At 37.0% G+C, this 53566-nt stretch overlaps 1 protein-coding gene across 1 annotated transcript; it reads right to left on the minus strand.

Moving 5' to 3' along the window:
- Positions 1–26660: 26660 nt before the first annotated feature.
- On the minus strand, positions 26661–45866 carry si:ch211-57n23.4 (immunoglobulin superfamily DCC subclass member 3). The gene is made up of 14 exons (XM_053613426.1): positions 45771–45866; positions 38410–38721; positions 37011–37155; positions 36718–36848; positions 36231–36368; positions 35882–36040; positions 31597–31762; positions 30757–31007; positions 30320–30484; positions 29572–29760; positions 27817–27933; positions 27582–27708; positions 27372–27504; positions 26661–26873 (listed from the first exon to the last, which is right to left on the minus strand). The coding sequence occupies exons 1-14, from the start codon at positions 45817–45819 to the stop codon at positions 26784–26786; spliced, it is 2172 nt and encodes a 723-aa protein (XP_053469401.1). The 5' UTR covers positions 45820–45866; the 3' UTR covers positions 26661–26783.
- Positions 45867–53566: the final 7700 nt, after the last annotated feature.

Below are 53566 nucleotides of genomic sequence, written 5' to 3' on the forward strand. Positions count from 1 at the left end.
TTTTGTAGGGCTTGTGGTCACACAATTTGCATTTGATCAGACTGACTAAATGACTAAAGGATTTGTAGATGTTGCTGACCCTTTAGTCTAGGTATTTGCTGTAAGAAAGGATGTAGGAGAGAAGAAAATGTACAGACCAATTATCTTCGATTACAAAAAAAAAAGCATGTCTTAATCTTTGAATGAAAAGAATTGTGTCAAGCTGTAAGAATGGGAAGGACTGGTTACTGATTGCTATTAAGTAAAAAAAAAAAAAAAAAAGATACAAGTTAGACTATACCAAGTTCAAGTTCTCCAGAGTGAGAAAAGGGAAACTGGAGAGAGAAAAAAACTGCTTATTATTCAGAAGCTTATTTGTGATACATGATGGTTTGCTGCGAGCGAACTTGGCTCAATTTATTACCGATGTGGCAGCAACAGATTCCCCGACCTGAGCCTTCTGATCACGTGTTTCATTTACTGATGACAACAAGCAAACTATTTCTGAAAAAAAGCTTGAAAGAATTCTCCTGAAACAAAAAACTATATATTAAATCGTCTGTCTCTTCCATGGTTAGCCAGTCATGTTAAATTCAATAGAATCAAACTCTGACCAATTTGAATAATAGGAAATAGTCAAATCCCTTGGAGTAAATTGGATAACAGATGTACGTGCGGATAAATGGACACCTGAGGACCAAAAGCTAATGAGTTGCTTGGTAACATGCTGTTTTAATCATTAAAAAAATTGTCTTTACATTCTGATAGCGATCATTAAAATAGATACTCTGATAATGATGTCTCTTTGTCTGTCCTTAGTTTGGTAATTTCAAAATATCACACCTATATTAACCAAGCAGGATAGTTTTCTGCATGGAGAGAGTGCTCCTAGCTCATCAATTATTTAGCACAGGCAAGAGCGTTTTATACAAGAGTAGGCTATAAATGAAACAAAGCACTAGATAGATGAAGGAGATACGCCTAAGATTACAGCAAAGTTACTTATACTTTATTCCTAATGGAAGTAGTGGCAGAGTAAACAGTGGAAGACAATGGCTTATAGAAAACAGCCTGAGGAAATAAATATTGCAGCAGAAAAGCTAGCACCCAATAAAAAAGGGATTGAGCATTTGTGTTTGCTTTATTTATTTATTTATTTATTTATTTATTTATTTATCTATTTATTTATGGCTGAACTGATTTAAGAGAAGGGCTTTTCTTCTGCTTGACAGGCATACTTTACTTGGTATGTGCTGGTGGTATACTGTAAAAAATTATATCTTAGCAAGTAAATAAAACTTTATTAGATATGTATGATCTACAACCCCAATTCCAAAAAAGTTGGGACAGAATGGAAAATGCAAAAAGCAAACAAACAAAAAGAGTCATCTGAAAACCCAATTCACCCTGTACTATATTGAAAACTCATTATTGACACATTATTTGATGTTTTACCTTGTGAATTGAATTTATTTTTGAAAATATACATTTATTTCAAATCTGATCACTGCAAAACATTCCAAAAAATGTGGGACAGTCGACTGTTTACCACTGTGTAACATCAGTTTTTCTTTTAATAACACTTAAGCGTTTGGGCGCTGAGTGAAGACATCAGTTGGTTAAGTTTAGCAAGCAGAATTTTCCCCCATTCATCCATTATACATTTCTTCAGCTGAGCAACTGTACGGGGCCTTCGTTACCTTATTTTGCGCTTCATAATAACCCACACATTAACAATCGGAGACAGGTCAGGACTACAGGCAGGCCATGCTCGCACCCACACTCTCTACTTACGCAACCATGCGCTTGTAAACCGGGCAGAATGTGATTTGGCGTTGTCCTGCTCTGGATGTCAGCATATGTTGCTCCAAAATGTGTACATATCTTTCTGCATTAATGGTGCCCTTAAAGATGTGCAAGTTACCCATGACATGACAGACGCTGGCTTCTGTGGATGCAGCGGCGAATGGTGTCGACTGACAAAGGTTTACCAAAATATTCAGGATATCCATTAGAGAGTCATTACAGACAGAATTATATTGTGCTCTGTAGAAGGTGAAATGCCCAAAATCCTACCGATTTGTCTTTGGGGAATGTTGTTCTCAAAGTGTTGGATTATTAATTGATGCGTCTGTAGGCAGATTGGCGAGCCTCGACCCATCCTTGCTGTTGAAGGACTAGGCCTTTTTTGGAGACTTCTTATATACTACGATTAAATGACTGTTTCACCTGTTTCACATCACCTTCTTATTTCAACTTGTCACATCGCTATTAGTCCTAAATTGCCACTTTCCCAACTTTTTTGGAATGTGTTGCATGCATCAATTTCAAAATAAACATTTATCTTCAAAAAACTATGCAGTTGATTAGATAAAACATCAAATACCTTGTGTTTGTACAGGCCTTTTTGTTTAAATGCAAGTCAAAGTACATTTACAAATCACTCCTCTTTGTTTTTATTAGCATTTTCCATACTGTCCCAACTTTTTCGCTATTGTGGTTGCAATCAAATATATGATTATTAAGCCAATCTTTGAAATCATCTTGTTCTCTTGACAGATTTTTTTTGCTTATTTTAAGCATTTATTATTTAAAAAAAAAAAAAGTATTTCTGAAAAGAAGCTAAATTATCTGCCAATAGAAAAGAACATTCTAAAGCTTGAAATTAGTAAATATTTCTAGAAATAGGCTTAATTGTTTTATAATCTGTTCTATAATCTCAAAATGAGAAACACTGCATTAGACAACTTTGCATTTATTCATGACATCTTCACCTGCTAAGATATAACTTATAATATATGTATGTATGCTCTCAAGCTATAATATTTTACCGTATACAACATAGTTAACTAAAAAAAGATAACACTTCAGTGCACTGCATGTACAGTGTCCTCCACTAAAATTGGCACCCTTGGTAAATATGATCTTTTGTTCAAAAAATTAAAAAAAAAAATTCTCTGCTCTCATGGATATCAAACAATTGCAAACAAAACACAGGTTTATCAAAACAAAACAAAACAAAAAAAACCCACTTTGTAACAAATAAGTGTGCAACAATTGTTGCCACCCCTATGAATTCATACGAGAAAAATATAACGTTACAATACACATAGACAATAAAACTACAATTGACATGCAATTACACCCAGTTCTGTTCTGTATAAACAGAAGAACATACACACCATACCCAAACATACACGTGTGTGTGTGTGTGTGTGTGTCTTTGGAGAGAGGTTTGGATGGAAAATGTGGGACTGATTGGAGCTGGATGGTGGACTCCTTCAATGACAGAAATGACCAAAATTGCCAATACTGCTTTAAGTAATATAGGATTTTATGGCCCTATTTTGGAACAGTATTTATGCTACATCCTCTATGTCAATTTTGCAAACTGACCTTTTAATGCTTGAATTGTCATTATACAGTATTTGTATTTCTTTTTTGTGTTAATTTTGCATGAAATGTGGTAATGGTATCCACTGCCAGTGTCATTGTGGTGTAAATTTACAACTTAATATTAATGTGATTGCCTGTAAGACCTTCAGGGCAATTTGACCATATACTGCAGGTAATTAAACTATTGACAGATACATAAAAAAGACCTATACATTTTTACTTTATTGGAAAATCCATATAAGAAGGTCTTATATGAAAAATATGCCCTTGATCAATGACGCAGAGGGTCTTTAGAGTAAATTGGTTTGCGTGTACCCATTACTGTCGATCTAACCTTAATAAATCTACTCTAATCTTTTCTAATAATGAAACATCTGTGCTTTTTCAGTGTGCTAACATATATGACTTTTTTACTTGTGAATTTGAACACACATGCAGTGAATGTACTCTGTGCTTACAGACCTGACAGGATGAACTGCAATCTAATTGTTTTAGCACACCAGCAGGGCCATCCTTATCTCTGAGCAGTTTCAACATTACTGTTACTGACAAAGCCAGAAGCACTAACACACGCACACACGCGCACACACACACACACACACACACACACACACACACACACACACACATGCGCGCGCGCGAGTTGTCATACATCTCCAGTGGAACCGGATGTGATGGTAATACATAATCACTGCTTGTTGTCTCCCTGCTTTAACAGAATATCGGTGGCTAATCCATTCACATAAGCCATTCCAATGTAGTTGTGTTAAAGTGAAGGTAAATGAAAAGAAATTTGCTGACACTCTGGTCCATCCACACTCACACACTTTTAACATGACTTTAATGAAAACACAAATGAAAAACATTTGAAATACTCAATTACAAACCAACTAAACACGACAGCTCTGGAGAATAGGGAAAGCATTTATAAGCTAAAGTTCTAACCGAAATGTCTTTCATTTAGCAGTAAATGGTGTTGGGTCTTATGTCAGGCCATAGCTAATGAAGAATGGTTTTTATGATGGGTGAGATTTATGACCAATGGTACAAGACCAACTGCACAGATAAAATGGGATAATATTGTACACCAGTAGTGGGCAACAAACACAACTGAAATTCTTTAAGTGAAATTCTTTAATCTCTTTAAGTGTGACCCAGCTAACTATGGCACATTACCTACACAAAATGCAATTAAAAACACACATAAACCTAATCCCTCAATCCCTTCCCTGAAATAAATGTACAATATACAAAATATACAGTGTTGGTAGGGATTAGTTAGCTACAAGCAGCAATGTTACTAGCTTAAATGCATTTTAGTAGTGTGGCAGTAGCAAAGCTATTTTCAAAATAATGGGGATTTTCCAATAACAAGGTGTAGCATGAAAATACTACACCGCCTTCTCCCTTTTCACATATCCAGATCAGCAGTATTTTTGAATGAAACAAACGCAGTGCGCAAAATAATTGCATCCATTCGGTAGCAAATGCAAAATTTCTGATTAGCATAGAAGGCACCACAGCTACAGACGACACATCTTCTAAAGACTATTGTTGGTTTGTAACCTATGCAAACCAGAAATTAAAATACTGTCAACATCCAAAATGCTGAGGACCAACTAAAGGGCACCTAACGTTTTGTTAGAAAGCTGGCTAAGGTGACAGAGAAGGATAGCTGACTTCAGGTATGGTTTAGTTTAATAGCTAGTGTCTGCTATATGATATAACAAGCAATGATAAACATTATTATTCATATTGCCACTAAACCATAAAAACAGCCATTTAATTTAATGTTATATAGAATACTCTATGTCCATTAATGTTAAATAGTTAGGTTGACATTTCCTGACAAGAACTGAACCAAGAGTAGTGAATGAGCTCTCTGTTTTTGATTATTGTTGTTTTAGAGTTAAATGATGTCAAATGCTTCTTACAAAGAGTAGATAATTATTAGAAAGGCCAAACCTGTCCTGTACGAATTATATACTACATTTAATTTTTTTCCCCCAATAAAGTAGTTGCCCAATAAAATGAAAATATCACAGTTGATTTTGTTTGACAAAATTGCTTCAGTCCAATTTGTAGTGTAGCTAGCTACTTGAAGCATATTTTTATTTAAAGAATAGTTTAGCTGTAGCGTAGCTATTTTAAATCATGAATAGCTTGTAGCTTGATAAGCTACAAGACAGGCTCTTTAAGGCTACAATTATACAAATGCAGGGACTTTCTAACCTGCACTCGTTTCCGTCTCTTCAGTTTATTCCATTTTTCTTCAACTACCTTGAGAATAAACTACCCTGGGTCACTGTTGCCACCTTGTGGAAGAACTAAATATTGCACAAGAATGAAATGCGCATGTGCGACCTGCGTGTACAGTACGCGCGTACTCTGCTGATGATGAAATTTGCGTCACGTGTCCTGTACGCTGTTCCTACCTAGCGTACGCGTAAAAAGTGAAGCATACTTTCTGCTTTAGAACTACACTTTTGAATCTGCAGACACTATCAGAATTATGACCTTCTCCTTAACTTACCGTTCACTCTGATTCCATAATAATCTCTTTTGGCCTCACAATTAACTCTTGACCTTTTAAACAAAAGCTTTATTAAACACTAACTTCCACAGAGAAGACTGAGGCTACAGCTAACAGGGGTTCCACATACAGATGGCAAATTAAAGTAACAATCAGCACTGGGCCACCATGTTTCTACAAGTTTCTGAAACTGTACTGCAAGAATGAAAGCCGTTCTTCAAACAGATATTCCATCACCTGGTGACTTGATGATGATGGTAGATAGCACTGTCTAACACATCAGTCCAGATCTGGTGCAAAGGCCACAGCATATGAGTTACATTATTCTCATTCTCACGGAAAAATTCAGCAGGCCCTCGTGCCCCGTGGATCCTGGAAGAGAGCAACCCTGTCAAGATAGAACTGAGTCATCATATAATAAATGATAAGTTATGATAATTTTGTATTGATTTGCCGTGACCTTTTCCTCTATGGCAATATGCTTACTGATTTCAGATTCAAGAATCTGCCAAGACACCACTGCAGGTGTTACTCATATTAATAATTCATTTACTTGCTGAAACTCATGTCTGCTGCATCTTGTGATGCATTTACTGTTTATTTTCTGATGAAGGCAAGATTGAGATTAAATTCCTGTTGTGACAGTCCACATCCTGAAAATTCCAGCTCTGAGGCAGAATTGTGCATGGAACAGAAAAAAATATTCCCAATTCTTAAAAATCTTAAAAACAGAACATTCCAATTTCCAACATAAAATATTTTTTATTCTAAAGTGGTAAATAAATTATTTCATATTTCTGCCTCATTCTGTGGCCATATGATGATTTCTGCATCAACCTGTACTTAAAATAATGGAAAATATACAATGAGCAAAGTGAAAACAGATTTTATTTAAACACAAATTGTTTCCAGCCCATCAGTGTCTAGTGGGAGATGAATCATCAGTGAGAAGACCTTGCAGGAACAATTTTCACTCTCGTGGGAACAAAAGCAGTGCACAGCTGCCATTTTTAGCACTGTGGAACAACATTTAGCAAAGCCTGACGTAGATAACAACACTTTTTAAGGAATGCTCTTGATCTATTGCATCTGTATTAATGACTGCTAATAATCTATATCACCACTGCTGAGAATTTCAGTGCCTTTTGCACTCTTAGCTATACAATCCTAAGGAAGAGACACGAGAGAAACGTCTTAATAAAACTACTATTATGTAGTTTTAGTTTTACTTTCTAAGAGTGAAGCAATACAGGAAACCGTAGATCCCATGTGCAATCAGAGCTACACTCGTAATGCATCACCACAAATTCTATGATTTGAAAAAGTAGCTTTCTTAAAGTCCTACAAAAGATATTTATGAACATTTATTGACTTCCCCAACAACTGCTTTTAGACATCCATAGACATCCATAAGTGAGCTTTAAGTGGCTACAGGATTGATTGTGGTAATCATCCATCTTTTACACATGTTAGATAGACATGAGGTTGAAAAAATAATGGAGCAATCTTTTAAAACTCACTTGCTTATTATTGTAGAGTTGAAATAACATTTCATTTGAATCTCTATAACCTGCCCTTTCAAACTGTGTTTTTAATAGTATACAATTATTATTCTGTAATATAATATATAATAAATAATAAAATGGAATATAATTATTAATATGTGACTGGGTTATAGTAAGCCAGGCAGTAAATTTGACCAAGAACTAGCTTCTTTCACAGAAAGAGGCAATTTGACTTGGCAGATGATCAGCAACAAATCGTTTCCTTTAGCCCTTCAGCAAACACATGAAATTATATCATTTATTCACCACCTGCTTCAAACAAAACTCTTTAAAACTATTTTTTTTTAAAGATGGGATGCTATGACCTTTTTTAAACCCAGTGGCCATATTTTGCTCGGAAAAGCTTATTTTTATTGTGATGTTAAAAAATGTATTCCTCCTCTGTATACAGGAAAGTACAGAATACCTCCAGTATCTCCATAAGCTTGACACGGAAAGAGTGGGAAGAAAGATGACTTATGACTGTGAACATTGGCAAGCTGTTGACGTGATGTACAGAAAGATTTTTGTAGGCTCTTGGCTGTCATATCTCTCATCCCATCACTGTTTTATGTACCTTTTTTTGCACACACTTGGCCTCATTGATCAATTTTCTAGTAAATTTGTCTGTAAACATTTTCATATAAACAAAAACAATTTCTCCAGAAGTTTGTAGTAACTCATGGCCAGTTACATGATTTGAAGCCTTGATCAGTCAAGGGTTACATTAGTGAGTAAATTTAACAAGATATTCATGAATAGCAAATTTCTTGTGTAAATTTGATATTTTCTGACTTGATAAATAAGGTCTTTGACCAAGCTTATGTAACTTAGAAACAGGAGTAATTATCTAAATATTGACTGTGGAGTTAGATTTTATGGAAAATGCAAGAGATACTAGAGTATGTGATCATATTTATTAGCATTGATTTATTTAGTTTTACAGTATTTTTACTGCTCCAGGCAGCAGTTTGAAGAAAAGGTTTTAGACAGAAGCTTAAAGATGTTCTATAAGATGGCTACAGTCTCTTTTGTACTATAGTTCTCACCTCCATTTCCTCCAAGGGTTATTACTGAGACCGTACTGAAAACTGAGGCTCCTCTGATGCGTAAGGAGAACTAAATACAGGCTCAGCAATTGTACAGAAATATAACTGTTCAGGCTAGGAATGTATCAAGCAGCTTGAGTTGCTCATATAATGCCAAGGGCACTATTAAGGGTGCCAATCTGGAAAGTCTGTAGAGACGCCACAAGATCAGCAGAATGAAAATAGTCCACTGTAAGACCATGCGCCAAAAAATGCCAAGTGAAGGCTATAAAGAGGAAAGGTAGCTTTAGAGTTTTCATGTTCTTGGTCAATCTGTTCTGTTTCATCTTCTTTAGTGTCAGTCTGACTCAATGAGGATTAAGCCCATTTTAGAAGAACTGTTGCCTTTCATTTCTTTCTGCGAAAGAAGCAGGCTTTTTATTTTATTTTACCACCTTCAGCAGCAGCAGTGTGACAAAATGAAATCAACTACATTTGTAAAGTCTCTCACATACACACCTGCTTGGGTTTTTCAAGGAACTATGACAAATACAAAAAGAATCTCAACTATTCTGTCCTTAATGACGATGATGGTATAAAGACGTTTATTAGGCATCTGTGATGTCTAATTGCATAGGTCCAACACATTACCTACTCTTTTGAAAAATCACTCTTCTTGTAGCTTATTACCTCACGTGCACCACAATCTGCACTGCCACTGCTGTGTCCTTTCCAAGGTCAAAATCTCGGAGATAACATGACATTTAGACATTAGCCAGATTCAATTTTTGGGCTCAGGTGCATCCTGCTCATCTGGCAGTGAGAAATCTTTAGAGATTGGCACAGCGTGTTTGCTTGGAGTATAATTAGCCAACACTTTGTTTTTTCCCCCCTTTTTAATCGTTAGAAATAGCTCAGTATCCTGTCATCCAGCATCCTACTTGAATTATTTTATAATTAACAGCCTTTGTGTAAATGCCTAAATGTGTAGCATGTATGTTGCTCACTGCTCTTGTATTGTGCTGAATGTCCTTCTAACCTTACTATTAGATTAGTTGCAGTATTAAATTCTCTAAATGAACAATGCAAGCTTTTATTTTCTGTAAGCACTCAGTCATTCTGCTCTATCTGGAATAAGCACAATTTACCTAATGGAAAGAAAGTCAAGGACAAGGTCATCGGTAGTCACAGTTTCTTAGATAGTCATCCATTCAATCCATTTTGCTTATTGTAACTTATTGAGCGGGATGTAGATAATCAGATATAAAATCACTAAAGCAAGAAGTTTTAAAAGTTTACAGGGAACAAATCTCAGGGGACACACATATTTAGAGGAGGAGTGTTGATTGTATGACAGCTATCATCTTGCCATCCTTCTGTACAGTTTCTACAGTTTCTGTATATCTTTCTCTTCTCTAATATTGTTGAACAGCCTGTTGATCAGCCTCACGTTGATCAGCCTCACGTTTAACAACAGTAACACCTATAATGTCACCAGGCTCGATCATCTCATTTTTTCTGACTGCATCAGTTTAAAGAGAAATACCTATTATGCTTTAGAAAGAGCAAATAGATCTCCTGTTCTAACACCAATGAAAGAAAAATACATGTAAAAACATGCTATAAAAAGATAAAAAAGCTATATTTAAAAAAAATAAAATAATAAAACACACACATTTTGAGTACTGTTAGAGGAATTTTTCAAATAGAAAAGTGCACTTAAAATTATTTAAATGATGCAAGTCCATGAAACAGAGTCAGCTTAACAACAGAGCAACATGGTTCATTATTCATTTATTGGCACCCTTGGTAAATATGAGCAAAGAAGGCTGTGAAAAATTGGCTTAATTGTTTAACCTTTTCATCTTTTTTTTAAATTCACAAATATGCTCTGCTCTCACAGATATCAACAATTACAAACACAATACAGGTTGTTAAAAATATCTGTTAAATAAAGCAGTTATTATAACTGTTTAACAAATGCCACAATTATTGGCACTCCTATGAATTCATATGAGAAAAATATATTTGAAGTATATTTCCATTGATATTTTACATTTTTTTTAGTACACCTGGGTGACTAGAAACAGGAAATTGCTCAACCATGACTTCCTGTTTCACAGGGGTATAAATATGAGGTAACACATAGGCCAAATTCCCTTAGTCATTCATAACAATGGGTAACACGAATGAATATGGCTGTGATGTGCGGCAAAAAGGATGTTGAGCTTCACAGAATGAGAAGTGGCTATAAGAAAATAGCACAAGCATTGAAAATGCCCATTTCCACCATCAGGGCAATAAGTAAGAAATTCCAGTCAACTGGAAACGTGATGAATAAACCTGGAAGAGGACGGGCGTCTAAATTGTCTCAACACACTGTGAAGAGGATGGATCGAGTGGCCAAAAAATTGTGAATTTTTTAACAAAAGATCAAAACTTTAAACAATAAAGACAATTTCACAGCCTTCTGTGCTCATATTTACCAATGTTGCCAATATTAGTAATTTTGTTTCACTTTACAGCATGTGGTTTGTACAAATGTGCAACATATGAGGGTTTTGGTTGTCAATTTTAGTTTGCTGCAATTCAATTCTAGTTAAAATGTCAGGCAATTAAAATGAATAGCTGGTCATAGCTGACAGTATTGTCACAAGCTGTATTAATGTTTCCTACCTAACTGTGAAAGACTATAACATTCATCTCCAAGTAATCTGAATGCAGACTGGGTGTCAGAGCACACCAACAGAAAAAGATTTCATACTAGTAATTCTGTGCTTCTGTACAGGAAGAGAAGGAAGACTGACTCTTGATCTCTTCAGACCTCCATCAGGTAAACAGATAGGATTGGGTTTATTCATTATTATTTTAATTCAATTAAATATCCATTAGCCTTTCTGACACAGAAATCTGAGTGCATCATTGGTATTATTGTTTATGCCTTATTAGCATGTGCATGGTTGTGAGCTTTATCTCTTAATTAGGAAGCTTGCATTCATTTGAAACCTTGATAAACATGATAAACATTTTTCTATAGAAAGTGTAAACCTCCATATATAACTGTACTGAGAATCCTATATATTAGACCTAATGCATTTGGAAACTAGTAGAGGTGTCCAGTAATTCAGCTTAATAAGCATCTTTGTGCCTCAGCTCTCATTTCCCTCCAGGTTGAGTCTTGCTAACTGTAGTAGGATCTAATGCAGGGGGAATTTTATTTCTCATTAGCAGACAATGTATCAGAATATATGTGTTGTCCTGCGGTGACTAATAGGAGTTGTACATGGCTCCACTGGAACCAAACAGCCTGAACACCGCTATAATGAAGAGAGACACTGGCAGATGTGTAGTCATACAGAGAGGTTTATGTCTGCATGAGCTTGTTATAATGCAAAACAATGCAGTTTATGGCAGTATTGTTTACATTATTCAATACTTATTAGAAGCAACTTGACAGAAATTAATTTGGAGGTTCAAATGTACACCATGCAAAATTTTACATCCACAATGGTTTTTGAATGGAAAAAAGCCTCAATTTTACAATGAAAAAAGGAATGTGATGTATCCCACAACAGGACACCAATCCACACAAGGCAAAATCAACAGAAAAAAATATTACAAAGAGGAATCAAAAAGCTGCTCAGATCACACAAAATAGGTTGGAGGCATTTATAAAGAAACTATACCCTATTTGGCCAGTATTTGTCATTTACGACAATGAAGGATTTTCTACATCTAAACATAATTCACACTAAATGTCTTCTTGCTCTAAATTACATTCTTGCTGTTTTCATTTTGCCCTAAGTGTGTGCACACTTTTGCATTTGACTGTATTTGCTTCATATAACATATCACACTTAGAGAGGATGAAAGTATTTAAAGGTTGCCTCTCCATACTACTCAAGTATTAAATGCAAAATAGTTCTGGATAGTCTTGTTTATATGGTGGGTTCTTGTGTAAAACATTGTGTATTCAGGAAGGACAGATATTGTCCAAGGTTTTTGGATTGAGATGTACTGTTATCCCCAAGCCTTCCTGGATTGGGTCAAATGGCTGAATTACATCTTCCTATCCAGGAAATTAAAAGCTGCTAGCCTTGCATTAACAACAAGCAAGGGTTTTTATTTCATTTATTTGGAAGAGCAAAGAACAAGCTGTAGATTGAAATTGGATGGCAGAAGATTTCCTGCCTACAATTAAAAATATGAACACACCTTTAGAGGTAGTGCTAAGCTAAAAAAATATGAGTTTCTTGGATCTCTCCTGTTTTCTCATATATTTATACTGGGTGTATTTAAAAAAAAAAAAAAAAAAAAAAAAAAAAAAAAAAAAAGGTATAATGTATCATTGGGGTGGCTGGCATGAATGAGCTAGCAAGAATAAATCCTTCACGTCTTTCAAAACAAATAGACATCAATATAAGGTTTCTTTTTGGAATCCACATCAAATTTCTTAACAAAGCTTAGCAAATGCTGTAAACAAATGTCTTAATGCAGAGTAGTTGTGGACTTTTGTTGAGCCAAGCACAACAGCACTACAAATGAAATAAAAATTAAAAAATAAAAAATACTGCTAATTTCTTTCTTGTCTAGACTGTAGACTCATTTAGACTGTCAGTGACAGTCATGTCAGGTGATTACACTGATCCTTCCATCTAGTATCATAACCAGTATCTACTGCTTTTCATAACACAAAATTAATATTACAATTATTGAGAAATGCTGTAGTATTTTCTGTGTCATGTCTATTCTTTAATAGAATAATATCATTATTTTTCTACACCTACTTTATTCCAAGTCTGCATGCTTGCCATATGTGGGCGCGAGACAACAATGGCCATGGCTGATACAAAATACACATGTACAACGATCAGCCATAACATTGATTATCTTGTTACAATGGCACCTGTCTAGTGCCCATGCTGACCCCTGTCCACAGCCAAAAGCACATACAATGGGTATGTGAGCATCAGAATGGTACCATAGAGCAATGTTAGAAGGTGGCCTGGTCTGATGAATCACATTTTCTTTTACATTATGTAGATGGCCAGGTGTGTGTGCGTGGCATACCTGGGGAAGAGACGGTACCAGGATGCACTATGGGAAGAAGGCAAGTCAGTGGAGCCAGTGTGATGCTCTGTGCAATATTCTGCTGGGAAACCTTGGGTCCTGACATTCATGTGGATGTTACTTTGACACGTACCACCTACCTAAACACTCTTGCAGACCAAGTACAACCCTTCATGGCAACGGTATTCCCTAATGATAGTGGACTCTTTCAGCAGGATAGAGCTGAAAGAGGTGTTGACTCGGCCTCCAAGTTCCCCAGATCTCAATCTGATCAAGCATCTGTAGGATGTGCTGGACAAACAAGACCGATCCATGGAGGCCTCATCTCGCAACTTACAGGACTTAAAGTGTCTGCTGATAATGTCTTGGTGCCAGATACCACAGCACACCTTCAGAGGTCACAGATCAGAGCTGTTTTGGAGGCACAAGGGGGACCTAAACAATATTAGGCAGGTGGTTTTAATGTTATGGCTGATCAGGTGTTTAAAAAAAACCTGATGAATGCTTGCCACCTTTTGGGAATAAACTCAATCACATCACTGCATCTTTGAACAACAAAGGCTCAACACTGCAGGGTGTCTCATCCAGCCACCTACCTTTGAACCACTTGCCCTTCTCCTTTATCCAGAGCACAGCCATGGACATAAAAATGGACATATAAATGGCACAGAGGGACAAAGAGACACAGAGAAATGGCTTTAGATTTAAAGCTACTGTATACTTATAGACCCAGTAGTAGGAAAATCCATAGGATTTTCTCTGCTCAATGTTCTGTGAATTTTTAGTGTACAGGCTGGCAGTGACATGAACATTAATTCTTTTGAGTGATGGGATGCTATTTCATGTGGAAAATGATGATAAATTCAAAGGACTGAGCCAGTGAGCATTCACAGAGAGCATCACCAGAGGCTGCAGTATTTCCAGTAATTCTCAGAGCATGATTCAATGCAAAACAAAGGAACCTCATATTCAAATTGGGAGGAAAAATATGAAGGACAATAAGTAAGCTGTTCTTTGTGCACCTCCTATACATGCGGCTGTTGACATAACAGATTGCTGTTAAGTGAGTAGCTTAATCATTCTGTAAACATGGTGGTAATTAAATTATGTGTGTGTGTTATGGGATGCTGCTGACAGCTGAGATGGAGCATGACTAGGACAACCTACGTACACAGAGAACTGCGATACCCAAAGAGAGGAAATGGAGGAATCATAAAATGTCAGACCACACCAGAATGGACGTGTGGGATGAAAGCTTTTAGCGGGATGATACATGTCAATAATGAAGGGAGGAATGGGGTCAACATGGGGTGTGTGTTCCTGTAGGTGCACGAATGCTGAAGATTTGATGGCGGTGTGCCATGTGTGTGCTAACACGCACACACACACACACACACACACACACACACACACAGAGTTAGCCTTAGATGTTTAGATCTCTGATGTTCAGTGTCACTGTAATGTCAAGCAGTGCCATTCTAAAAATAACTCAATCCCTGTTCTCAAACACAGGGAGGTGTTTAAACAAAGGGAGCACAGAGAAAGGGGAATAGTGTGATAGAAAGCACAGTCTTAGACACAAATAATAATTACTTGTTTTTCAAAATTTGAGGAGCGTTTGAAAGTATGTATGTGTGTATGTATGTATGTATGTATGTATGTTTGTATGTATACCTACATTCATTCATACAGTACATATGTACATAAATACATACATACATACAATTTAATAAAGCGCACTTTTCATTTGTTAAAAACATGTTTAGTACTTAGGAGGCATGGTGGCTTAGTGGTTAGCATGTTTGCCTCGTACCTTTGCGGTTGGGAGTTCTTCTCTGTGTGTGCAAGTTCTCCCATGCTTCGGGGGTTTCCTCCGGGTATTCCAATTTCCTCCTCAGTCTATAGACAGGCTTGCTTTTCTCCCATAGACAGCTATCTGGTCTTCATTTTGGCTTATCCTTTTTTAACAACAAATCCAGTATTCACAGGTGAAACCGAAGGTCAGTCACATGTCAGTCACATGTTCCAGTATTTTTGCTCACCTACAAATTGGGTGGTCTGAAACAAAATTTGCTATATTCTATGCCGTTTAACGCATACAAATGCCAGGAAATTAAAGCTGAAATTCTCCAGTCTCTTATGTGTATCTTTTGATCTTAAACCCAAATGTCTTCAGTCTACAGGAAAAAAAAATTAATTGGCCTTGCCATTCCAATAGTTTCAGAGGGGACTGTATTTAAATTTAGATCCCTAATGAGCAAGCCAGAGGCAACAGTGGTAAGGAAAAACTCCCTGAGACAACATGAAAAAGAAGCCTTGAGAGGAACCAGACTCAAAAAGAGATTCCACCCTTTTCTGGGTCATTGAGCAGGAGGGGGCATGTCATCAGTCTACCTACCAGCATACTTTTCTGAGGTGGGAGAAAACTGAAAAACTCCACACAGACAGCACAAAAGCACACTCATAAGATGTCTGGCTACTCTATATTTCCACTAGGTGTTTGTGTGTGTGTGTGTGTGTGTGTGATGCTCTTCAGTGGGTGGGAAGGCTGTATTTCCGGCCTTGCGCCCAGTGTATCCCAGGATAGGCTAGTACCACCATAACTTGAACCAGGATAGGGTGCATACTGAGGATGAACAAATGAATAAATTATGTATATGAGGTCTATAAGTGACAACAATAACACATACTGCAATCATTATGCAAAACTTTGTACTGTTATCTGCTAAACCAAGTCTAAGCTCTATGAAGAATAGTTTCATTTAAATTACATAATGCGAGTAATTTATTAACCACCACTTGTCCAAAAAACAAACAAACCACAAAACAAAATCAGAGCTTCTTTATTTTCAACATTACTACAGGCCTGCTTTAGATTCTAAGGGACTGAATGTATGTTCGCCGTATGACTAATCAGCAAGAAAGAAGGCAATTGAGAAAATCATTGTATTGATGGAAGCCTTATTGCTGCTTGGTGTGCAATAAAATATGCACAGCATGAGAAGACTGGGACAGAATTGAATTTCGGTGATCACTGAGGCTCACCAAATCTCAACAAATTCGTACATCTAAAATAAATATATTGTAGCAACCAAACTTCACAGACATTTCACAGAACACAGCTTTTCATATTCTATAGCACAGATGATAAATAACATAGGTCTATGCATGAAAATGTTGGCTCCGTTTTCACATCACATCGGGTTGGCTCACTACACTTATTCTAGCACAATAAAGCAGTCTCTGTAATACCTCTGCTTCTGAAGACAGATAGACATTTCATGTGTAAATTTGTTTTATTGCACCCTGTGTTTACTCATGGAGAATGAAAAGTATGGGGTTGTAATGTGCTAAGCAAACACTATTTCAGTGAGGATAATCCTTCCAAGGCAGCTGTAATATTTCCAAAACCTGTGGTATTCTGTTTCCTATTGTCATGAAACCAAAGGTCTGTGAAGGTTATAGCCATCATAATGACCTTGATCATCCTAATCTAGGACTGTTTTGCAATCAGCTAGCAACCCTACCCATGCATCATTCTCATAATCATTCTGTTTTAGCAGAACACGACTTCATTTTAAAAAGGGGTGTCATGACAACTGTATCCCTTAAAGGGTAAAGAGTTCTTAGACAGAATGAAACATATGCAAGGTAGTTTATTTGTATATTAATAAGGGAATGATAGTAGCTACAATGTAGGAACTCTCAGTGAAATGATATGGGTCAAACTTTACTATTTAAGAATTGTTTGACAGCCGTAGATAAAAACCACAATTATTTATTAGCCAAATTGAACTGTTACATTGCTACAGTTGCTGTTACATTACAACTGAGGAATAGAAATGAGTTTATGTCACTGTTTACATAAACTATAAGTTTTATGCCATAACATTATACTGTTAAATATTATATTATTGTGTATTTTAAATTATCACAGATTGTAGGATTTTTTCTTATGTTAAAAATAAAGAAAAACTGAAAAAAAAAAAAGGAAATAAAATAATCAAACCCCAAAAGAAAACATAATTATTGAGTTGGTGGAGACAGAAATACTTTATAATAAGATATTTCTGTGTTGTTGTGCATCACACTGATAATCCAGCTGTGCAGTATGTCAAGTTGAATTTGGTGGGAAATTTATATACATACATTATACACCAGCTCAGATGCATCAAATGGCATCATGCTCTAACTTCAGGACATCAGGCACAAAAGAAATCTGTGTTTGGCAGGAGCCACAGCCAGTCAGGAGAGAGAGGTACAGAGAGAGGGAGAGATAGAGAGAGGGAGACAGAGTGGGGGGGGGGGGAGGTGGGGGGGGGGTAGGGGGGGTGGGTGTTGGAGGAGCATGAAAGTGTAAACAGAGTAAACACAGCTGAAGGCATGAAAGAACCCAAAACCAAACTATAAGAAGAAAAGTTAGGACTGATGGAGTTTTTGTTCCTTCTCAAACAGATAAGGCGTTTATTTGGTCTCGAATTTCCTGGGAGGCTAGTGAATGATAGATGACAGCCTTCTGTAATTCGGATCAATCACAAGTCACTAATACTTCTAAATGTTCACATGTTACAAAATGTTTGCATATTTCCTCCAGTGAGATAATGAGAAATGATGTGACAATATGGCATATGGCGAAATGTTTTGAAAATCACTGGAGAAGTCAGTTCCACCAACACTGAGTATATAAAATGATCATAATGAGTTATTAAGTGTTTTAAGAATACAGACCCATGTTTATGTTTTGCCTTACTTCTGCTTCACCTGCCCATATGCCAACACACGCATGAATATGACAATGAGTGTTTTTAACATAATAAGGGGGGGAAAAAAGGCAGAAATGCTGTGCATAGCCTTTTCATGAACAGCCTGTAATTGTTGCAGCATTCTGATTAAAACGTCACAGTCTAATTAAGTACAGATCAGTACTTGTTCTGTATCAGACTTAATTAATAATAATAATAATACCATAGCCATCATGTTTAAAGGACCATGAGCCAGACAAAACTGTCATACACTATCAATGCCATTGTATGAGGAGGAGAAGGGGGTTGGGGTGGAATAATATTGGAAGTCTTTTAAACTAGCCTAGGAGTCTAAAATCTTACTGAATTGAAAGTAAAAGATGAACACTATACATTTCCGTCATTTAAATTTACTGCCAATACTGTTGTTACTGCAGATACAGTAGCACACTCATCAATCGATAGCTGTCCTGCTATGTGTGCTTGAGATTGTAGCACTGCGGCAACAGGACCCCCTCCTTCCCTGGCTCTCTGTTAACACTTTATGATTGATTAGGAGTACAAGTATAAAACTGCCTGACAAAAGCAAATAAATGGAAATTATATGGTAATTGAAATGCCGTGAGTATGAGGAGAGGGCAAGCCACTTACATTCACGTTTATATTTAGGCATTTGACAGACACTATTTATTCCTACAAATCAGTCAAATTTGATGCGGCTGCTACTATGCTTCTGTTTCAGGAATAAGGCCACATAAGTGTTGGAAATATGAATGAAAACGCCAGTGAAATAGCTACAAGATACAAGTTCAGAGATACATCCACTGCCATCAATCCATAATCATGTTATTTTCATTCAGTAGGCTCCATGCTATTAACACCTGCATTGTGTATATATGAATATATAGTATATTGCTCATATGTTTTATTATGAAAATTGTTTTTGCATCTGTGATTTCTCAGAAGATGTAAATCCAGACTGGAGATAGAGGAACCGATACCATCTTTATATTTACAATAGCTTGAAAACCCACTTGATTATAGTTTCAAATATTGCTTTTCACATATAAGCCAAGGTGAGACATCTGGGTGGCAAGGGAAGAGGAAGAGCACAGAGGACAAAGTTTCCATGGCAACAGCAAAAGGATGTGCATGCATGCATGTGTGCATAGAGAGTGTGAGAGTGTGAGTGTGTGTGTGTGTGTGTGTGTGTGTGTGTGTAACAGTATCCAAATGGCATTTTTAGCATTGATTAACAATTCTAAACCTGTATTTCTGGTTAGTGTGCATGGCACCAACCAGCCATAATGAAGCTCTGATGGGTTTTTTTTTAAAAGACAAAATGATGAGGACAGGGACAGAGAAAAATATGCATGAACATTTGTGAACGAGCAATGACATGAAAGAGCAAAGAACAAATCTGAAATGAAAGAAGAAGAAGAAGAGGAAGAAGAAAAGGAAGGAAAATGCAGAGGAACCAAAGGGAAGAAAGATGATTGTTAAATAGAAGCAATTAAATGGTGGACATGATGAAAGACACTAGAAGAAGGATAATAATATTGGGAAGGAAGTGAATGATGAGCGGAAGGAAATAAAAGGAAAAAACATAAATAAAGTAATTTATGTAAAATATACGTGGTGAAGTTGCCAGATTAATGATTTAAATAGCAATAATATAAATAGATTAGATTGTATTGCTTGTAGGTGGACTGACTATGCTAAATTTTCCCTAGGTGTGAATGAATGTGTGAATGTGTGTGCATGGTGCCCTGTGATGATTGGTGCCCCATCCAGGGTAATTCCTTCCTCATGCCCTGATACCACTGTGACCCTGACCAGGTTTAAGCAAGGTTACTGGTCATGGATGAATAAATAGCTTAAACACACATTTATGCATTGTGTTATAATTATGATTCATTATGAATACTTGAGAACTTGTGGCCATTCTAATTTGGAGAATCCTACATTATATTTAATAGACTTTTAAAACCATATTCTAGATGGTCCTAATGGAATACACCTTTCTCTCAGAATGGTGTTATGACTGTTATGAGAAAAAGACGGTTGAGATGCCTTAGCAAAAAATGTTGGCTTATGCCAACATTTGTAAAATACAGTAAGACCAATGAATGGTGGCAACAAAGCATGCAAATATTACAGCAATATATTTCCAATTCCAAAAAATTTGGGACGCTGTGTAAAATGTAAATAAAAACAGAATGCAACGATTTGCAAATCTCATAAACCCATATGTTATTCACAACAGAACATAGAAATCAAATGTTTAAACTGAGGAAATGTACCATTTTAAGGAAAAAATAAGTTAATTTTGAACTTGATGGCCGCAACACGTCTCAAAAAAGTTGGGACGGGGCAACAAAAGGCTGGAAAAGTAAGTGTTACTAAAAAGAAACAGCTGGAGGTTAACTGGCAACAGGTCAGTAACAGGATTGGATATAAAAAGAGTATCTTAGAGAAACAGAGTCTTTCAGAAGTAAAGATGGGCAGAGGTTCACCAATCTGCAAAAAAACTGCATTTACAATTTGTGGACAACTGACCATCACACCTAACTGTAGGCCCAAATTGTTGCCACAAAGTTAGAAGCATCCAATTGTATTGAATGTCTTTGTAAGTTGTAGCATTACAATTTCCCTTCAGTTCCAAACCTCTTCCAGCATGACAATGCCCCTGACATGATTTGTCAAGGTTGGAGTGGAAGAACTCGAGTGGTCTGCTCAGAGCCCTGACCTCAACCCCACTGAACACCTTTGGCATAAATTGGAACACCGACTGCACCCCAGGATCCTCACCCAACATCAGTGCCTGACCTCACTAATGCTCCCATGGATGAATGAACACAAATCCCCACAGCCACGCTCCAAAACCTAGTGGAAAGCCTTCCCAGAAGAGTGAAGGTTATTATAACAGCAAAGAGTTATATAAATAAATAATAAATATGGAATGGGATGTTCAAAAAAACATATCGGTGTGATGGTCCGGTGTCCACAAATTTTGGCCATGCAGTACCATATATAATGGGTTATGAATTAAAAAAGAATGTTGTGAATTTCAACATCAATGTGTTTATTAGTTGATGATATTGAGTATTGTTGTTGAATTCTTTCTTCATGAATGCGATAGGGATACATATAACAAAAGCTATTCTTAAATTGCTGGTATATTTGAGGGGGGAAAAGAATTCCCTAAATAATCCAGAAACCATTACGATTGGGAAGGTCAGAGTGATCGTGTGAGCAGTCAATTCTGAAGCACACGTACAGCTTGATTAACTAGCAGCCCCCTGCATGGATTCATCTTCACCAAGTTATTTCCAACATTTATTGGCATGAAATCATTATCTCTGCAATAACCATTCAACAAGAGTCCAGCATTAATACTGACCTGGGGAAATTAGCTGTACACCATAAACTCTTTAGTCTTTAGATTAATTGTCTAAGAGAGTTGTAGGATCAGGGAATAGCATTTAGACTTCGCCCTGATTTTAAAATGATGTGCAGAAGTGGTTTTATTTCTAACAGTGGTCACTTTCTCTGTTCATTCTTTGTGAGTAATGCAGTTGGGCTCCTATCACGTGGCAATGTGGGGTGTGATTTAGTGCTCATAATCCACACAAGCATCAATTTAGAGAAAATTGAAAAATAGGAAGAAGAAGAATGGCGGTGAAATCCAGTAATGTGACTATGGATAAAAGAGTAAAGAATATTTAGTGTTCTGTGTGAGAGTGTGTAGGAGTGTGCAAAAGAGGAAAGGAAAGAAATTTAGTAATCATGCAGACTTACAACATATTTTGCTCTTTGTTTTTATTTGGTATTATGCACTGTGAAATTAGAGCACATAAGGAAAACCAGAAAGCAGAGACAATGCCAACACCATAATCACCAAAATCACCATAATCAAGAAACCAAGCAGATAAACTTCAGAGATTCAGAATTCTTATTACATGAGATATTTGACATATATTTCAGAATGCATCTGGACAGTAGCATCTCTTGAAGCACAGGCTCACCATATGATAGTAGGTCATTATTTTAAGAAAAATAATACAAAACAATTTTTACCTTACTATATAATTAGACATACTCTCCTGGGCAAGCCCAAGATTGCAAAATATTACGCTTTTAATGGTTAAATAAGTCATTGATCAGGAAATTAACAAGAATTATTAACAAAAATTAAACAAACTGATAAAGTAACTTATTATGAGAGAGCTTTTCCCTTTAATTCTTTTTTTTTTTTTTTTAAACCTTGTGAGTAAACTTGCAGAGAGCTTTTTATTTATTTCATTTTAGTTTAATTTTGTACACCCAGACATGTGTTAGTTTGAATTTTACATCAAACATTTAATAAGGTTTTTCCCTTTGTGTACAAAAATACTATGTAAGTGAATTTCCCTGCTTCTAGCTTTTCCCCAAACAGATCACTGCAGCAAAAAATAAACAAGTAAAAGGTGGCACAGGAGGTCTCAGGAGTGCATTTCTTTAATTCTTGCTCATTTTCTGACCAATGATTTGTTGTTAAGACCATTAAAAGCGTAATATTTTACCATTTTGGGTTTGGCCCATTTTTTGTGTATATGGATGTACACATAATGCAGATAATGCAGTGAAAGAGGAAGACTCCTTAGCTGAGGTCCCTTCTTTATAGATCTGAACTCTGGCACGTGTCACCCTGATGAATATGTCTCTGTAACCGTGCCAGCTAGACGACTCTAGAAAACAGACTCTGAACATTACTGAGATTGATGACCCCCATACTCTTCACACATCTCATTTTATAATCAGGTCGAATTAAAATATGCTATTCTGAATAATGTAAAAAGGCCTGAAAAAAAGGATGAGAAATGGTGAAATCTTGTACCACGATTTCATTACCATCTGAAAACATTTTCATTTGGAATGGGCTGGAAAAATGCATTTAAACAATTTGTAAGCAGAAACATGAAACTTTAAATCTGCTTGGTTCCTTATTATATCGCTCAATTGTTTTCTCATCCCACAGCACTAGTGTCTAACTCTCTTTTTCTTTTTGGTTGGAGACATCTTAGTCTCAATATGTTTAAAGCTTTGGAGTTTAGTTTAAAAGGACATAAAAGAAAAAGAAAGCAATCATTAAACTACAAATCTTTCCTTATTTGGTTCTAGCCTGCTAGCTCTCTACATTTTTTATTTTTTTTACATTTTCATAACCGGTGGGTCAAAAGTGAAATAATTATGGAATTATTTTACTGAAATATAATTTCTGCATTTGGGTTTGGTAAACGGAAATTATGATGAGAATACTCTCAATGTCGCAGGCAGACTATGAATAATAAATTATCCCTTTTAAATAATCCTGTGCTTTTGAAATGTCTTATTTTCTTTGACCCACAGTTTGTCTCATATTTCCTAACAAACATTTTCACATGCCCCTTCCACTGTAATAAAAATAGAAATCAAAAGGGAAGGAAAAATAAAAATAACAATAATAACAATAATTATAATATTAACACTTTGAAAAAAAAAAAAAAAAAAAATCCTGACTCATTTTTCCTTGAGCTACAGGAAGTGCAGCCTTTTGGGAAAATGGTCAAAAAAGAAGTAAGTTCTACAAAAGAACACTGTATTTCAAAAAAGAGAAACCTATCAGTCTACCGCTGGAGAAATCTTGCTCTACAGACAAAATTCAAACAAATATCTCCCTTGTTAGACATATTTTGGTATCATATTTGCTTCTTCAGACACATGGACTGGAGTAAAGTGGAGACTGTTCAAGCTGCAGTAATCATGGATAAACCTTGTAAGACTCATCATGGTTGTGTAGGCAAATCTTTAGCACAGTAGAGCATCTTTAGGAAAGCAGGTGTTCTTCTTTCAATGCAGACCTTAGCCTTCTTGTAAAGCTTTTCAAAAGATATCAGTCACTTTCCTGATAGTTCACCATAAAACAGTCAAATTCTTTGGTTCCATTTATATGTTACTGTAAAAACATAGAATTCCCCTTGAATCTGTTTTGTAAGGTGATCTTATGAAATATGACCATTACTGGCCCAAGGTTTTGCCAACTGTTATCCAATCACAGAGAACACACTTATACGTACATACCACATACATGCATGATTCTGTGCTTTGGTTAAGGGAGTGTTATAAAAGATAAAGTCTATAAATGTTAAAATAGGTACAAGATATTTGGTTACATTATTATTAGTCTACTTATTTGGCAATTTCATTTCTGTCATAAAATGAAGACACAACTTCTCCAATATCAACATAGAAAATCTCCTTGAAAATATATCCCATTTTCATTTTGGTTATTCTTTAAAAATGTATATTATAAAACGGTGACAGTTCCGTGTCAGTCAAGGAAGTCTGAATGAGGATGTCACTGGCAACTGACAGACTGTCAATCAAGGCTTATTCACACATCCTCATAAAGGCAAAAAAAATGTTATGAAGCTTTCGGTTTGCTTCAATTAAAGCACTTTCATGATAACTTCCTTTTGTAACAGGAACTTAAACACAATGATGTATGTTTATCTCTTATCTTAAGGTCGGATGAGCAAAACAAAACAAAAACCATTTTCATTTTTTACATCTTTGGGTATCATAAAGTATGGTTTTCATATCAAAAGCTTTTTTGGAATCTGGTGCCATGCCCATTTGTCCTGAGAGGAGAACATATCAAGGTCCTACATCCGCTAAGTGAACTCAAAACCTTGTCGGCCGTTACCTCACCACCTCCGTGTTCCCATGGCTACCGATTTGGCATCTAAAAAGCCGACCTTCTGGCTTGGTTTGCAATCTATTAAGTGTCAGGTCAGCTTTGGTGCACGTCCTGTAGTCTCCAGGCAGCATATTTCAGAAGGATAGGGTTGAGATGAGTCAAGCTTTTGGTTTTGCAGCATTAAGAAGTGGTACTCCACAGGAAGGCCAAAACTTAATTTCCCACTAGGCGAAAGGTAATGAATAAGGTCCTTACTTTCCACGAAGCACTCTTCAGCTGAAATCTCTTCAGTTGAGTTGAAGCACTTTGGAATGAGACTCCTGTCTGTGTTTACTTTATCTCTTTTTGTCTTTTTCTTTGGAGGCTAGTACAAAGAGACAGGAGTCCTTCATCAACTTTTGAATTTGGCAGGATCCAAGTCACTCTTAGTGCAATGTGACTTTAAACACAGTGCAGAGTGAAGGCAAAAGAAAATGTAAGAAAGCGTTTGTTCTTCTGTTCCATCACTGATAAATTTTGTGCTCATTTCAATGCAGTGAGACAATCAGTCGCTTTGGTCCACTAAGGCGAAATTTTGCGTTAAAAGCAGCAACGATGTGGAATCAAACCAGGGTCACACTCTTCATGGCAGTAACCAGGTGGGCACTGGAGGGTCGCTGGAGCAGGCACTGGCATGGGCACTGGCATTGGCACACAGAGAAAATGAGATGGGGCAGCTCATAAATCAAACTTCTGAGAGTGAGAATGCTAACTGGATAGGAATTATCCAAATTCCCATAATCAATTATTATCTTTTTTTTTTTTTTTTACAGTATTATGTAAATTAATAAACGGATCCTAGATCAGCATTCTTACTTCAAGAAATTTGATCAACCCAGAATCTTTTTTTGGCTGAGGTAGGCTTGCTCAAACAGCAGCAGGCTAACAAGAGCAACAATGGCTCAGACATTCTGAGGTAGCTATCTTTGGAGGTATTCAGCTTTTTGGTGGGTTACTAGTGGAAATAGAAAAGGGGAAAGGTACAGAAAAGGGACCACCTTTATGGTTCCTCCAACTCGGTCTGCCTCAAGGCATATATGATGTATAACAATAAATGTTTTAATCACAAGGCAATTTATTGTTTTTGGTATTACTGAATTAAGGTCGAAAGAGTAGGAAAACTAAAAGATATAGCTAGTCACATGTGGCTAGCCTATTTGGCACACTCAGTAGAGACTATATCAGCCTCTAGCACAAACGGTAAATATTTACGAGGCCTCAGTTTGTATAGTGCAAGATTAGAATGTCTTATTACCAGAGGACACCTTTGCTAGAATGAATTTTGGTTTAAGCAGAAAGTCCTCCGATATTAAAACATAGTTTGGGTTTGGTTTGCTCCAGTGCCACACCTATTTTGGTGCACAGTCCTGACACAAAGCTCTCTAACACCAACATTGTACTGTGGTGTATACTACTTGATAAGGCTTTCAATTTGTGTTTCTGTTTTCAATTAAGCAAACAGGATTTACAGGTATTAAAGCTTTGGATTAAAAAGGTGAATAAGCTGAATTTTGTATTAGTTCAGACAAATTGTTCAGTACAACTATTATTCTGAAGCCCACGGCAGGAGCAGTTAAGCCCTTATTCATGATAGCAGCAGGTTTTTTTTGTGTGTTTTTCTACACAAATGAGATATAAATTGAGGGGGTTCAATGGGGGGCTTTGATTGGCAGGCCGGATAGAGAAACCACAGGGAGGCTGAGTGCTGGTAAAGTGGGTTTAGAGCCAGGGCTAGCCAGTGCCTGCATTTGTGCCAGGCAAACCCGATGAGTGCTGCTCAATAAGAACTTGACACTGTGTTGGGAAAGCCTGGGTTTGACCCTGAAACAGAGGGCAGAACAAAGTCAGTGGGATTCATTTATAGCAGTCACCTAACTTCCTGATCAACAGTCCCTTAATCTTTCTACCTGTGAACTTGCTTCTCTATAATTCTCTTAAGCTGCAATATATTACCATGTCACTTCACTTGACTAAACCTAATTATTTAGCAAAAATCCTGAGAGCCTTTATTAAGCAAAGTCATCAAATCCCCTCAGTCTGCTGATCTGCTAAAAATCTGATATTTCTAACCAGTAGATTAGCTTTTAAAGTATGTCTCATTACATACTGTACATTTACAATTAATGGCCTAGATATTAATTCTTCCTAGACAAGACAAATGTTTTGTCTTATTTTGACATAATGACTGCATATAGCAGTGAACTAGACATAAAGGGAAATTTATAAATGTAATAATATAATATTACTCTGATGAGCAACGAACAGCTGAGAAGCACAGTGGGGCAGATCTTAATGATCCCTTTATGTAATAAGTCTTACCCGAGGCAGAAGTTCGATGGCTTGGGGATGTGGTGGCCCGTGTTTTGAAATGCCATTGTTATGAGCATGGTGTCCTCCATCCTCACCTCTGGGCACAGACCATCTGTCCTGAGTCCCCTTCCTGCAGAGGAAACTAAAGACACACAAGATTTAAAATTTTCCATGTGTGAACTAAAATATCCAAATGATATTTCTATGTAGAAATCTTACCTGCGGCGGTATCCAAACATGAGGAACAGCACACAGAAGATGATGCAGGCCATGCCGATGTGGATTCCAACCACCATCCCTGCTAGTGAGCCCTCAGTTTCCCTACAGTTGCACCTGCTCTCCTCTCCTGCGCAAAACAAAATCCCAAATTGATTTGCATTAGCACACCGTCCCCAAATATTAATATAGCAGGTAATTAAAAAATATCCAAGACATGTATTCCTTGAACCCTTACCAGCACTGGCTTTAGCAGTGGTTCCATCCTCTGCCAGTGACACCAGTCGCTTGGAGCAGTCACTCTCTCCATTGCCATTGTAGGCCACCAGTTTGACTTCATACACAGCCCCAGGATCTAAGGCGCCATCACAAAAACATTAATCACACAAGCCTCTACAAAGATTCCAAAACTCTGAGACATATTTATTGAATGTGAGTCACACTAAAACTATTGATCAGGACTGTATTTGTGCAGGTATCTCCTTGTCTCATTCTATCTTTATTTCACATCCACGTCTGTACTATACTCAGCTTATATCACTGACTTCTTTTATATCCACCTTTTAATGCTAATGTTACCCATGTTTTGTCATTTTTGATTAGTCTTTTCCTAAATATGCATCCTAAATATATAGTGCTCAGTGGCATACCCAGCAGTCCATGAGTAATAGTGTCAGTGTCATAGTATTTTTTTTTTTACTGGTTTGGCTCTGTAATAATTACAAGCACAGATTGCTTAAGGGTATACAAGACAAATGACCTGTGATGGCTGGAGATGATATTAGATGGGCGAATAAAAACTAATATATATATATATATATATATATATATATATATATAATTTGTATAATCAAATGATAGGGCAATGTATTTCTTTCTCACACGCACGCACGCACACACACACACACACACACACACACACACTTAAAGGCAGATAGCTGCATCCATGATTTCTATTTTTTTTTTAAATGTTTCAAATGTCACTGCTGATAATTTTGTACAGATGTGTACATTTGCATTTATGGTATTTGGCAGACGCCCTTCTCCAGAGCAACTTATAATCCACCATAAGACATATATTCACAGCAAATAATCTGGCATAGATGAAAAAAATTAAATGATATACAGTATTGATTTATTATTTTTGTTTAATCTCTGAAAGACAGGTTTAGCACTGTTAGCCCATTTAAACCAGCCACCCTTGCAAATGACTATAATCTTAAATGAAGTAGTGGGTTTAACTATAAATATTACAATTGGTTGAGTATCTTCCCTTATGGTGGTCTGCTTTATTGGCACTGATCGTTCTTTAATCCTCATATTGACAGAAAAAAACAAGACCTTGCTTGTGCATAAAGCAATATTGCAATGACCAGCTAATTATCCAGTGGCATTTGAGGGACGTAAATTGGATGATTATGTACAAAAGGCTACAATTATTACATAATTCCTGTACGTCATAGTCATGGTTTTATTTAAAAGCTAAGCCCAGAGACAAACACTAATTGTCTAACCGGCCAATTTCTTAACAACTGAGCTGCAGATGGTCTTTTCTCAAATTCTGATTGATCTACCCTGCAGCTCAAACAATTTTCAGTTGTCTCATTACACGCCATTACAGTTAATGTGCATAAATGTCATATTTGTAGATAGGAACAAAGACACTGTGTCCTCTAACATAATGATTAGCTTAATAATAATCCATCCATCCATATTCTGTACCGCTTATCCTTAATGGGTCGCGGGGAACCTGGAGCCTATCCCAGGGGGCATGGGGCACAAGGTGGGGGATACCCTGGATGGGGTGCTTAATAATAATAAAACTCAATAATCATACAGTAGCATTTACAGTCATTCATAGAAAGTTACTGTTGTACTGGCTTGTGTTGTATAATGCATGCATAATATGTTATTTACAAGAAAACACACATACAGATATATTCAATGAAACATTTGGTTGGTAACCAAAGCACACAAATAAATCCATACTTACCAAGGTGTGCAATGGTGTGGACATTAGTGTGGCACGACATCTGAACTGGGCCCTGAAAATCTCCATGAGGGACTCGGCGGTAGGAGAGTCGGAAACCCTCAACTTTACCCGGCTTGTTAGGCAGCTCCCAAAGGACTTGCACTGATGTAACATTCACCACTTTAGTGAAGAATGCAGGTGGAGTAGGAACTAAAAAATATAAGTGATAATATAACAAATGTACAGGCAATCATCTCCGGTTCTACAGTCCTGCACTGTTTGGAGAGTTCCCTGTTCAGTGATGCCTGATTCAATTAATTGCCAGATTAATTCTGTATATTAGAGCAGAAAAATCACCAAAAATGAATGGGACTTTGGCCCTTGACAATTGCTGATCACCGGTCTGTATGAAGCTGGGAAAGCAGTGCTACAGTTTTCTGGGTGAAAAGATGAGATTTATATTGATGTTGGGAAATGCAAATCTTTAGGGCATCCATGTGGAACCATCCACAACAGCAAAAAGTGAGTCAAAAATGCAAAAGCTCCTAAGAGAAGTAGATCATCAAGAAAACAGATGCTCAAGCATCTGCACATTTATGTAAGACTTGTGCATCCGTGGATTAATGAAAAATATTCTGAGAAGAGTACACATGTTTATAGAACAATTAAGTAAATCTATAGTCTATTCAAATAAGTAAAATGCAAACAGAAATCTCAGCAACTGGGTTTTAGGTCTTTTGGCATACACAGCAGACAGACAGTTACATACCGCCCCCTAGTGTTGTAGCAACTACAGTGCTGGACTCCTGGCTTGCACCGACAGGAGAGTAGGCCTTCAGGTAAATGGAATAGGTGGTGGCAGGCTCCAGGTTGGTGAGATCATGCTGGTAGGTTGTCTTGCTCACAGCTTCCTGAAGTTCTTTATTCTCTGGCTCTGTAAATAATAAATCATCAAGTACATGCATGGGAATTCAGAGTTTTGATGGAATATAGACAAAACCATGTACATAATTAAAATGCAAAATTTACAATAAACGAATTTGCTCATTTCTAATTTTGACATGGCAAAATACAAGTCTAAAAATGACTTCTGGTGGATAAAATTAAGGGAAACTACAGTTAATGACGTATAACTGTTTAAATGGATTTTGATGTTCAGACAACATGAAGCAGTAAACCCACTGACAGTATCGCAGTATTACTTACCACCCATTTTGCGTATGTGCAACACATATCCGATGATACTGTCTGTCACCTCTATCGGAGGCTGAGTCCAGGACAGCTGCAGGGTGTTTATGGACAGAGGTGTGGCCTTCAGGCCCTGAGGAGAGTCAGGCAGCTCTGTGGCCAGAGACACAGCCAGACGAGCACTTGCCTGGTTGGTACCAGCACTGTTCTCAGCTATGCACTGGTAGATGGCCTCATCTTCAGACATGATACGAGTCACTGCCAGGGTACTGGAGGATATGTTTTTACAGAGATAAGCAGGAAGGAAAGGTGTATGTGCATCTATCTATCTATCTATCTATCTCTCTCTCTCTCTCTCTCTCTCTCTCTCTCTCTCTCTCTCTCTCTATATATATATATATATATATATATATATATATATATATATATATTATTGATCATCTTTTGGTCAATTGTTGATCTACTCATTATTATTATTATTATTATTATTATTATTATTATTATTATTATTACTGCTGTTGCTGTTTTTCTTACTGTTAAGAGTATTATTATGAATGCTACTATTACTTCTTCTACTACTACTACTACTACTACTAAATAATAATAAAATGACACAAAATATTATTTAAGAAATTAGTAGCAGCTCACACAATTGTATGAACTTGGGAATCAATACGTTACCAACTACATGAAACGACTGGAGACTGACATCTTGAGGTGATACGCAGGAATTACCCTAAGCTCGTAATTGGTCATACTACAGCAATTTTAGTTAAGTATTACTCTTAGGTTTATCTAATCCCCACTGTGCATTTTAGACTAATTTTTTTTTAGCGTTAACAGTAAGCCATTGAGCACCTGTTGTTGTTGGTGAGTTTGACGTTGTCTCCAGGAGTGAGGATCTTGCCATTCTTTAGCCAGATGAGATGAGGTTCAGGAACTCCTTGAGCTACACATGTGAACACTGCACTGCTTCCTACTGGTTTAGACACAGACTGTGGCCACTGGATGAATTCAGGAGGAGCTACACAGGAAGCAGATAGCATAAAAAACCGAAATGAAAACATGGATGAGAGGCAAGTCACAACATACAGAGAACAAGCAGAGAATGAGTAATAGTGTGATTAAAAAAAAATGACTATAATGACCTTGTTAACATTTATTGAAATGCAGTCAGGATGTGTGATAAATTGAATGTTGATTTGCACTTATGTTACATGATACTACATCATTATACTGCACACCTATGTAAATGTATATGGGCAAATAAAAAAAGTGAATAAATAAATAAATAATGAAAGGAAACACTAACAGGACCTCAATCTGAATAAGTGAATAAGGAGAAGACATTAATGTGGTGCTCTTGCAGTCTACTTTCACCACAGGGGCTTTGACAAGGGGTTCAAAAGTGACAATGATATCGTATTTGCAGAATTCAGTAGGTTTTGAAATCAGGTTTGTGTTTTTGACAAAAGAGAACTAAATATGAATGAGATTTCCTCAATTGAATCTACCAGCCTTTGATGTCATCCTTAAATATTTGATCTCGAACTTAAATCTTATAAACCTGCTCTGTATCCCGGAGTGCCGTCTGTGGATCGTCCGTCTGCACAGCGGGGCAGATGTGGGTTCATCGTTCCGCATGACACCCCTTCAACGGCCTCACAATAGTCATGCATATATAGAGCTCTCCAGACCCCTGAACCTTGCATCTTATTGACCTATTGACACTAGCTCAGGTTAAACCCCCACCAGACCGCCAACACCCCCACAGAAGGTCCATGACTCTCCAACCCTGGGAAGAGTGTCTGTGGGTGTCCATGGAGGTGTGAAAGGTCAAGGGTCAAAAAGAAGCCTATTTCAATAGAGGACCATTCATCAGTTCGTTCAGTGGAGCCCGTTTTGTAAGACAAAAATATAGATCAGCTGGATGCACAAACACCCTAAAGGGGAAAAGTATAATTGTGTGTCTGAGTTGATTGATTATGGTTTCAAAATTGTGAGGAAATTGGTGATCAAATATATTTCTGATCATTTCACTTCTTTCTCTCAATTAAAAATAATATTTCAGAAAGGCAAAGTGTAACTGGAACCCTACATTAATTATCTGTGTGAAGTCCTAAAATAAACAACACTGTCACATTTTGCGCTATAAAGACTTCAGGTGATTTTAAGAGACATTGGTCTCTAGCAATCCAGACAGAACCATGAAAGAGGGTGATTTAGATCCGCCAAATCACTTTTCCTCTACTCATATCAATACTTCACCCTGCATTATCAACCAAAACCAAAGAATGCAGATGTTCGTAAGGTTGTGAAAGGATTCTTGTCTCTAAGAGTGACACATTTCTGATTTTAGCTCTTTAAAAGTATTATTTTAATATGTTGTATAGTTTGTTATTCCTTATTCATGTGCTACTTTAATTTCTAATCCATTCTAAGCCTGCATTCTAGTTATCATCTATCAGAAAACAAATACTGCATAAGAAAATTTATGACAATTAAAATGGAGAAAATACAGTCAGAATGCAAAATCAAAGACAAATAAAACTCATAGAGAGCCCTTTGGGGGATAGTTACCTGCTCTTAGGCCTGATCAGTTGTATCTTTACAGCTGAGATCTAACTGACAGCTTCACTAAGCTTTCACATCAACCAATCTTTAGAAGAGTATTGATCAGCTTTTCTGTGAGCAAGGAATGAGTGATGACCTTTACTTTGAGCAGATCATTCCACATGCGTATCTGTAATTGTTTTTGGCTTCCAGTCTTAATTTCATAAATTATGGTTTCTAAGAACCCTTACAAACAAGAATACTTTGAATATAATAAAGTTTTGAAATAGTCTCTTGATATTTGAAGGGAAAAGTTATAACTGAAGAAATGATGGTTTTAGCTTTGCATATCTTTTGCATGGGACACTCATAAGCAATACTTAATGGCTTATCTCAAACCCTCACATTCAAGAATAACATTTTCCCACATTTTCAGAGAAAACCTGGTGATCTGGCAGCTGTGGAATCTGCATTATAAAGCCAGTTAATGACTTTGCTATGATTTTTCATATGAAAATTTTTACCCCCAAATATAAAGGAGCTGAATATCAAAGGGTCTGTCACACAAAGCCAAATGTCCCCCTTCCCCTTCCCCCGACACCTTGAACTTCTCTCTGCTGACTCCCAGCTGTGACGAAAACGACCATCCCCATTGCTGTGGCGGTAAAAGAGGGGGCAGGGGCATGGGACGACGGTCACCCTTTCTCATTTTAGAGTCATAAATTCTGCTGGACTCCACCCCTCATTGGCTGTCTGTCAGGCCAGGCTACACCCCACCCCTGCCTCTCTATAACCGCCAGTGGGTCAGTGTCAAAGGTCAGAACTGACAGGTCAGAGGTTAGAGGTGATGGCTCTTCGCACTAAACACACACAAACACACATTTCTGTTGTAACTGACCCTTCTGTCTATTCTTCATTATACCTTGCCATCCAGGCAACTGTTTGGACCAGGACTTCTGTCCAGACCAACATGGGTTAAGTACACAGGGAAGTGTCAGAGTGTGAGAGAGAAAACTTTGTGAAAGAACAGCTATCTCTAATGTTCTCAATCATCTATATTTTGGTATTAGAAATCAACCTGAGCAGGAGGTCATACAATATATCATACAATGTAACAGCTTAAAAAGTCTTAAAAAGGTCTGTCTTTTTAAGTGTGTCTAGTGTGCATTTAAAATTAATAGACCATTATTATAATTTATTGAATTACTGCTAGAAATATATTTCTGGAAGCATGCAGAATGCAAGTCCAGCTGATACTAGAAATTCTGAATGCTTTTGTAAGGTTATACACTGATTATGAAATCTGGAACTGCAAATTATATATTGTATATTTCTCACTTGGGTCCAAAGCCATAAAACTCTTTGTTGTACTCTTACCAAAAAGTCAATCAATAAATTAATGAATATATTAAAGATTAATCCCCATGGCTAAACTGCCAAACCCTTTGTATAAGACAGATAGGAGGGACTATTGATTAATCAGGTTAAGGATGGACACTTGGAATAAAGATAGGAAAAAAACACAGTTGGGTGCAAGGATTTAGAACAAACAAAGCAGTATTAAGACTAATTATATTAGACATAATCTGATAGATTAGTATTTTAAGCACAGTGAATTTGTCCCCATAAACAGAGTCACATACAGTATGACTTTCATCAGTGTTGCAGAAAGTGTTTATAATGCTAGTATCAGATTATGGCCATGTTGTGTGTCCAGTTACCCTGAGGACATCCAATTAGTGAGGGTAATGTCATAGAGAAATATGAGCAGGCTAATATAGACAGTGGCAGGGTGATGGATGAGCCATGTCAGCCTGAGGCACGAAGAGCGAGAATACTTATAGCAGGCTTCATTACCCACTCTGCACCACTACAGTGTCCTCAACTAATGTTGATACCCTTGGTAAATATGAGCAAAGAAGGCTGTGAAAAATTATCTTTATTGTTTAACCTTTTGATCTTTTGTAAAAAATTAAGCTTCAGTGCTTAATTGGCAAAATGATAGTCATGGGTCTCACGGTTTACATGAAAAGTACCATTCCCAGACATAAGTCATAAGACACCATTCCCTTCTGGTTAGGAGTGATAATTGGTGGGAGAGACTGAATATTGACTTCCAACCTCCTGCTTTCCAATCAGCTTTCAAAATGAATCACTAAACACAAGTCAGGTTTCATGCCTGGCCATTTTAGTACTCAAAGTGTCCATACTCTTATTATCCTTACATGCACAAATACAAACATCTCACAGTCATGCTTCACTGCTATTTAAATATTGTAAGAGCAGTGAATTCACAGGAAATCAGTCCTTGGCCTCCTAGGGTTTAAATGTGTACCTTTACAGAAACATAAAGTGTTTGTCAATATGGAGTGAGCTCAATCATCCATTTCAGTGACTGCTTTATCCTAGTAGGAATCACAGTGTATCCTGAATCCAAGGTATCATGCACATGAGGAGAATGTGTTAATCTCCGCAAAGAAAGTAACCAGAGCTCAGATTTGGACAATGGAGCTGAATTAAGTTGCAAATAATTCAAAATCACTAAATGTGATTACATCATGGTAGCTGTTATAGTTATACAGTAACCTACCTTGAACTACCAGCCTGCCAAGAGCTGTACGTCTCATCCTGGTACCAGGACGATTGGCAGCGCACACATACACTCCAGAGTGCTGCAGGGACACGTCAGAGATCATCAGGTTCCCCGTGCCCAGGACCTGGATTCCTTCCACACCTATAGATCTTCCATCTAAAGACCCACACACAAACACAGCTGAACTATAGTACTGTACCGCTGAATTCTAGTATGCACCTCTATAATAGGAGCAATGCTATTGAAAAACAGCAATGTCTGAGGTGATATCCAGCTGTATAATGGTAGTATTATACTAAGATCACATAAAACATGCTTGCTCAGTTGAAAATCTGAAGGTTCTAACCCAGTCTGCTCCAAGACACGATAGGTCTGGGGTTTCCAGTAGCAATACACTCCAAAATGGCTGTCTGATGGACGGTGATAGTGAGATTCTGGGGGCCAGACAGGATCACTGGTTCCTTGTAGATGCGTGGAGCTCCACCTAACAGAAAATAAAAGGGGGGAAAATGTAGTGTATATAGAGAATTCAAAGCAAATAAAATCAACTGTGACATAAATATGACAATATGAATCCTGACATTTCACACATTATTTTATCTGCTGTATTATTTATTCATGATCAGCGTCATAAAATAATAAAGATGCAACATGTCAATTATCATCCAATATTTCAACAGAGATTTCTATGAATATTATTTTATGAGGATATACAGCTCAAACCAAGTGATTAGTGGAAATGTCATGATGTCAAAAGTCATTGGCTACTTATTTTAGATTGTATTCTACCAACATGATTTCTATCTCTTTTTAAATAAGAAATGCTCACTGACCAGTGACGTTGAGCAGGGCTTCGTGGCTGTAGCGGATGTTAGCAATGTTGGTAGCAACACAGCGAAAAACTCCAGCGTCTGACTTCTTCACCCCAGTGATCTGCAGGATGCCCATGGGGAGAAGTGTGTACCTGGATTGGACAGAGAGAGAGAGAGAGAGAGAGAGAGTGAGCAGAAAAAGAGCCTTTGTGTCAGAGGAGAATAGGTCAAATAGCAAAAAATATTGGTTCAAGAACAAAAAAACCCTTTCCATATTACCATATTTCATATTATTTCCATAAAAACCACATTACCTTTCATTTGATGTGCTGATGGCCATACGATCTTTCTCCCAGGTGATGCTGGCCTCAGGAATACTGTTCACCTGGCACTGAAAACGTGCCACTCCTCCCTCATCCACCGTCATGGACTCTGGATGAGTATGAAACTTAGGAAGAGCTGTATGGGACAGACAGACAAGTGAATGTAACTGTTAATAAATGGTATGAGATTTTATACTTGTACTAGTCACAGATGGGGAAAACAAAATCCAATCAAGTTTCATGTCTTTCATGTCACATGTTCATCATATAATTAACCAAACCTTTTATGTTGCATGTAGAGTACAACCTGTATAATTGCATAATCAGTGAAGAGGATTTGAGAAGTGGAACACTCTTCTTTAGGAAAAGGCATGTTTTGTTCAATGTGCATTAAAGGTAAAACTTTAGAGCGTTATAATTGTGTTATAGTTACAAAGTGTTATATAGTTGATATTAGCATGTGTAATATGGTCAATTACTGTACATGATTTTCTATACAAGACGCAAGATGTTATATTAAAAAATCTTACTGCCCTTTACGACACATTTCCATAATTGTGTGATGGAGCTTTCATTTCATGAGATGGAAAGACAGGTAACACTGAGGAAGTTAAGACTGAAGTTGAATGTCAATACTAATATAACTTATTAAATCAGTTGTGCGACATTTTTGACATGACACTTGACTAAAAACATGAGAATTGTGGGAACTTTCGGTTTTGCCAGTAACGCTGAATCACAATTAATAATCTTTAGTAAATGCTTGTTAAATAAATGCATTTATGGAGAAGCTTCAGTTTGGGAAGTTTGAGTTTAAGGCAGTCATGATCAGTATGGCAAACACCACTTCAATATGTCCTGATCTGCAAAAAAGAACCGACTCTACTGGATGAACTAAAATGCTTCCTGGAACTACAGCCCAGGAACTAAAATCAGCCGTGGTTACTTTTAGCAGAAGTTTCTGTTGTAAAAATTAATGTATAAAGCTCATTCTAAAGTGTCATGCTCACAAAGGGTCAGTATAGTCATGTACACAATACAGAATAGTGAAACCGTACACTTCAATACCAATAAATTTGCAATATGCACACATAGTATCTTTCTTTGTCATTGGGGTGCTACCCTCAAGTGTACATCTTTTCTACCTTTAATACATATGTGCATATAGTTTACCTTTTAAATGATTTCAGGTACATAAATGTACCATTATAATTTTTAGAGTAAAGCTTTAAAAATGTGTACATTATTTGCACATTTCTAGGTAAAAGGCACACTAAAGGTACAAAATGTATACGCTTTAGGGTACCACTCCAGCAACAAGGAAAGGTAAAGTTTAGTACCTTTGTTTCTGTGAGTGTATGATAATGGCATATTTATCTATCCCACTTACATGCCAGCTGAACACGGGCCTTACGGCTGACCAGCATGCCGTAACGGTTCTGGGCAGCACAGTGGTATTCTCCAGCATCAGTGGAATCTCCATCTCGTTTCTTCTGGAAGCTCCAGATCAGCAGGGTACCATTGGACAAAACTGTGGTCCGTGTACCAGCTACTGTAGGCACCGGTTTCCCATTCTTAAGCCACATCACAGTGATGGGTTCCTCACCCTCCACCCGGCAGTCCAACATGAGCGGTCTCTCCCTTACAGCAATCACATCACTGGGCTGGAGCAGAAAGGCCAGCTCTAAGCCATGACATACACCTGACCATTAGAGAAAGAGAGAGCTGGTTAGACCTCAAATGTAGAAAATTGTGACATTGGTATTATAAGGTTCTACCTCTCATTTGTTTTTAGCTCGGCTAGAACCTTATAACACTAAGGTCACAAAATGAATGTGTTAACTTGCATTGAAAATTCAATAGTATATTAGAATTTTATTTCTAATGTGATATGGAGAGCATGATTGCTTATGCTGTATTAAATGATTAATGTTTAGTAGTCATGAGTATTATTAATTGATGACATTAGTTCTTAATTACAATGGAAAAATGCATTGTTATGGAAAAAAGGTGATATACCCAACCATGAAAATAAAATAAACTACCAGACATAGAGATCGTAACATCCCCTGAGTTGTTATAATGTACTGGACAAGCTTTATTAACATAAGCCAACTACTGAAATACTACATTGTATCTTCACAGGTAGTGCACATTCTCAAATCCGCATACTTTATGATACAATACTCGTATGAAAACCTGTACCTGTCTAATTCACTGCTTTATTTCATTTCAGTCTTTGTTAATGGAGCAATTGCCAAGTCAAATTCACTGAAAGTGAACTCTTACTTGGCCAATAAAGTTATTTCTGATATATACATTTTAATAAGAAAACACTGGAAAATATTATTTCTTCTCCATACACCTCATTCTGCTTGTTACAAAGTAAATGGGTATAAATGAAAATAGTAAGATTCTACACCAGCTCTATAAACAAAGCTTTCATTCCTAACTACACTGCCTTGACTGCAAGATTGAGGTGTTACATTGTCAATATCCCCTTTAGCTCTGTATCATCAAAATAAGCCTGGCTATAACAATAAGGCCAAATGCTGTGTGGCCACTGAACCAAAAAGGTCTTGACAAAGACAAAAACAGACCCAAAGAGTTGTGAGGGTTACAAGGTCAAGTTAAAGCAGCCACTTTTGGGTAAGCCCACCCTGATGACAATAGCACTGTGACAACTCCCTTTTTCCAACTCCCTAAAAAAAGCGGCAATCAACCATCAGGAGCCATCAGCTCTTCTCTAAGATTGGGCCATCTGCCCCCTACTTATGCAGACCCCCACCCTTCCATACCCCCACCCCAGACCCCATTTTCCTTTCACTCTGACTTGGAGGTGACTTTCCCATGCCACTCGCTAACCCCAGTCCTCTCTAAGTGTCAACCTTTACGCTATGGCTCTTTCCTTCATTTGCTTTTCTTTTCAGAGGGACGTCCCAAGACTCCCGTCCACACGTATGCCCCATAGTGACCCAGGGAGATAGCCATTGCTTTAGTCCCAGCTGTTGTTGAGGTCTTGAACTTGCACTAGAAAATGTGAAGTAGGGATCTGAGGCTTCTGGACACAAATAACCCCCAACCCGGTATGCACATTATGCACATCACAGCTCCAACAACTGGCCCTCGTAAACATGCACCTGCTTTTTAAACCTTATAATGTGAACAGCAAAACATTTACCAACAACAATTAAGTCTTATAAAGCACATCAGTTTTATTGCAATTAGCACAGCTCTATGTATTATTTGCCCATATTGTGCTTTACCACCCCGCTAGCGTTGCACTAGTTCACAGTAGTGAAAATACAATACTTTTTCAATGCATTCAAGTAGTAAATAATGCTTGGTGTTCACATCAAAGTCAGACTTATGATATTGTATAATCTCTACATGACACAGGATCTACTCTCATTGCCACAGACAGTTCATCATACTCTTTCCCTCTGTGATGATGTGTCACACTCAGCAGATGCAGAAAGCCTTGCTCAGCTGTGCTGTGCTGCCTCCAGACCCCTAGTCCACCCCCCACCTGCCTAACGTGGGATAATATAATTTAGTGGTGACTTGTGGGGAAGGGAGGTTATGTCATAAGCTGGATTCAGTAAGTCCATATAAACACATCACATTGTCCTGAGATGCTAAAATTTAAGCACTGTAGTACTAGCATGTGCAATAAGTGTATCCAATGATCCTTATTTGTATAAATTGGACCTCAATGCATTATATTTTAAGGAGTATTTTGGTATCGTGTATTGAAGTGATATTTTAAGTTTCCTTCAGACAAAATTGGCTTATAATGTACATGATTGAGTGTTCAAGTCTGAGGAGGAATTCATTTTCAGTCACAGTTAAAGAATAGTGAAAATGAGATTCTGCCGCTATTGTTAGTGATGTCCAGCTCAGCAGGAGTCCTACACCCATCCCCACCCCTCGAATCATGCCCCCATCCCCTAAAGGGTCATGAGAGAGTTGGCTAGAGGTGAATGGTAGAAGTGGGGGCTCATGACGAACAGAAAGTGTCCAGTCACCACAGCCATCTCTATCCTTCTTTTAGTTTATTGTCTCCACTTGGGGTTGGCCCTGAACTTCACTACTATTTTGGTGGCCAGACCTTGCACTAAGCTTCCCCATCCCCCAGACAAAGAACTTAACTGGGTCTGTACACCCATCAAGGCAAACATAAGCAAATCTTTTCACCGAATTCAGCCCAATTGTTTTGTTTTTGAGAGTCAGTAAAAACAAGATGATGGGAACGGCTAAGAAGACGGAGGTTCTGCAAATTTGATTTGAGGTTCTGCTTTTTCATTACTTCATTACTAAAATGACTACTGTTAGAGTTAAGTTTATAATGGTATTATATTTCATTTTCTTTAAACTCACGTTGCATTTGACTGTACAAAAGTTTTTGAAAACCTGGAGTTTCTTGTTACAGTTTAATCACTACTTTTGCCACAGAACAAGCAAAATGATACAGAATAGCAATTAAATAAAGAAACCTAAACCTTTGTGGAACTTGTTATTTTAACTTATTAACTGGTCACTCTCGGATGCTAATGGGACTCTATATTAAAGATAGATAAAATCTCATAGACGGTGCAGGTATTAACTGTAAAAGATAAATATGGGTTGTGCTACAAGTACCAAATTAGAGTGATAATTAGAGAAGATTTTGGCCTTTCCAATTTGATTAGATCTAGATTTTTCGAACTTAATTAAGCTCTTTCTAATATTTCTCAACTTACTAACCATTTACTAAACTAAACATTTCACGATTCACTTATATTCCATTGTTCAATTTTCAGATTTTTAGGATATTTAAAATGAGTTCATTTAAACAAAAAAGCTAAAATATAGTATGTTCAATAAAGTATATACTATACTATATATAAAATTTTGTTTTAGAACGTCTGTGCTTGGATATGCAGAGTGCATGCTGATGTTAAGCGCATTATTTCTTTATGGTCCGCTTCCACAAGAGTAAGTAGATCTGGTCATTCAAACTTGGCCCCTACTTACAAAATGTGTTACAAGCCTTTGAACGGAATTCCAAATGCATATGCACATTCACAAATTCCTTCCCCTCCCCTTCTTCGTCCATTATGTCAATGACTGCAGCAGGAGCTGCAACACAAACAATGGCTGAATACAAACCTTGGGGGAGGAATTGTAAAGGAGCTGGGAGAAAGAGGGAACTCGCCGGGCTCCGTGCAACGAAGTGGCCTGGAACTCCTTCTTTTGTCCTAATAATGGGAGTTAAACTATCCCAAGCTATGACTGCCACAAGCTCTTTATCAGCGTGCTGCATTAGCACCCCTCTGTGAGCTAGCAGGGAGGCCAGACATTTATTTTGTTTAACAGCTAATTGTCATTAGCTGGCATATGCCAAGTTCAAAGCCATGTAAACACCCACAGTTTCCGACTGGGCCAGGAAGCATGTGTGCTGTGTTCGTCACACCTCTTTGAGTGTGCTAAAATTATTGCTCCCTATTGTCTCAAAACGAAATTAGTGTGTCACTTCATTAAACTACTTTGTTTCTATTACAACTGGCAAAACAACAATATATGAACTAAAAATTATATTATTATATTATTGATCATGCCAGTTTATGTAAACTAAGCAGGTGCCAGTGATGTAAACTAAAAATGTTTTTGCTGATTGGATTGGATTTGATGCTTGACACTCTCTTTGTAAAGGATTTGTCAAACCACAAACCTTTAGCTTGGATCAATAAGCAATATTCTGTAATTGGGGGAGGACAACACATTGCTTTGGTCTCCAATCTGTAATCACAGGGGGGATGGCCAACAGAAAGCACCTGCACTTCCATTAATCTCATTAAATCTAAAAAATGAACCAAAGTGTTCCGTTACTGCAATATACTGTTTTTAGCACAATAAAACGTACATTCACTTATTATTTGCTAGACATCAGGAAGAATTTTTTTCCTTTGGGTAAAGGTTTCTGGATATGTATGCATCTAGATATGTAACTGAGTATGTCATTTATCAGTCTGAACTTTCAGGGTTGTTTATTTTTTTTATAACTATATTTGTTTAAATGGCCCAGATTTGGAACTACTAAAAAGTTAAGCAGAATATAATAACTCATTACTTAATCTGCTGGTTGGACTGGGTTTGGTGGGTGGTATTTGGACACTCCAACACTACTAAACTACTAAAGATTACTGCGTATTAAAGATGACCAAGCTGCTTCATCACTAAAGATTGTGTTAACTACAAACAAGAACATGGTCTAACAAGTTGTTTAAATAATATTACAATTTTGCTGTAACATTTATATATATATATATATATATATATATATATATATATATATATATATATTTATGACTGTTACACGGTCTGTTCATGATTCTTCACTAAATTGAAACAGTTCTTGTGTGTAAAAAATGTCAAATAAATAAATAAATTATGGAGTGTCCTAATACAAAACCTCTGCCCCATCCCTTGTTAAAATCAGTGCACTGTTCAACACCTCAGTGTTCAGGTTAAGATGTCTCACTCTGAATGAAGTACAATCACTGTATCCACAACTAGAAAAGTAACCACAAGAGTTAGTGGCATGGATGTAAATAAGATCTCTACATAAGATACAACCCTTATAAAGAGGGCAACTTGTGTCTAGGCCTGTAGGTTACACGTGCAACAGAAATCCCTACAGGAAAGTGTATTAGAAAGGGATTAGATGTACAGATCCATGCTGTGATGTGACCAACACCTCAGGCTCATAATTGTACCTTCAGCAGGATCGAGCCCTGCAGGATTACCTTAAACCCACCAGTGATAGAGACGTCACCCACCCACCTCTGGTCCAGACCTCCGTGGTCTAATTCACTCCTATTGTAGCATTGTGGATTAGCTAGAGGGGTGTCTTGTCTGAATTACTGGGATCTAGTACGCTTGCCTGGAAATTGAGGTGCACCCAGCAAGAGAGGAGGGGAGGCTGAACACAGTCACAGGCAGCTGTGAAGGGGTTACCCTAATACTCACAGATGCACACATGCATGTGCACACATGCTCTAATAAAGGTTTCAATCTAAGTCAGTCTCCCCAAAAGGCCTGGCCAGTGTTATGGAGATGAGGGTGTGAGGTTCAGGTCAGAGGGGGTGGAGAAAACTGGCCACTATTGTCCCCATGGCTCTTTTTTTTGGGGGGGGGCCCTTCTTTGGACTGCTCCACTGATCAGATGGGGGAGTCCTAGAGGTTAATGTCACCAAGGTCATCATAAGACCTCTTTAAAACCACAAGTCTACCTCCTCCCTCCTGGGACTCACCAGCTCCTTCTGTTCCACTACTTCAGCACACCGTTTATTTATGGCTATTGGCTTTGAATACACACCACCAGATTCAAAGAAATAAACATGAACTTTAAAATAAACTTCTTAATCCCATGTCTAGTTTAATATAAGGCTGCCAGTAAAAGTGCAGGCTGCCAGTAAAATTTGCTTTTGCAAAAAAACAAAAAAACAAAACAAAAACAGTTCTGGGTTGATAATAAAAGCATGTTCATTTCAAAAGAATTTTAACTTTCTTTCAAAAGAACTTTAAATACTATATGCAGTTTAATATAATTGGAACCTGGTCTTTAAAGAAGTAACATTCCGAATGGTGCAGGATGCCAAAAAATTTAATTTTGCATAAAAAATAATATAGGAAATGAAGGATGTCTGTTTCCAAAACCTTCTTTGGTCTAAAATAGTTTTTGGATGCCAACTTTTTAATATCATGTCTAGCTGAATATAATTTCCACTCACTCTTGAAAGGAATAAACTTCTCAAAGTTTCAGGCTGGCAGTAAAATCTTATTGACAAAAAAAGGTTCCATAATATATTCTTGGTGGATAATAAAAGCATTTAATTGAACCTTTTTGGAAGCCTTTCATTTCAAAATGTGTCTCTATCCAAGTTCAACAAGGCTCTAAGAGTTTTACAAAGTGTAAAGCAATCTTAAATAACAAATAACAAGTGTGTAACTTTGAACCTCGGAAGTTTAAACTGTGTAAATTCTGTATTATAGCTTACTGATTCTCACACACCACCATCAACAGTGAAAACTGTGACTGTTTAAAAAAAAAGGTCTATTCATTTTTGCAGTTAAATCCACTAGAAAGCAAAACTGTCCCTACATGACCTTAGTCACATCCATATATCATCATTCATTACAGTGGTAATGTTTTCGTTAAGAAGGATAAGAAATAAACAACACCAAAAATAAACTTTGGACACCAAAAATTGTCTAGAAACATTTTCAATTTCAATTTTCAACACTATGTGCACCTTACATGAAACATTTTTGTCATAATGGAAAAACTTACATTCAAAATAATAAAATTGTTTTTTGAACACGTTCCTTTATTGTCCAGTATAGCACAATGAATTATAACATAATACTAATTCTACTATTGGAGCACTACTATGTTACTATTGTTTATACTTATTTCTAATAAAATATCAACTAGGGTGGATTTACATTAGATTTACAAGTCCAACACAACTTTCTAAATGAATCTCTAAGCCAGTTGTGCCAGTGATCACAAATGTCTGTCAAAGTGTGATAAAGTCTCTAGAAATGAAACTTTTGCGCAGATAAAGACTCGTGTATACAGGACAACACACAGCTCGGTGAACACAATAATACACAGATGTTGTGACGTCACAGTTAGTTATGTTAGTTACAACTAAAAACACTGGGGTCTAAACTGCAGAACTACTATAAAGTCATGATACTTACATGAACAGGTAAATGTCAGTATACAGGTCAGCAAAATCCGTGGCTTCATATTCACGTAAATCCAATCACAACAGGAAATAAACTTCTTTGGGCTTGGAAACGTGGAAAAAATAAATAGTCAAACGCGTTATTGACCTACAACGCTCGCGCAATTATTGAATTAATTATAATATTACGTCGGGTTTTTTTTTTTTTTTTTTTTTTTTTTATTAAGAAAATATTTCTAGTTTGGCGCAGTAGTCCAGCGGAGGGCTGCTGCTCATGTCCAAAGCCACCGTCAAAATGCTCTTTGGCTGTATGACTGCGCGAAACGAGCCGCGGACATCAGTGACCCAGTGCGCATCTCCTGCCTTCCTGCTGTCAATCACACTGCAGCGACCGCGCGCTCTGACAGCTCGCGCTGCGGAGAGCCAATCACAATCAGCTGGGCCATCAGGGGCGGGGCTTTAAACCATACTCACGCGCAGATGTTCATTAAGGCAGAGCTCCCCTGTTTTATACATATATATGTTTTATACATATATATATATATATATATATATATATATATATATATATATATATATATATATATATATATATATATATATATATATAGATAGATAGATAGATAGATATGCACACACACACACCACACACACACACACACAAACATATATATATATATATATATATATATATATGTATATGTTTGTGTGTGTGTGTGTGGTGTGTGTGTGTGTGTGTGTGTCACTCATCACTTCAAGGCTTTTTCAAAAATTATTTGAGTCGTTAAGAATTTACAGATTCTAAAAGGTGTTTACCTAATACACTTTTCTAACAGGGGAACACTGCATAGAACCTTTAAAGCAGGGTTATTCACTGTCCTCTTACATAACATTCTTTGCTACTGTAATAATTCACTTAAGTAAAAGTAAACTGCTATATTTTGCTTAAAATTTGCATATATTGTCTTTACATTGGATTACAGTCCACACAGGGATTATCCATCTACCGCTTACTCCTTTATTATTATTATTATTATTATTATTATTATTATTATTATTATTATTTATTTATTTATTTTTTTTTATAAATAAGACATTTTAAAGTGGTTATGTTCTGTTTCATAGTGGGGCTTAATGTTACAACTTTTGACTACCACCATGCACAAATGAAAATTTGACACACTTATCTCAATCAGCAGTTGCCTTCAGTTGTATTTAAACATTCTGTTTTTGTGCACGTTTTTAAAGAAAGCATGTTGTCAGTTTCGTAACCAAACAAGAGATAAATAAATTGAGAGAGAGAGAGAGTAAGAGAGAGAGAGAGAGAGAGAGAGAGAGAGAGAGAGTCTGAGAAACCTCTACGTTCTCTGTTGTTTCTAGACCTGTGAATAGTCAACGGGCTTCAACTAGATAATTTACATTAACACACATGTCTGGATGAGTCATAACAAAGTACTGGAAAAAAAATTTAGCAGCACCAATAAACAAATGCAAAAAATTGGCCATAACTCATCGACTCCAGCACGGCTTCTGTAGCAGAATCTCTGTTAGGTTTGCTGGAGTACTTCATTAGGTCCGCCTCCAGACCACAGTCCGCCAGTCAACAACCCTTACTTTAAGGGTTCCTTTAACTGGACAGCTGAAAAACCCTTAAGGTTTATAGGTTTAATTCTTTTTTTCAGAATAGTACGCATGATGACCTGTCCCTGATATGTGGAAGAATGATGGAAAGATTAGGAGTTTAAATCTCTGCATTGTCAAGCTGCCATTGTTGGGCTCTGGAGCAACATCGTCTCAACTGCTCATGGACTGCTATAACGTATCTGCCGCCGTGTTTTATCCAAGATGGACTATGGAAAGAAAATAAATAAATGTTACTGTACACATGTAATGTACATGTATAATGACAATGATAGCTGTATTATTTAAATATAGTTAAACAAATTAAGTCTCATGAGAAATTAAGTTCAGGAATGAGGAACCTATATATGATTTAATGAGGGTGTTGTGTTTGGATTTCATTTAAATGACCAATGAAGTGCTAAAAAGAGATTTAATTGCTAATCTCTCACTAACCCCATTTTAACCTGCAGTATATTTAATTCAAATTTTTGTGCCTTTCATAACTGTGCCTTTCATAAATAAGAAGATGGAGCTTTAAGAAAAATCCAAGGAAACTTCACAAAGCCTGTGACCCTGAAAAGGATAAAGCGGTATAGAAAATGGATGGATGGACTTCACAAAGATAGCCTAGTCATAAAAAAAACCCAACACAATACAATTGTAATACATCATACACACACAAACGAGTGTCTTAGCACTTATCACCTTTAGCACTTATTTTTACAATAAAGGATATGTGATGTGATTTTTAAAATACAACAAAGCCTACCTTTGACTGATATATTTAACTGATTACAAAGCCAAGGAAGGATCGAAATTTGTCATTTTCATCCAGAGACCTTGACACATTACAGTTCAACAACAGAGATGAACATTTTTGTGTTTTCCTCCATTATAACCCACTTGTGTTAGCTCATGAGCTGAATCATTAGGATCTACATCTTTGCATCTTCCCTACCTGAACCTTCATCCCTCTCTTTCTGTTTCCATGTTTCCCCATTGCTAATCAAATCCCCCCTCTCTATTTTAAAATAGTGTACTGTTTTAATAATCTTCTCATAGTAGAAAAGACACATACACTCATCAAGCTCTTTATTAGGAACACTTGTACAGCCAATTGTGTGGCAGCAGTGCAGTACATAAAATCATGCAGATACGGGCCAGCAACTTCAGATAATGAGAATGAGCAGTGATTTTAAAATCAGTGATTTTATTGGTGATGATTTTTGGTGCCAGACATGCTGGTTTGAGTATTTGTATAACTAGTATTTAAAACACAACAGCCTCTAGAGTTTACTCAGAATGGTTTAATAAAGAAAAAAACATCCAGTGCATGGCAGATCTGCGCATAAAAACGTCTTGTTGATGAAAGAGGTCAATGGAGAATGACCAGACTGGTTTGAGCTGATAGAAAGGCTACAGTAACTCAGATAACCAATCTGTACAATTGTGGTGAGCAGAAAAGGATCTCAGGATGCACAACATGTTGAACCTTGAAGTGATTGGGCTACAACAGCAGAAGACCACACCAGGTTCCACTTCTGTCAGACAAGAACAGAAATCTGAGGCTGCAGTGAGCACAGGCTCACCAAAACTGGACAGGTGAAGACTGGAAAAACTGTTATCAATTACATTATATCAGCTATAAACAGTCATTCCCCCACCAGCCTATTCTTTCTCTCTTTTGCAGTTAATAAGACAGGTTCTTAATAAGACAAATTCTTTGTGCTAAAGACTCAGAAAAATGTTACACAGCACTGACACTGAAGACTACTGTTATCACTTATTAGAGAAGCTAGAAACAGTTATCCCTTCACTTTCTCTTGAAGTTACTTAAGATAATTAAGATATAATTAAGACAAAGAAAATGCTGCTTGCTACTGAGAAACTGCAAGATACAAAGTCCTCTGTCTGGAAGACTTTCCCATGGTGGAAAACATAATGGAACCGCTGCAGTTCTGTTACAAGGGTTCTGACATGACAGGCTCCTTCTATAAATGTTAAACAAACATCTCCTTATTTAAGCTTCACATATCAATAATTATACATTTAATTTGTTAATAACATGTTTTTCCCCCATTTGTTAGCTATTAGATTTAGATTATTTGGAGTGTCCACCAGTGGGATTGAGTTCTTACTAGAGAAACAATAAATTATTCAAAGAAACATGTTAATATAAACCTGTGATTTGCTGTTGTGGAAAATGAATCAACACCTTCTGACCTATCAGATTCGACAATTCAACAGCACTGTAGTATAAGGGAAGCATGAAAAATGAAGTTTATATAACTATATCTTTAGCTGATACTGTTGTTGCTCGTCTACTCTCTATTTGTTCTATTTTTTGTGCATAAAAAATATCTGTTATTGTTGGATTGCACTACTGGATGGTTTGGGGCATAAGAAGACAGACAGGCCATTATTGTATAATGGTGCTAATCCACTTGTGTGGTACAAATTAGCTGCCTGTCACAGCTAATTCTATTAGCTTTTATTAGCACAACATTTAAATATGAATAGGTGCATGCTGAAATAAAAGACTTACAACTTCAGAGGGCCAACCTCTTAAATTATAGTCAATGAGATGATTTGACAACCTGTGGAACTGCCAAATAATTAAAAAAAATCGCTCAAATGGCTAGGTGTTTTTACACAAACTACATTCTTTCATCTTCAGTAACTGTCTATCCTGGTTTATCCTGGTTGTGGTGAATCTGAGATACACACTGAAGTCCTGCATACTGCAAGTCCATCACAGGCCACCATGCACACATATTCAAACACTTATTAATGCCTAGGGCAAACTAGCATAACCAATTCACCTCCTGGCTCATAAAATAGCTTGGGTTTTACTTCATTTTTGTTAAAATCATTAGAACTTTACTGATAAATACAGCAAAGCAGTTCTACACTGATAAGCCATAACATTAAAACCAGCTGCCTAATATTGTGTAGGTCACTCTTGTGCTGCCAAAACAGCTCTGACCTGTTGAGGCATGGACTCCACAAGACCTCTGAAGGTGTGCTGTGGTATCTGGCACCAAGACGTTAGCAGTTGATCCTTTAAGTCCTGTAAGTTGTGAGGTGGGGCCTCCATGGATCAGACTTGATTGTCCAGCACATCCCACAGATGCTTGATCAGATTGGGATTTGGGAAATTTGGAGACCAAGTCAACACATTGAACTCTTTATCATGTTCCTCAAACCGTTCCTGAACAATATTTGCAGTGTAGGGGGGCACATTATCCTGCTGAAAGATGCCACTGCCATTAGGGAATACTGCTGCCATGAAGGGGTGTACTTGTTCTGCAACAATGGTTAGTTAAATGGTATGTGTCAAAGGTCATATACATGCATGGATTTTCATATCTCTGATATACCAATGACACACAACTCTTTTTCTGCTTACTCAGACACTTGTGATTCTGCATGGATCTTGCCATTTCTGGTGGACAAATCTCATTATAGATGGCAGCTCCACACCTGAACCTTAATCCAAACATAACTGAGGTGCTGGTTATTCCTGGAGGCTATTCCTGGAGGTTATTCTTGACATGCCCATGTCAAGATCTTTTCATATCTCTGGAAAACACATCATCTGACAATGCACAAAACCTTGATGGACTTCTCTCCAACTTTCATTCTCGGTTCATCTTGCTAATTTGACATGATCAGGTAGGTTTCTTCTTCACAACATCCAGCGAATTCAACATTTTCTCTCCACAGAAGCTGCTCAGGTGCTTGGTCAATCCCTTGTCATCTTTAAATTGGACTCTGTCAATTAATCCTAGCAGATCTTACCAGGCCTGCTATCAGAATGTTGCAATTGGCCCAGAATACAACTGCACACCAGCGGATTTCTCATATCACTTAATTGCTGTGTTCCTTCCAATGGCTCCCTGTAGATGCCTGCATCAGATTTAACACCAGTCGCCATCTATCTGAAGACACCTGAAGTCAAACCCCATTCTACACCACGTTCCTGTTGAGCTTCTAGCATGGCTTGACAGGACTCATCCTCACTCAAAGTTCAAGAAAGACATGCTGGGGCGTATATTGCGAGCCGGCCTAAATATAAAAGGAGGTTCATGAGAGAGAAAGTGAAAGTGTGTGTGAAACGTAGGTTTCACTGAGAATGCGCTTGGTATGCTGACATCACTCATACAGCTGACTATTATTTACATTTTACATTTATTCATTTAGCAGACGCTTTTATCCAAAGCGACTTACAAATGAGAAAATACAAGCAAAGCGATATATCAAGCAGAGAACAATACAAGTAGTGCTACCATACAAGATCTGTTAATTGAGTTCCAGAAGAAGCAAAGTGCATGGAGTAGAGGTGTAAGTGCCAGAGTAGATTTTTTTTGGGGGGGTGGGGGGGGGGGGGTTGGTTAGGTGTTGACGGAAGAGGTGGGTCTTTAGCTGTTACATATTATATATATATATATATATATATATATATATATATATATATATATATATATATATATATCATAAAAAACTGGTTGTGCTAACAGAGTAATTTTTTAATGGCTTTGGATGGCTATTTTAAAAAAATTAATTAATTTATGTATGAGTCAACATGTAGCCAAATATGTATACATTATACAAATACTGAGTCATAATAAACAGATAATGTGTTCTAAACAGATATAAATACAGATATTAATAAAGATATCCATTTTATGTTTTTGTTATTAGAAAGCATCCCACAAAGATACAAAGGGCATCTGGTTGAGACTAGAGGCAAGTATCAGGACTAGGACAACAAATGGGAGGTTTAATATGGGCACGAGAGAGTGGTCAGATTTGAAGCTTGTGGGACAAACATTAACATGAACATTCATCGTTAGTAACTGCCTGGTCAGGGTCACAGTACTATCAATTGATAGTTTGGGAAATAGAACTAACTATGAAGGTGAAATTGAAATTAAGATTTGAGTAAAAGGTACATTTTCTGCCATATTTTCTGTTTATAAGAGCTGAATTTGTGAATGCTACAATTTTATAACGCATGGTCAATCATTTTCCATGGGGTGGGCCTTATTTAAAACAGGGTGGGCAAAGGGTTGATAGTCAGCCTAATTCTAATATACTGTTACCAATCACTGAAGTAAATGAGCAAGTGAGTGACAGGAATGGACTACAATTGCAACAATATGCTATAACTAATAATATTAATATTAGACATAAGGCAAGTCACTAGTACTTCATATCAATTAAGTAACACTAATCTGCGATTTCTTATCTAATGACTAAAAAGCATACTACAAATGAGAAAACAGTGACATGTCACACAACTGCAGTGGGATGCATTCATTAATCTCAGTAACTTTAACAAACCATGACACACAGCTAGCATAAAAGAGCTTGTCATCCCAACACATTTGACATCAGGCTATATGTAGACACAGGAAGAGTTACAGTTGAAATTTTTAGACAGGTTGTGTACTGCCCCTAATCTGTTTGAAATAAATAACTTTTTAAAGATGTCGTTTGACATATAGCAGATGTCTGAAATCAACACTTTTACTGCAAAAATGCAACAAAAAAATCCATTAAAAAAAGTCTATAGCAGAAAAGATTCCAGTTTAGCTTGACCACTCCATGTTTTTCCAAAAATCATATCAAATTGTATGAAGGCCTTACAGACTGAACCTGCATTAGAGCTCCACCTTGTGTCCAATGACCACCAATTCCAAACATTGCCTGGATGAATGTACTCTGTTTAAGAAAGCTATATATGCAAAAGGATGACACATTATACATGGTATGCTTTGTGGGCATTTTGTTATTATGGACTGGATCTATTTGTCCTCTTAGAGGAAAGTGTCACTGCATATCAATACAAAGTTATTCTGACTGCTCACCTTTACCCTATAAAACATTTCTCTTCTGATGGGAGTGCTCTCTTCCAGCTTAAGAGTGTCTCCATCCACAGGACATGAACGCTCACCGAATAGTTTGATGAGGAGGAAAATAGTGTGAATCATATGCTTTCGTCTGCAGTAGGGCTGGGTAATATCGATATCGATAATATCGATATCGGGATAAATGATTATGTGATACACTTTTCTGAGATATTACTGGTATGGTGATTTTTATTTATTTATTTATTTATTTATTTATTTATTTATTTATTACATTTTTACTAATTACAAATTAAAGGGTACTGAATGGATG

This window comes from Ictalurus furcatus, chromosome 24 (assembly GCF_023375685.1).
Source record: "Ictalurus furcatus strain D&B chromosome 24, Billie_1.0, whole genome shotgun sequence".
In the NCBI taxonomy this organism is placed as follows: Eukaryota; Metazoa; Chordata; class Actinopteri; order Siluriformes; family Ictaluridae; genus Ictalurus; species Ictalurus furcatus.

What these genes read in the sequence shown, in the direction of transcription:
- si:ch211-57n23.4 (XM_053613426.1), bottom strand. Translation starts at nt 45,819, where the DNA reads ATGAAGCCACGGATTTTGCTGACCTGTATACTGACATTTACCTGTTCA. An exon ending in GCACATACGCAAAATGGGTG is followed by an intron (nt 30,485 to 30,756) that starts GTAAGTAATACT and finishes TATTATTTACAG; the next exon opens with AGCCAGAGAATAAAGAACTT. An exon ending in TGCTACAACACTAGGGGGCG is followed by an intron (nt 29,761 to 30,319) that starts GTATGTAACTGT and finishes TATATTTTTTAG; the next exon opens with TTCCTACTCCACCTGCATTC.